A 72,089-nucleotide genomic window follows, 5' to 3' on the forward strand; every position below is an offset into this window, starting at 1 on the left:
AGTATATTGAAAAAGATAAATAGCTAATCAAATTAAATACATGTACAAAGATTAAAAAAAGTGTGATGTGAGATTGTTGACAGAAAATATTTGGGAGTAATTAACTTAATTAAATTTGAAATTAAAAAACTCTAAATTAAAAAAATCATAAAATTATTTTCATTCAGAATAGTTGCTATATACATAATAGTTTTATATTAGTGGGAATCTTCAATAAAGCTTATCATTTAATATATATATATATATATATATATATATATATATATATATATATATAATATAAACATCAATATTTTTAGGATTTTTTTTGGGTAAAATGAGGAAAAGATAAAAAGCAAAACTTAGCTTATACAAGCTAGGTGATGCGAAAAAGCATCTAAAGCAAAGGAGAGAGGAATAACAAACTCCTCAATGCACACGAGCATAATTTTAAAAATTGAATCAGTCAGATATTAGTTGAAGTGCATGATCCAATTTCTATAGCTTGATAATTTCAGTCTTCAAAAAAGCCGAAAACGAATCACATCACAAATATAATTCCACTCCAAAGCTGATTAATTTATTTTTTATCATTATTTTTTTGTTTAGCATGCTACATATTTTACTTTATTTAGTTTATTATTACTATTATTATTCAGTTATTATTCTATTGTTAATATTTATAATTACTAATTTATTATTATATTTTATGTTTTGATTAATTTTTTGTACTATTTTCAAAACCAAACCGGACCCACCGGTTCAATCAGAAATCAATGAACCAGCCGGTGACAGGTAAAATAACACAAATCGAGGTTGGATAAACCGGTCAAGAATCGGTTAAATTGGTCAAAAATTGGTGAAAACCAACGGTTTCACGGTTAAAACCAGTCTCTGTAAATAACAAGTGTTCAGTTCAGAGTAAGTAGAATTTAACTCCATGACAAACAATAATATCACAATATAACCATTCTTTGCTTCTTGTTCTTCATCTTTAGTAATGAAATAGCTTTGCTTTGCTGTCGTGAAGAAGAAAAACATGTTGGGAGATTGTAGAAGCGAAAACGTTACAAAGATGATGATGACGCAGAGATCGAAAACCCGTATGAATGGCACTGAGTGTCTGGTGGCACAACTTCACTTGTCTCAATTTTATTTTATGTTAACTTAATTAAAGTTTTGTGGCTTATGGTTTGGGCCTCTTGTCTGTGTCTTATAAGTCATTTTTGACTTAGGCATTTGAATTTGCACTCCCCTCTTTTTTGGATCATGCATCTGGCTTTGCTTTCACGAATGTAAATTTGCATTTTAGAATGAACTTTTCGAAATTCGAAATACAATGGTAGGTGCAAGATTCAATAGTGAAAGTGCAGGAAACAAAGAAATTTAAAAAAGGGAGCAGTAAAATTGCAGCATGCATCTATCAAGCTTCACTATTGGCATAAGATTTACACATTAATAAGACCACTTGGAATGATGGACCCATCTATAAATGATAAACAAAAAAATGACATGACTCAGGATGTGGGATTACATCCTTTAATATACAACCATGCAAATTTCCTATTGGCCTTTGGCAGCAGCTAGCTGTTTCATTAGGTTAAGCACTTCTAATCCTTTTGAAGCCAACTGATCTTTATACTTCTTATTCGTTAACACTGATTCATCAATTGCTTCCTTGTATCTACAACGGAAAGAATCCAGCTTTGCTTGTGTTCCACGGAGTCTCATTCTGAGCTTAGCCATCTCTTTGTTGTTTTTTAGGCCACCCTGTCAAAATTAAGGTAAAAACAGTTTACTATGATGACTCCAATTTGAGCACAGAACTCAGCATGAGGTGGACCAATAACTGTTAAGCCAAACACGTACAATCTGAATAACAAACATGCATCAATTATTTTGATAAAAGCTAGCCGCTTGGCAATTGGTATATGTAGTAAATAAAAGTCACATTTGAAATTGAACCGGATATACCCAATACAATATGATACATACCACGGGCATTTTGGCCTCCATATCGGAAAGCTTCCAATTCAGCTCCTCAATATGGACTTTGGCCTTCGATAACTAGTAAAGAATATGCCATGATGTAATTAGTGAAATTAATAGTGTTTAGTATAACCTTTATTAGGCTTCTTTTAAAAAAGAAACTGTGCTAAACACATCTTTTGAGAAAATCTTAAAAAAAAAGATTTAGCAGCTTATTTTTATCAGAGAAAAGTAAAAACAGTAGCCTTTTTACAAAAGATGGGTGAAAGAACTTGTAGAAAAAATTACTTCTCTCTCCCCTCTCTCCTCGCTTTCTCGTCTCTCCCCACTCTTCCCTTTTCCCATCTCTCTCTCTCTTGCTGCTCTCCCCTCTCTATCCCCATTCTCTTTCAGTTCTGCTGGATTATCTCTTTTAGGCTAAAAGAAATAAAAATTGTCAAACAGTTTCTCCTTTATTTCTAAAACTTATTTTGATTTTTAACTTTAAAATAGTTTTTGTCAAAATAAAAATTGGGCCAAACACAGCCTTAGTAACTATCAAAAGATAAACTTTTCCATTTACCTCATCCTGGCAATTCTTTTGCAGAAATTCCATTCTTTTATGTTGATCTTCCATCTCAATCATCAATTTGTCCCTTTCTTTTGTCACAACAGATTGTTTGTCCTTGAGGTTCTGCAAGTAACCTGATATGATCAGTAAAACTAATACTGTATGGATTCTCGGACAGAATTTTATTCCCTAACCCCCAATCCTTAATTATAAATATGCCCACAATTTCCTATGGACAAATCTTCTACTAGTAGCAATGATGGAGAAACCTGAAACACGTTCGGGCTTGATAGATTATCTCCTTTATCAAGAACATGTATTTCCTTCCGAAGTTCATTTTCTTTCTCCTCCTTGGGACTGTCATGCAGCTCATGCTCCAAAGATTGCATCTCAGAATTGGCTTTTGACATCTACAATGCATGTCAATATAGAGACAATTATGCCTTGCAATAAGTCACAACTCACAAGCCCACGAAATTTCTAACAACAAATATTCCTTACTTCTTGGGATTGTTTGCTCTCAGCATTGGTTGTTTCAGGGTGATTTTCCAGGTGGTCCAATTCTGAAACCTTTTCCCTGTAGCCATAAAATGACACCACAAGAATACTGATTTAATTTGTTTGACAGATAAAGCTGGCAATCCATCTTTGAAAAATAAAAAGCAAACAAAAACTGGGAGTAGCAGACAGAGAAGTTGTATTGAGTACTCAGGGATTTCTAATTTGGAAGTAACCAATAGAAACCACCCAAGTCAAATGAGAATGGCCAGAAAGCAAAAAATGACAAGTTGAAGTTGAGATGTGCTGCAAATAAATTTTAGATTAGAAAAAGGCGAAGGGAATGAAATTGTAGTTGCATTAACTGTTTCAGTTTGTCATAAAAAAATCAACAAAGTGTAAATGAACATCTCAAAACATGAATTGTAGGATACACCTCTTTTGTATGTTTTTATGCCACTCGACCATCAAGCATCCAGTCAAAGATACAGAAAATAGCAAGACTTCTCCGCCCACCTTGCCCAATAGATGATATATTTTCTTATTCATAAAATAATGAACTTACATTTGACAATAAATAAATAAATGGGATCAACTCTTTTATTGTCTTGCACCAGATAAAGTAGGCCCAGTTTAAAACATCTAGACTAAGTACAATTCAATACTTGAAGGGTCCTATACTAAAGTAATGTGATGGGCTAATATCAGATTGCATTGATTTAGTATATTTTAGAAGAGAATAATGTGTATTTGATGCATTCGTGTGATATTATGATAACTCCTCTTTCTAGATGACTCTGATTTTATTCGATAGTTTCCAGTTTTAAGTAAATTAGAAGAGAATAATGTGCATTTGATGCATTCGTGTGATATTATGATAACTCCTCTTTCTAGATGACTGATTTTATGGGATAGTTTCCAGTTTTAAGTAAATTTGAAATGATTTGATTTGATTTGACCTACCGTATACTATCTTCTTCGTCAAATTTATTAGATATATTTATAATTTAATTTCCGAAATTACCTATTTTACTTTATATGTGGCGTGAATTAGTAGGGAAGTCGGTAAAAAGGAAAGTGGGAAACAATACATAGAAACCTATGCCTTTTATGGTATATTTTTTTGAGAAAATGTTCCTTTTAATGAATTAGTGATTTCCTGCATTATTTAAACCATTAATAGTAGGTTTGGAGAAGTTCATAAAAAATTTGACAAAAAAATTGAAGTTTAGTGAGAGCCATATCATTTCCTGGATGCTGTGCAGTTTCTGAGCATAGCATGAGTTAAGGATGTGCAAATTAACTAGAAGCATTTGAAAAGCCACAAAGAACTACGAGCCTACAGCTTTCATGTTCAACCCAATACCTAAGCCCACTTTTTTTTCAAAGAAAATCAGCACCCAAGAGCATAGGTGTGCTATTCCTATTTTCTACATAGTCTAACCGTGCAATTCAATCATCACGTGCATGGTCACCCCTCTTTTCCAGCAAGTTACATATCCAAGCATAACTAGGTTTTGGCCCATTCCTAATAGAACTTACTAGATGCCTGGTAGGACATGGACTCTTGATGGAAGAAACCAAAGACCAACTACCTAAACAATTCTAGGAGGAAACCTAATTACAAATAGAGACAAGGGATAGATTAGGGGGAGAGATTCCAGGGACGAGCCATCATAGAGAGCCGTCTTGAAGATAAAATCATATGCATCCTCCATAGAGATTGAGTATTGAAGACAAAATTGTTGAAGATAAAAAAACAGATGCATCCTCTATAGAGATTTGAGTATTGAAGACAAAATTCTTGAAGATAAAAAGCAGATGCAACCTCTATAAAGACTAAGTGTGAAGACAAGATTCAAGAATAATGGCGATTCAAGAATAATGGCAATTCAAGAATATAACAGACTGTTCTTGTCTATCCCTTGATTCTCTTTTTTAGTGTTTGAATTCATAGTATTTATGTTTCCCATATCTTCCTCAGGGTTTAAGGGGAATTTTGAAGCCCTAGACACAAGTTTGATAGTTTGACATGAATATTGTTCTTTCACTTTAACTAAATGATTCAAATCGCAAACATGCCATCACATGATGTGACTGCAATTGCACTTCAACTTAACTTGCTTGTAATCTTTTTAACAGAAAACTTGATGATTCTTGTACTAATTTGTTCAGAGACACTATTAGAAGATCTTGTCAGGTTTCTAATGCTAGATAAAAGGTGTAGTGATGTATAACTGTGAGTAATGATTATGAAGACAACCTAATTTAAAGGTTTAAGTGTTTTGTCACTGTAAATATGGCTTCATTTGGTTTTCATTCTTAAAAACAAATGTTGGTTTTAGTCCTTATAATTTTTTTTTAAAAATAGTCCTTGTTATCACTTTGGTCTTTAACCAAGCCAAATGGTGTCATGCGATTCATAGAGCCGACCTTCCTAGTGGGACAAGACTTTGTTGTTGTTATTGTAGTCCTTGTTATCACTTGTAGACTGTTTAGTTCAAAAGAGGGGAGGGGAGGGGAGGGGAGGGGAGGGGAGGGAAGGGATTTTAATAGAGGGGAGTAGCCATTTTCTTGTTAGGTTCACAAGGGGAGGGAAGGGGTTTTAAAAATAAAATTACTTTTGTATCCTTATAATTTTAAATTTTAAAACATAAGTAGATATATTTTAGTCATTTTATTTAAAAAAAAATTAAATTCCCTTCCCCTCCCCTCCAAATCCCCCAATATTGGAATGGAGCAAAAATTAAATGAGGGATTTTGCTCCCCTCCATTTCCCTCCAACCAAACACTATGTTAGTGCCGACATAGCATGCTTTTAACCATGTCCATCAAGGACTATTCTGAGATGGTGTGTGATGTGGCACAACTAGATGAGATTGCTTGTTGGATAAGGTGTCAATGGAAATGGAAACGTTCTAATTGCAGCATAGTACAGCTGGATATTTAAATCCATTTAAAAGCCTATTTGTAATTGCAAATCTGTGATTCTTTCCTTAATTAGAATTATGACGGCGGTAGATGTGGTGGAGGTGGATGATGAAATGGATGAACTACATATGTTGGACAAGGCGCGGATATTAGTGAAGACACCATGGCAGCCATTAATTCAGCACAAGGTCTCCGCATGGATTAATGGGGTTGAATACACTGTGCATATAGCTGAAGAAACATGTTACAATCTGGATAGATGCAAATGTCGGGGAAGAAGCTTCATAGGCTCGTCGGAGGAAATAAGCATTGACGATAGTGAGAGTGAAACAGGATGCAAATGGCAATCGAAGGTAGACCGCTAGAAACAGACCTGTCGGAGGAGGACTTTCCTCCGAGCACAGAAAGCGATGAGCAGAGCCGACGAGACACGGAGGAGCGACGGACTGAAGGGCAAAATCGCAACAAAGAACCACAGGTTAATAACCAGGAGTCACTGACACGAGTTCAGGAATGGGTCACATCTGATTCCTGCAGCGGACAAAAACAAGTTGACCGAAGCAAACAAAAGCCTGATAAAAGTGAAAAAACACAGGCACAAAGGACAACAATTGAGCCTAATCACGACCCCATTTCCAGAAAAGAAAAGGAGATTAAAAGCAACAAAATCTGGTCAGAAAAGGAGTCAATAAAGGTGATACAAAATCTGGCAGCAGAAATTACAGAAAAGGAGCATGCACAGGAACAAGAAAATAGCAGAGAGGACAAAGACAAAGAGGTGGGCCCAACGACACAACAAAATTTTGAATTTGTGAGCTCAAAGCCACATGACAGGACACATAATATTGGGTATGATGGGCCCTCAATGGGCCTCTCAAAAAATACCTCTCACGGCAAAAGTGAAGGTGCAAAAGGGAACGTAAAAGGGGAACAAAAAGGCCCAGAACATGTGGAGAAGGTATACTCCAGAAGCAGAGGGTGCAGAAAGCAAATGGAGCATGAGCACAATGTTGGGCTTCTAAAAAAAGCAAACATACAGGCCCACAAGGAGGTCAGCAACGCAATTGACAAACGCGATGAGTATTCACCGGAAATGAAAGGCACTGGGCTAAAAAATTGGCAGAGATGACAGAAATGAACACAGTGGAACATTCAACACAGGATCCACTACAAACTAATAGTCTGAAAATGTGTAACAATGGAAACAACATCACAATGGAACATGGCGCAGGATATGGGAGTTACAAGTGGGCAAGGAGATGCATCAGTACTCACAAAGTTATTGTGTATGGAGGAAGGGGATAAGGAGGAGGCCAACAAGATGGGAAATAGGGGATCTGGATAATAAAGATCATTACATATAATACAAGGGGGTTAGGAAAGGGGATAAAATGGACAGCAATTAGAAGAATGGTACAAAAGGAAAGAGTTGACATGTTATGTATACAAGAAACTAAGAAGGAGCAGCTAGATAAATATGCCTATCATGCATTGTGGGGAGATACAAAAGTTAAGTGGGAACTGCAACCAACCATCAATAGAACAAGAGGACTGCTATGCTTGTGGAATGAAAACTCATTCAGACTGGACAGGAAGACAAGTGGTCAAGGTTTTATTTTTCTAGAGGGTATATGGGTCCCTGATGGGCAGAAGGTGTCTATTATCAACATATATGCACCATGCAACATGACACAAAAGAGAAATCTGTGGGAGCAAATTAAACAGCTGTGAGATTTAAGCCCAGGAGTGTTGTGGTGCATACTTGGAGATTTCAATAGTATCAGGAGACCAAAGGAGAGAGTAGGGCTGTCCCAAAGGGGGGAAATAGATAGTAATATGGATGAGTTCAATGAATGGATAGAGGACCTTCAACTTCAAGATGTACCTAGTGTGGGGACGAAATTCACATGGTACAAACCTAATGGGACAGCAAAGAGCAGGTTGGACAGATTTCTTGTATGTGATGAATGGCTTTGGAAATGGCAAGGTACCACACAATTTATTTTGGAAAGAAATTTCTAGGATCATTGCCCAGTCATGCTGAAATCTCTCGAGTTGTTGACTGGGGACCCCGACCTTTCAAGATTTTAAATTGCTGGTTTCATGACAAATCATTTCAAAGGCAATGAATAACAATGTAAGAGGTTGGGGTGGGGGGGGGGGGGGGGGGTTTGCTCAAAGAAAAGATAAAAAGGATCAAGGCTAGGCTGAAAATCTAGAATAAGGAGCAATTTGGAGATACCCATCAGAAGGTAGCAACTATTGAGAAGGAACTAAATAGGCTTGAATCTAAAGGTGAGGATAGACAGCTATCTGTGTCGGTCTCCAACGTGAAGGGCAGGAAGAAATTTGGCAAAAGCATGGTAAGAGCACTCTTTAATGCATTGAAAGCATGATGGGCGGCAAGGGTCCATTCAAAAGGGTCTTGGGCTGTCAACTTGGTCAACGGAGCCGCAATGGATGCATAACCACAAATAAACAGGCAATAGAATCCAGCGAGGCCCAAAAACTACGCAACACCCTGATGAATTTCAGCGTTGGGCACTAGAGAATAGCTTCAACCTTAGCCTGGACAGGTTCAACTCCCTAAGCCGAAACCAGGTGGCCAAGATACTCAACCTAAGTTTATGCGAAAGAATATTTTGACAATTTAAGAAAAAATTGTCCATCCAAAAGAACCTAAAAGGCTTGTTCCAAATGAGTTAAATTTTCACTTAAGGTTCGACTATAAATTAATATATCGTCGAAGAATACTATGATAAAATGTCGAAGACATGGTCGGCAAAATGGAATTCATTGTCGCCTGAAACGATGACAGAGCGTTGCACAACCCAAACGACTTCACTCTGAATTCATAGTGGTCGTGATGAGTGCAGAAAGCCGTCTAACAGACATCATCCTCATGCATTAAAAGGTGATGATATCCCTGAAGGTCTAACTTCAAAAACCAAGTTGCACCCCCAAGTTCATCAAGGAGCTCATCAATTGTGGGGATCGGCAAACGATCCTTGATGGTAATCTCATTCAACGCGCGATAGTCAACACAAAACCTCTAGGAGCCGTCATGTTTTCTGACCAAGAGTACCAACGACAAGAAGGGGCTGGTGCTAGGGCAAATGAGCCCCTTCTGCAACATTGAATCAACCTGGGCTTCAATTTCATGTTTCTGGAAATGAGGGTAATGATAGGGGCGAGCGTTCATAGGTTCGGAGTTTGGAAGGAGGTGTATATGGTGATTGGTAAGTCGCGAAGGAGGCAAGGAATGTGATGTCTGATACAGGGGAGCAAATTTAGTGATGAAGGTGTGAATTTCCGGAAGAAGTTGGGTTGTGTTTGGGTTGAAGGGAGCTTTGTCGATATAATGCAAATATGAAAGCAGGCACTGGCTCCATCATTGCGAACCAAAGGACGAAGTTGAGGTGGAGTGATGAGATGAAGAGAGGAGTCAGTGTCGCCCTTCAACTCAACAATGTGTTCTTCTCGGAAAAACTTTATAGATACATCATTGTAGTCCATCAACACAGGGCCAAGGGATTTGAGCCACTGCACTCCCAACACTAGGTTCGCACCACATAGCAGCAGGACGTGGAGGTCAATGGTGAAAGTGACGTCCTAGACATGTACCGGAATAGCTTCACAGAGAAGGTGGCAATCTAGCTGATGTCCATTACCCACCATTACGCGAAAAGGAGTAGTGGTTCGAGGTGACAGGCCCAATTGGTTTACTAGATGCTCCTAAATGAAGTTGTGGGTACTACCCCCATCAACTAAGATCACCACCTTCTGTGTTGCAATGTGACCCAAAAGACACAAAGTCTCAGGAGCTAAATGGCCCGAATGTGTGTGTAAGCTGATGTGGGCCTGAGGTGGGTCATGGGTATCAAGTGGGTTGGGTAATAATGGGTCCATGGCAGGGTTATCTTCTAGAAAACCCTCATCATCTTCTGCAATCAAAAGAAAAGCCTTAGAGGCGCATTTGTGGCCGCGATGGAACTTCTCATCGCAATTGAAACAGAGGTCATGCTCTCGTCGCAAGGCTAACTCCTCAAGAGACAATCACTTGATAGGTAGAGAAGGGAGTGTTTTCGAAGGCGTAGGTAGCAAAGGGGAAGAGGATGACGCCAGAGAAAACGAAGGAGGAGACAACGTGTTGGAAGATGGAATTGGGGCAGGTCTGCTGCGGAAGGAGCGTCAACTATCGAGAACTTTCTCCTCCTAGAGTTTAGCCAAGCCAGCCGCCTGTACCAACATCAGTGGTTGCAGGGCCTGAACTTCAAGGCGAATCTCCAGGGTCAAGCCGGAAATGAAGCAGCTCAAGAGGAATTGCGGTGCGAGACCGATGATTCGGTTTGCCAGGACCTCGAACTCAGAAAGGTATGCCTGGACAGTGCTGTGTTGCGTTAATTTGAACAAAGTCCCAGTAGGGTCCTCATACTGGGAAAGGGCAAAGCAAGTCTAAAGAGCTTGGAGAAATATCGGTCAAGACATGAGATGACCATTACGGGTCATCCACTGGAACCAAGCAAGAGCTCTACCTTCCATGTAAAAGGAAGCGATAGTTAGACGCTCATGGTTAGGGTTTGAGTGAAATTCAAAGAACTGATTTATCTTGAATATCCAACCTAGAGGGTTTGTACCATCGAACCTTGGGACTTCAAGCTTCATGCCATGAGAAGAAGAAGGCGAAAAAGGTGGTGGAATGGCGGTAGAGGACGATGGGGAGTGACCAGATGATTCAGCGGTAGCAAGTTTGTGAATGAGTTCGTCCAGCTTAAGGGTCATGGTGTGAAGGGTCTCCCTAAGGGATAATTGATGGGTTATGAGCTTGGTGATGGAGTCCTCAAGTCTGTCGGAGTTCACCTTGGATTGAGTCGGTTCCTCCATTGAAGACGAACAACGAGAGCACCAAATTGTTATTGCACGAGGATGATAACAAGCAAGAACCTGGCTTCGAGGGCCAATGACCTCCAGAATAAAGAGAAGGAGAATATTAAGGTATTTTCATTGCCTCTGCTTTATTACAAGAATTCTATATTTAGAGTGGTATTACAAATAACAGAATTTGTAATTTAGTGCTAACAGAATTAGTGGAAAAGCAAATGGCAGACCAAAATGGAAATATGGCAGACAGGATTGCCGGCTCAGCTTCCAACGGTTCAGACATAGTCCTTGAGGTACCCAGGTGTGGTCACCTTCCCATGAACCTTCCTCTTGATCGTGGCCGAGGTTCATTCTTCCTATCAATAAGTTAGGTAAGGTTTAAACTTTTCTTGGTCTCTACGCTAGTATGCAGCTGTATACTTTATGTTCTTGGTTTGTTGCAAGGGAAAATATTTTTTTCAAATAGGTGAGGTTAATCTCAACCTAAGCTATCTCTCTTGCCAAATTTAATAAAGTTCAATGATAAACCTAACATTCAAATTGTTTTGCAAGATAGCAAGTTACATAACAAGAAAACCTATTGGAAAAATAAGAAAGTAGTACAATATAAACGAGAGAAGAGGGAAATAAATTAATTTAAAAAGCTAAAGAGACCTGGAATTTTCCTTGATATGTGCATTTTCATATGTAATAGTCAATCTTTCACGTAGGGTCTTGCATTCTTCTCTACAAGATTCCAATTCATTCCTCACCTAACATTTATAGACAAATTTTATTAATTTAAGCAGATGGAACCATGAAAATCAGAAAGAAAACTATCTATCAAACTTGAAAACACCATTGGCAAAAATCATACAAAACTTTATCAATTTTCTTCTTTACTACACTTTTCATAATATCGAAAAATTATTTTCTATAGGGTTTTATCATAAACTTATTTGTGTTTAGACAATGGAATGATAGACAATGGCAGTGCATATAGCCGCCAGAGTGCGTTATAGCGCCCTATTGACATCTCTGTTGTCTAGTAGCAAGATGATAAAATGCTTTTTTGCATAGAAACTCAAGGAGGAAATATAAACGAATGTTCCACTTGGATATGACTCCACAAATGACAGGAATAAGGCATGAGTAGATTAAAAAAGACTCTATATGGCCTCATTCTTGGTTTGGAAGCTTCACCAGCTGTCCTTAAGATACAGTCAAAACCAAGGTCCATATAAAACATTCACACGAAGGTAAAGTCATACCATTTCTAGTCTATGTAAATTATATGATTATTGCAAGTGATGATGATGCTAAAATTGTCAAAGTCCAAGGGAGAAATTAGCAACTCAATTTAAAATACTTCCTGAGTATTGAGGTTGCCTTGTCCAAACAAGGTAACTATTTCTCCAGAAAATGTCCTGCATCTTCCTAAAGAGACAAGTTGGATTGCAAAATCCCTAAAGCACCCATAGAGCAGAATCACAAAATTGGAAGTGATGAGGAGACCCCAATAGTGGAGTAAACCCAGCATTAGAGATTAGTGGAGTTAGAATAGACTAGCTACTTATGGTGCCAACTGTCCATTTCTGTTTTCTTTTAGATGACACTTTCTATCAATTATAACTGACAACTAGATAGGTGTGTTGAGATTAAAGGACATAATTGAAAATCTGTGTATTTCTCTTTATTCATTGACTCAAAGACTGTGTGATATATAGATAAAAAAAAGAAGCTAGTAAAAAGGAAAAGATTAATCAAAATCTAATCTAAATCTTAGAGATATAATCCTAGTAGATAAGATAAAAGTTTCCTACTTTCCTAGAAATAAGGTTATCATATCTCTTAATCTCTACCATATCATAAACAGAATCATATATTAATCTCTACCATATTATAACAGAATCATATCTTATCATATATCCTAAATCTCTATCATATCTTAATAAGGTGCATCATGACAACTAGATGGGAGCATTGTGTAACAGAACATGTGCGAACTAGCACTCTTGTAATTTAATTTTACATTTCAATAATATTCATCAACATTCTACTGCAAGATTTATCAATTTGTAATAAGTGGGACAGTTCTATCAATGCCACACCAAGTTGAACACAACTTATATAGTCAGTATGGTTAGTTAATTCATGCAAGACCCATGAGAGACATGTTCAAGCACTGAATAGAATTCTATAGTATTTGAAGGCTACCCGCTACCCTAGAAAGAGGATTATTATTTAAGAAAGAAGGAAGATTGTCCAGAGATATATACAAATGTAGATTATGACAGATTGATGGTTGATAAGAGACCCATCATAGGATATTATTGCATATTCTTTGGTTGAAATTTGATGAAATGAAAAAGCAAAATGTTTTGTGAGGTTGAGTGAAAAGGCAGAAATTCATGATGTGGAATGAAGATGACACTTGATGACCTCAGAATAGAGCATGAAGTTTCTATAAAGTTATTTTGTGAAAATAAGTCCACCAATCCACCATAAACATTACACCATAATTATCAATCCCAAATAGTGGCAGGAAGCGGCCAACACCAAAACCACTATAGCAGGATAAAAGGATGGCTGATATTGTGAAATTTTAGATACAAGTTTAATAGCTACATGTGTATATATGTGCGTGTGCCCAAATATAAGAAATTACCCAAAATTAGAGACAGTCATATGCTAGCAATAGAGAAGAGAGATGAAATCATGAAAGACATGGGAGAGGGAGAGTGTTAAATGCAACAAAATGAAAGTGCGGAATGTCTGAGAGAACAAGGAACGGTGAGAGAATGAAGTGAATAGAAGGAACACACCAGAATATTCGAGATAGTGCCAGAGAACAAAGCATGGATAGAAACACCAAGAAGGTGCCAGAAGATGTCGGATATGGATGGAAACATCAGGGGTTGTCCAGAAAAGATCTGTCAGCAGTGGGCGGTAGAACAGAGCAGAAGAGAAAGTGTGGATACTAGGGGTTGCCTGGGTATCAAAGAAGAAATGGATTCGGAATATAAGGGAATAAAAGTTTCCAATTTTACTGCCATTTAAAAACGTAAAACAACACTGCGGGGTGAGGTGGTTAAATCATCCTTGGTCCCCGAAACATTGGGAGAAGCCGAAAACGGCTGCAAAGGGTGCAATTAGAACACAATAGTCGTGACTGGAAGATGCGACGTGGTGAGTTCAGCAGGAGCAGGAGGGACCAGCGAGGCTATTGACTACTATGCATTGCACACAACCCAGTTCAACATGATTGGGATAAACACACAGAGATAGAAATCCATTTCACCAGTTTGAGGGAGAATTTTCTGTGGGCTGTGGCACAGTTACCGTAATTAGCACATGACTTCACTTCATTTTTGTATAGATTTGTTTCACTAATTCCCTATAATTATGACAGATTTTATTTGTACACATTTTATTTCCCTGTAATTCCTTAATTGGAACATACTACAATTAGCCTATATATTGTAAACATCAAACATCTTTTGTACCAATACCATTAAATCTCAACTCTCTTTTTGGTCCCTCTCAATAACTAAAATTCTAAAACTCTATCACTGCAAACATATATATATATATATATATATATATATATACCAATGTTTTCCAATAAATGCTAGGTGAGTTATAAACAAATAGTACTATAAACAACATTCATGTCCTAATTATAAATCAGAAAAAGGACCAATGTTTTCCAATAAATGCTAGGTGAGTTACAATCCAAAAAAATATTGCAGCTTTAAGGATCCCGTGTATGAAAATAAATAAATAAATTATAAAAAACTTGAGATTTGAATTTTGTGTGTATTCTCACACATTCAATCTACCTTTCATTGCTTACTATTAAATATATATATAGGGTACAAAGAGAGGGAGACAGCTGTTTACACTTACACAATACAGCTGTCTCCACAATACAGCTTTCTACATACAGCTACAATACACAATAATTCAACACTCCCCTCAAATTGGAGCATACAAATCATATACACCAAGCTTGGAACATATAGATTGAATCCTAGTTCCTCTTAAGGACTTAGTTAAAATATCTGTCAACTGGTCATTAGAATTGATGAACCCAGTGATAATCTCCTTGGACAATAATTTCTCTCGAATGAAATGATAATCAATCTCTATGTGTTTAGTCTTTTCATGAAAGACTGGATATGAGACAATGTGAAGAGCTGCCTGATTATCACAGTATAACTTCATTTGCACCACTTCACAAAATTCCAACTCTTGGAGAAATTGTTTAATCCACATAAGTTCACATGTAACCATAGCCATAGATCGATACTCAGCCTCTGCACTAGATCGAGCAACAACAGTTTGTTTCTTGCTCTTCCAAGCGATAACATTTCCTCCAATAAAAACACAATATCCTGAGGTAAATTTCCTGTCTATGGGACAACCAGCCCAATCTGCATCACAATATCTAGAAACTTGAGTGTTACCCTTGTCTTCATACAACAATCCCTGTCCTGGAGCCTTCTTTACATATCTGAGAATACGCATGACAGTATTCCAATGATCAACATGAGGATTTTGCATAAATTGGCTAACAACCCCAACAGCAAAAGAAATATCAGGTCTTGTAATGGTGAGATAAATGAGTTTTCCCACAAGTCTCCTGTATCTCTCGGGATCAGGGTAAATTTCACTTTGATCTGCCATGAGCTTTAGATTTAGGTCCATAGGACTATCAACAGGCCTATAATTTTGCATGCATGTTTCCTCCAATATATCAAGAGCATACTTTCTCTGTGAAATCACAACACCATCTCTTGAATGAACCACTTCAATACCAAGAAAGTACTTCAAATATCCCAGGTCTTTGGTCTGAAAATGACTGAATAAGTGCTCTTTTAGCTGAGAGATCTTAGTAGCATCATTTCTTGTAATCACTATATCATCAACATAGACCATTAGATAAACACACTTTCCAGGAGATGTATGACAATAAAAAACAGAATGATCTGCTTCACTTCGTTTCAACCTAAAAAGTTACACAATATGACTAAATTTGCCAAACCAAGCTCGAGGAGATTGCTTCAACCCATAGAGAGATCGGTGTAGCTTGCACACTAGGCCATACTTCCCCTAAGCAACAAATCCAAGAGGTTGCTCCATATAAATTTCCTCCTCAAGATCACCATGAAAGAACACATTTTTAATGTCAAGTTGATGGAGAGGCCAATGACGCATGGCAGCCATAGCAAAAAACAATCGAACAGTGGTGATTTTAGCTACAGGAGAAAAAGTATCACAATAATCAAGGTCATAGATCTAAGTGTATCCTTTAGCTACTAACCGAGCCTTAAGCCGATCAACCTCACCATTGGGCCCGACTTTAATAGTATAGACCCATCTATAGCCAACAGTTTTCTTATCGGGAGGAAGAGGGACAAGTTCCCAAGTACCATTGTTTTCAAGAGCCTGCATTTCATCAATCATGGCTTGTCGCCATCCAGGATGATCAAGTGCCTCATGAATATTGTTAGAAACAGTAAGAGAAGACAATGAGAAAACAAAAGAAAAGTATGAAGGAGACAATCGATGATAACTCAAGAAATTATAAATAGGAAGAGGATTACGAGTAGATCGAGTACCTTTCCTGAGGGCAATGGACCAGTCTGAATCAGAGTTATGAGAAGAAGTGGAGGAGGAAGGATCCATGGTTTGAGGATCTGTTGGAGGAGGATCAAAATCACGAGAAGAAGACTCAGGCACTGTAGAAATAACTTGTCATGTCCTGCATTGATATGTAATGAGAGGTGGAGGAGCAACTTCAGTTGAACTTGGTAGATGAGATGGGATTCCATTAACACTTTGGTTGGGATTACTCATAGGACCAGGAGATGGGACTAGAAGAACTTGCTGAAGGGAAGAAGAATAGTCTATGGAGGACGAGAAGAAAGGTGTGTCCTCAAAAAAGGTAACATCAGCAGACATATAATATTGTCTTGTAGCTGGAGAGTAACACTTGTAACCCTTTTGAATACGAGAATATCCCAAAAGACACATTTAATGGCCTTAGTAGAGAGTTTGTCTAAACCTGGAGAGAGATCATAGACAAAACAAGTACAACCAAACACCCTAAGAGAGACATGAAACAATGGATCATGAGGAAAAATAATTGAGTGAGGAATCTAATTTTCAAGAGAAGAAGAAGGCATCTTGTTTATTAAGAAACAAGCAGTGAGAACTGCATCTCCCCAATGGTGTGTAGGAACATTTGAGTTTAACATTAGGGAGCGTGCAGTTTCAAGGAGATGATGATTCTTCCTCTTTGCTATGCCATTTTGTTGTGGTGTATGAGAACATGTGGACTGATGTAAAATATCTTTTGAGGATAAAAAGGAGGATAGATCATGAGAAAAATACTCTTTAGCATTATCACTTTTGAAAATCTTAATAATTTTTCCAAATTGGTTCTTAATCTCATTAAAGAAAGACATAAATATAGGCAAAAGTTCAGATTTGTCTTTCATTAAATAAACCCAAGTACATCTAGAGAATTCATCAATAAAGGTTACAAAATATCTAAAACCAAAAGATGTGACACGACTTGGTCCCCAAATATCAAAATGAATGGTAGAGAAAGTCGAGTTACATCTTTTTTCAATTTGAGGAAATGATGAACTAACATGTTTCCCTAATTGACAAGATTCACATTCTAAGACTTGAAGATTCTTAAGACTAGGAACCATCTTTCAATTTTGGTAGACTTGGGTGACCCAGACGATCATGCAAAAGCTTGGACTTTGAAGATGCAAAACAGGACACAGGAAGGCTGGATTCTAAGTAATAAAGTCCTCGTGATTCATGTCCTTCTCCAATCAGACGACCCGTACCATGTTCCTGAATAACAAAAGAATTAGCATCAAAGGTTACTGAGCAATTTAACGAACGAGTGAACTGACTTAATGAGATTAAGTTGTAGGGACAATGAGGAATAAATAATACTCCTCATCAGAAAACTTAGACTCTAATTTTTCTAATTTAGATACATGTGCTAACTTGTCAGGAAAGTCATGTAAGGAGTAACAATTTTCTTGAGTATGATCCATCCTCTTGCAATAGGTGCATTGAAGACGTCCACTCCTTCCACCGCGGCCTCCTCTATTGTTACGACTTCCTCCTCTTCCACGAGGTGAAACCATGGCTGATGTTTCCACGACTTCAACTAAGTTTTCATCTTTCAACACATGGGGCACACGAAGAAGTCTAGTAACTAGAGTCCATTAACGGAACTTGATCACCAGCAAGGACTTGATCACGCACATGATCAAATATCTGAATGTAGGCTTCTCAAAATAAGAAAATCATGTAAAACTTGTCCAACTTCCTATTTACTTCCTCCAAAGAGCAGCCACAAGAAACCTTTTTAACTCTTCCACTGCTGCTCGAGTTTTACCTATATGTGCAATCATATCATGGCTGGTATGTTTGAGTGCATCAACTTTTTGGGTTGCATCAAAAAGACTTTGAATATCATTGGCAAATATCTCTTGGGCCTTCTTCCAAAAAGAACATGTTTTGAATGATTTAAGGATTTCCAAAACATCTGGCTCAACAAATTGCCACAGCACAGCACATAGTTGAAAGTCAAATTTTTCCCACTCAGATTTCTTGTCGTTTGGGACAGCACTAGCTCCTTTTTCCAAATGGTCATGATATCCTTGGCCAAGAAACCACAACTCCACTGAAGCAGACCAAGACAAGTAGTTCTTCCAGTTGAGTTTTGCAATAGTGATGGTGGGGGTTCCAGAGAAAGAAAACACAGGACCGGCAAAGGCCATTTCTGATCAAAAAGACGAAGCCCTAACAGAGAAGGAGAAGGGAATGCAAGGGCTGGAATGATCAAGCAGTCAATACCAAAAAACAGGGACTGAAACGTGCCCAGAAGGAGACGATGAAGCTGTTGGAACTGGTCTGGTGAGCTTCCAGTGACCGGAGGGCAGCGCGTGGATGTCACGCGCCAGAATTGGCACAAATTGGTGGCGGCGCGTGGCTGAGATTTTGGCCACGCAACTTCTAGGGGTGAGTCGCGCTCTTCAAGGCGCACCCAACCCTGGGTTCGCCGGAAGATAAGGTGGTCGGAGACGGTGGCGGCCGGCGACAGACGGTGGCTGGAGACAATCAGAACGGTTACCCGCTCTGATACCAACTTGAGATTTGAATTTTGTGTGTATTCTCACACATTCAATCTACCTTTCATTGCTTACTATTAAATATATATATATATATATATATATATATATATATATATATATATATATATTCTGTTTACACTTACACAATACAGCTTTCTACATACAGCTACAATACACAATACTTTAACAAAAACAATTAAGGGAACTAATAAAGGTTTCCTAGATAGCAGAGATGTGAATCTTACTTCTAATAATTTTGTTGATAATGATGTAATTTGCACATTGTTTGACTTTGCTTGTTCTTCTATGGCTAGAAGTGCATCTTTCTCTTTGGCAGACCATATTGCCCTTTCCTCCTCTATTTCCAAAAGGGAATCAGTGAGTTGCTGCCAGATCAAGACGATACAATGGAAAACCTTAATAAAAGAAACCTCCTAAAAAGGGAAGAATCACAATAAAGTAAAAGAAAAGAATAGTTGAAGTTGCACTACCATAGCCAACTCCTCCTTTTCTTCCATCAGTACTTTAACAGAGCTTTTCAATTTTTCTTGGTTGATATCAGATTCTTCCAATCTTTGTTTCTGGATGGACAAGAATAAGATTCCAAATTTCATGGTTTGAATGAGAAAGCAATCAAAGCATATCATCAATTAAATATTACCATTGTTAGAGTAGTTAGCTACTTATGTTGGTTGCTAATAAATATTGATTAGTCAATTTCTGTTAGAGTAATCACATGCTAGAGTAGTCAATTTCTGTTACAACTGACAACTTTTGATTAGTCCATTCCAAAGTAATAAAAGTACCTCAATTAGCATACATGCATTGATCTCAGCAAAGATCACTAGTGAATCACATTAAATATAATTCAAATTCAAATTCTCGATTTTTTTATATTATGTTTATTGAGAAAAACTTAAGTCTCACATCGATTAGAGATAGTGTCAAGATAGAATATATAAGCGTGGGGAAACTCTCACCCTATGAGTTGGGGTTGACTTAGGTCCAAACCCACATTCTAAGAATGTCTACAATCTGTCTCCCCATTTAAGAGCATTTTGGGCTTAAAGCATGGACAATGCACTAGCGATAGTAGCAAACATACCTTGAGCTTAAATTCAACATTTTATTAGAAGAATGGGCATAGTAATGAACTCTAAACCACTTAGGCATAGAGACTCTGATACTGTCACAAACCAACTATTCCAAAAGCTTAAGTTGTCCAGAGAAGGAGATTACTGATTACGTGAATGGTTTTTAATTTTTTAAATATTATATTTCTTACATGTCCCCCAATTTTATATTATATTTGCAACAGAGATCAATAGAGAATTCTGTTCAATAAATTCAGTTTCTCTCATTCTCTCCCCCAACTATGTTTTACTTTCCATCATTTTTCTCTCAGCTCTTTAACTCTATCAGCTATCTAACAACTGAGTCAAAAGGACAAAACTAGGAAGAAATTTACAGAAAAACTTACAAGAGCTGAAATTTCCTCCATCAAATTATATAGTTCAGAGGTTGATGTATTCAGTTTTTCAGTCAAGCCTTCGAGTTCTGACATCAAACCTTCATTAATAGATATCACCTCTTCTTTCTCCATCAACATAGCTGCAATTTTTTCTTCCAACGAAGCAATTTTTGCTTCTGATTCAAATGCAAAAACTTCCAGCTTTTTGTGCTCTTCCTGATCAGTTACAAATAACATGAATTAGAGCAACTAAACATAACCTATTGTGACCAAAAGCATGAATTACTGAATTAGAGTAACTAAGTAACATATGTATATGCATACACATACAAATAACAGGAAGAACAATAATTGCACCAAATTTGAATAAAAGTCAATCAACTCTCACTATAAACCAAAGCACTGATAAAGTAAACTTATTTCTTGCTACATTAGTTATTTATATTTTATAAATGGTGTTAAAGGCTTGCTAAAAGAATAGCCGCAGTTGTAGCAAGCATACATCAAGTATTCAAGTTTCAATGTCAAAACCTGTAATGTTTGTTCCAGAGAAATTGCCAGACCCTTTGGTCTTTTAGGATCAAACATCTTTGAACCCCTTTCAACAATTGAATCACGTCTTCTTCCTGCAAGTGAATCACGTTTATTGATATCACGTTCAAGAAGAGAGTTTTGACCGTGCAACCGTTTAATCTCTCGTTCAGCATAGGCTTTCTCACCCTAAGGAACACCTTATATGTTAGGGTATAAAATGATATGATTCTGAGAAGTAAATAACTTATAATGAAACCAAGAAATCAGCAGATGTGACAAAAACAACCTCAAGTTTTGTTTTCTCTTGTATGGTAATCTTAAGCTTAGACTCAGTTTCTTTCAACTTGGATTTTGTCTTCTCCAGATCTTTTCTTAAAGTTTCCCTATCCTTGGTCACTGAAGACGATGTCAAACATGATAAATCCTTTTCAAGAGTTTGAATATAAGAAATCAACTCTGCATTTTCAAATTTATGCTGTTCTAAGTTTTCCTGTAACAATAATAAACAGTTAGTGCCCCCCATTTTCTGTAGCACATATTCACAAAAATTGACAGATAGGATGGAAAACATATCAACAAATAAAGGCCAACCATCAAAGAATTTTGGGAATTCTGAGAATCTAGTTTTGACTCCTGAAGATGCTTCTGAAGATCAGCCAATTGGTTGTCCAGAAGAATCTGCAGCACAAATATTAGACCAACTAGAACATCTCTAGAAATATATCAAAATAGAAAGGAAACTTTACCTTTTCATTCTCAAGCTCAAATATTTTTTTTCTCAAGCAAGAATTCAACTTCTGATAATTACTCAAGACTAAACTTTGTTCTGCAGAATCCTGAGATACTGAGGTTTTCAAAACCTGTAACAACCATAAAATATTAAGCCCATGCACTAATAGAGCATACACATTTTTAGATACAATGATTATTTATTAGTTAGAAAACAAAAGATAGCTTGTCAAGGCATTATATGAAGTCATTACTCTGCAATTTCATTTCTTATAATGGATATTGATCTTTTAGTGCGTCAATGAGTCAATCAATATACTTACAAGGAGCATATCATAGAGAGCAGAGAAATTTGTAATAGCGTCATCCACCATAAACATAACACTTTGAACAGCATCTTTTGAGTTTTGAATTTCAGACACAATTTCTTCAATTCCCATGGAAACACTGATCACAAAGTCAAAATTTCCATCCTACATGAAGCTTCAAGAATCAGTTTTATAGGATAGGATATAGTATAAATCATAGTCATGTAGAATAGTAAATTTATATTTAATCAAGAAGACATTAAAGAAAGCAAGAATCTAAATCTAAATGTTAATACAAAGCATCAAATGCATACATTAATGTTGCTCGCAGTTTCAGTGGAAGTAAGTTGTTCATTAGCCAGTCGAGCTGTCTCCTGTGCACTTATAAGCTCTTCATAGAGCTAAGCAAATAAAACATAATACAGGAATTATAAATGTCAATTAGGAAATAGATGACAGTATGGCACAGATTGATACATCTCCAGCTTGCTCCCTATATAAAATTTGTAAAAATAGATTCTAGACAAATACTTATGGGTGCTCAATTTAGGAATGCAATTTATACCCTTGGAGTAACCCATCCTTGCTACCATATTTTACAAACAAAAAGGCAAAAACAACAAAAATATGTTGAATGATAAACATATATACAACTTATACACAGGCAACTAGTATTTACTATTCTCTCCTTTTCACCTTTATTCCAGGTACCAAGTGGGGAATGTAGCAACATAAACAGATGAAGTTGCTGTATCAATATCCTAGATATCTTGAAGTATTTTTAACATCAAGGCGGACAAAAAAACAGAAGAAAGAAAGCTTTTCCCTAGGCTTGACTTAAGTTTAGCTTTAGCAGTAGATCAACTTTACTGGAGTTCATAGGGTAGATCAGAGTTCAGACAATGTTAATTCCAGAAGTGTGTAATGAATGAAAGTTATGCTTTGCAAAATTAATTGAGGATCAGTGTGAGTGGGCAGTTATTGCATGTGACCGTTATGCTTTGTCAAGTTTAATTTAAGAATACAGTTTAAGTGGACATTTATGGTGTTGTATTTGTAAGTTTCCGAACAAAGAATATTCTCTTAGATGACGAGAGTCTTTGGGACAGCTGTATCATTGCTGTCAGTGGCGGATCCAGACCCAGAGTCAATGGCGGCAAAAAAGAATATTTATTATCATACATATGAAAATAAAATACAAAATAGGGTAAAATATGCTTTTGATCCCTATAAAATTTTTGGAGTTTGGTTTCTCTCTAAAATGTTTTCTGTTTTTCTTCCCTATATTTTTTTAAATGCACCACTTTTGGTTCTCTATCTAAACCACTTTCCTCCTTCCCTTTATAAACCATTATCTAAACGACTTTGAGGCACAAAAGTGGCGAATTTCACAATTAGAAGGACAAAAAACGGATAAAAACATTGAGACTAAAACCAAACTTTGAAAATTTTCAAGAAACCAAAAACATATTTTATCATATAAGATAGAATGAAATGTCCAACCGAATAAAGCATAAAAGGACAAAACCTAGAAAGAAACTAGTCAATAAAAGAAAAAATTGACGACAACTAAAAAATTGAAGACAGTGAGATCAAATTATAAAAATAGGAAGGAAAAAAATAACAACACTAGATATATCCTTAGGTTTTTTTCAACAAAATCATTACTACCTAGGTCCGTCACTGATTGATGTAGTTTGTAGTTCGAGTGTTTTCTGCGTTTCAGTAAATATTTCAATCCCTATAAAATTTTTGGAGTTTGGTTTCTCTCTAAAATGTTTTCTGTTTTTCTTCCCTATATTTTTTGAAATGCACCACTTTTGGTCCTCTATCTAAACCACTTTCCTCCTTCCCTTTATAAAACATTATCCAAACGACTTTGAGGCGCAAAAGTGGCGAATTTCAAAATTAGAAGGACAAAAAACGGACAAAAAAATTGAGACTAAAACCAAACTTTGAAAATTTTCAAGAAACCAAAAACATATTTTATCATATAAGATAGAATGAAATGTCCAACCGAATAAAGCATAAAAGGACAAAACCTAGAAAGAAACTAGTCAATAAAAGAAAAAATTGACGACAACTAAAAAATTGAAGACAGTGAGATCAAATTATAAAAATAGGAGGGGAAAAAATAACAACACTAGATATATCCTTAGGTTTTATTCAACAAAATCATTACTACCTAGGTCCGTCACTGATTGATGTAGTTTGTAGTTTGAGTGTTTTCTGCGTTTCAGTAAATATTTCAATCCCTATAAAATTTTTGGAGTTTGGTTTCTCTCTAAAATGTTTTCTGTTTTTCTTCCCTATATTTTTTGAAATGCACCACTTTTGGTCCTCTATCTAAACCACTTTCCTCCTTCCCTTTATAAAGCATTATCTAAACGACTTTGAGGCGCAAAAGTGGCGAATTTCAAAATTAGAAGGACAAAAAATGGATAAAAAAAATTGAGACTAAAACCAAACTTTGAAAATTTTCAAGAAACCAAAAACATATTTTATCATATAAGATAGAATGAAATGTACAACCGAATAAAGCATAAAAGGACAAAACCTAGAAAGAAACTAGTCAATAAAAGAAAAAATTGACGACAACTAAAAAATTGAAGACAGTGAGATCAAATTATAAAAATAGGAGGGGAAAAAATAAAAACACTAGATATATCCTCAGGTTTTTTTCAACAAAATCATTACTACCTAGGTCCACCACTGATTGATGTAGTTTGTAGTTCGAGTGTTTTCTGCGTTTCAGTAAATATTTCAATCCCTATAAAATTTTTGGAGTTTGGTTTCTCTCTAAAATGTTTTCTGTTTTTCTTCCCTATATTTTTTGAAATGCACCACTTTTGGTCCTCTATCTAAACCACTTTCCTCCTACCCTTTATAAAGCATTATCTAAACGACTTTGAGGCGCAAAAGTGGCGAATTTCAAAATTAGAAGGACAAAAAACGGATAAAAAAATTGAGACTAAAACCAAACTTTGAAAATTTTCAAGAAACCAAAAACATATTTTATCATATAAGATAGAATGAAATGTCCAACCGAATAAAGCATAAAAGGACAAAACCTAGAAAGAAACTAGTCAATAAAAGAAAAAATTGACGACAACTAAAAAATTGAAGACAGTGAGATCAAATTATAAAAATAGGAGGGGGAAAAATAACAACACTAGATATATCCTTAGGTTTTTTTCAACAAAATAATTACTACCTAGGTCCGTCACTGATTGATGTAGTTTGTAGTTCGAGTGTTTTCTGCATTTCAGTAAATATTTCAACTAGTTCCTGATGTTCTATCAAATCTAGTAATCAGCTCCTCCTAATCAGATTAGAAGGCATAGTATAGTTAAAGAAGCATTATTGACTTAAACAATTATTACCTCTTCATATTTCTCCCTAGCACATATGTTCTGCTTTGTTGCCAGACCAACAACATTATCCAAGCTTTTTTGGCTTGACAAGTTTTCCATTTCCAAAACCTTAATCTTCATAATGCAAAGAAAAATATATAAGACAGTTAGAAATCATAATATATATATATATATATATATATATATATATATATACATATTATAAAATTATTTTAATCAAATAAACATTGGAAGTAAAGCAATAACAGATAAAAAGAAACAGGAAAAAGGAAAACAAAATAAAACCTGATCTTGAAGTCTCTTGATAACAAGAATAGCATCTGACTCTCTAAAATTCACATTTTTATCAGCATTCAAGCTACCACTATGAGCATAATTTAAAGAGTCGATAGATTCCTTAGAATGAAGGCATTGAAGAGAAGTTTCCTCAATTAGCTGTTTTCTCAATGATTCAATCTGTATCTCACTTATAGTTCTCTGCAATAAGAAAAACATGGGCATGTATTGAGTCTAGCAGTTTCTGGTGCCGGAATTGAATCAACAAATAAGGGAGGCGGGGCAACCTGAGTTTCAAATTTTAGAAACAAACTCTCATATTCTGCCTGCAATTCTAGAAATTTGTTGTCCTCCTCCTATTTGCAAGATATTAGTATACAAACTACTAAAGATTGAAGAAATGAAATACAAACTACTAAAAATTGAAGAAATGAAAATATTAATGAGACATCTCACATCACAAACCATGGACAATCTTTTCTTCAGCGATGGTGCCTTTTTCCTGTTTGTTACATGCAATAAAGCACAGGGGTTTGGTAGATTACAATCCTTGTTAGTATCATCTTTATTATCTTCTTCTTGCTTGAAGGGCTCATCCACAGAAACATCTTCATTTACAAGTTCCTCAAAAGGAAGAAGTGGTCCCATGTCTCGTTTAGGTCTTATGGGTTTTATAGTAGAAGCACTAGGTTGGATGCCAGGGTATACCTTAGAGCATAAAACAAATGAATTAGGATTGCAAATATGAGATACAAGCAACAAGATAACTATCATAGTCTAAAATAAATGGCATATATATTATGCAAGGATAACAGTGGTAATACATTGAATTTCTAACATGTTAAGTTTCTAGCAACCTATATAAGAAAATTATATATACAGTTGATATTATGGGGTTTTAAGTATTGAGGGAGGAAGAGAGATAAATGAGAATGAAACACTAATTGATATTAACTTAGAAGTATTACAATGTGTTGATATATTGATGTGCTCATAAAACCTAGAGCACTAAACGTCATTTATATTACTTATAATCCTAACTAAATAGCGAAACAAATCATGATAAGGAAATATGGTAACTAAATCTAAGAGATAACAAGGAAATAGGGAAACTAATAAAACTAACTACTGTACCATGGTGCTAGAAGGCTCCTCGCTATGTGAAGGTATAGGGGAAAGTCATTGTACACAACCTTACCTTTCCATATGCAAAGAGGAAATTTCCAGATTTGAACCCATGACTAATCCCAGAGAATAATGTATATGATATGATAATATTCCTACATTTTAACACACACACACCCCAAACAAAATCAAAATCAAACTATATAATTTGAGACTATGGAATAAAGGGACTCAACTGCAGGGCCGCCTAACACTTCTAGTAAAGCTGCAAAGGTAGGTGCATATTGCTAGAAAGCTGCAAGAGTAGATTGATATCTTTGGGAAAGCCATAGGACCAAGCTAATTTCTCTACAGAAGCTGCAAGACCAGGAACATATCTCTAGGAAAGCCATGGGGCCAACCTGATCTCGCTAATTTCACAAAGCATAATTTGAACCAACGAGGAGAGCAAATCTGTGTAGAAGAGGTCATGGGTCAACGAGAGTGGAAATTGTAATACTCCGATTGAATCACACCAGAATAAGAAGGATCCAAAGGTTGTCCAGGTATGGGACTGTACAACTAAGGATAGCTTAAAGGAATTTATTGGTACTACCTATACCAATAAGATGCATCTACTTTTCGATAGTCCATCACTTAAGAATTTCATAGTTAAGCGTGCTTGGCTTGGAATAGTTGTGGGATGGGTGACCTTCTGAGAAGTTTCCCGAAAAGCGTGTGAGTGAAGATAAGGCATGCTAAAAAGTTTCGTATTGGTTTTGTGGAGTCAATTATTGATCTTGGAAGCAGGCAAAGCTGATTTTCAAGGTCTCAAGAAGGACTACCTACGAAGGGTTCTGACCGGTGGAGGGTTCTAACTAACAAGGATGTTAAGTGAAATGTCACAGTGTGAAGTACTATAGAGTACGAGTTGCCAAGCAGTCGATAGTCAAGAATGTTACAGTAATGAACTAAATAGTTAACAAAAGCAGTGGAAAAAGTCCTTAATGATAAAACAAAGGTCTAAACCTGCCTGAATAATGACATAGTAACAGGGATCAGTGACACTAGCTGGAGGCTATTTGAAACATGCTAACAAAATGCACAGTAAAGGAGACTAGAACTCAGAAATATAAGTGTTAAGGCACGTTGTAGATGTCACAACAAAAAAGCAAACCAATTAAGGAGATGCCGAAATAAAAAACCCAACCAAGAACTGCAAAAAGGACACGACAAACAGAAAGCTATTTAAAATGAGCCAATAAAATGCATGGCAGCTCAGACGGAAAAGAAGGTAGACAATAATGAAAATATCCAAAGATATAATAGTGTTTTACTGTGTAACCTTATGCGTCAATGTAGATCACACCTCATGCTATTTATAATATGGAAAAAGGAATCAATATTGATTACAAGATCAATCAATTACTGATTAATAAGGAAACTAAATAATAGGTAATAAGGAAAATAATCTCATACTAAACTGTTGTAATTAAAACACATCAAATCATATATTTCACCCTCCCCCTCAAGCTGGAGCATATATGTCATACAACCAAACTTATTACAAATGTGGTAAACCCAACAAAAACGAAAATAAAGACAGCTTGTGTGGTTGCGCCGAAAAACCACGGTAGCAACCAACGAAGGCCTGTAGTTGTGACGGGTGTTCAAGCAAATCACGCCCTCAAGTGGAAGGAGACTATTCCAATGTGATGCTCTCCAGAGATGCGTCACACGTCATGTGCGTGAACTTCTCTCACAGGAAAAGGTCCCTGCGTGGGGTTGTTGCGACGGTGTGTTGAGTTGGTTGTGCACGTGGACGACATGGCGTTCTTGAAAGGTCGCTAATGCAGACCAACAAGAAGGCGATGCACTGGCTGCCAAATAGGCCCAACAATGGGTGCAGGTATTGTTCACCACAAAGAAAGTTGCACGATAATGTATTATTTTGTGCAAGGGACGTTGGTGAACGTCGTTGTAGAAGTGGAGTTTGAAGGAATCTCGGTAACCATGAAGGGAGAGGCAATGGTGGTCGTCGGCGAAAGGATGCCAAGCTAACAAACGGCAGCAAAGGTGTGTGGTAATGCATGCATGTTTGTGAAGAGAAGGAACATAACCTTAGAAGGGTAGGGAAAGGTCCACTAGGGAGAATATGTCCCCGGCGGAGAATGACTTTCGTTATTCCTTTGTCAAGAATAACCTAAGCTCTAATACCATATAACTGTGTTTTACTATGAAATGTTGTGTGTCAATGTAGACCACACCTCATGCTATTTATAATGTGGAAAAAGGAATTAATATTGATTACAAGATCAATCAATTATTGATTAATAAGGAAACTAAATAATGAGTAATAAGGGAAATATTCTCATACTAAACTGCTGAAATTAAAACATATCAAATCATATATTTCACAAGTTGAACTTGCCAGAAGGAACACCACCACATAAGGAAGCAAAATGCTAGAAGATACCATAGGGTTGACATGGCAAGAAAAATGATCCATGGCAAGGAAGAATCATGAAATGGAGAAGAACTCCAAATTTTAAAGAACATAGTAACAGACAAGACAGGTCACAAAGAATAAAACAACTCCAACACCATGTTGAATTTAGAGTGGGAGATTCAAGAACAATCACTCAAATGGAGAGAACAATTTGGAAAGAAATTATGAATATAATTGTTTCTTATTCAGCTCAATGCAATGCATAGGAAGATCCATATTTAGACTCTAAATAGACTTATTGGATGAAAGTATGTAAATTACAGAATGCCAAAACTTTGAAGAACAAAACTAAATTTGCCAAATCATGCTCTCGGACTTTGTTTAAGACCATATCAGGCTTTTCGTAACTTGCAAACAAATCCACTAGACTCCCCCTAAGCCACAAATTCGGGAGGTTGCCCCATATAGACTTCCTCAGCTAAATCACCATGTAGGAATGCATTCTTGATGTCCAACTAATAAAGGGGCCACTAGCGCATAGCTGCCATGGACAGTAAGAGTCAAATAGAGGCCATCTTAGCGACCGGAGAGAAGGTGCCATTGTAGTCAAGACCAAAGATGAGTGTAGCCTTTGGCTACAAGTCATGCCTTCAATCATTCGATCTGCCTGTCGAGTCCAACTTTAATGGTAAAGACCCAACAACAACCAACAAGAGATTTCCCTAGAGGTGGAGGAACAAAAGCCCATGTCTAATTAGATTTTGGAGCTTGCATCTCATCAATCATCACTTGTTGCCATCCTCGATGTGAAAGTGCTTCCTGCACAGTTTTAGGAATAGAAACAAAGGAAAGGGCAGACACAAATGCATAATGGGAAGGTGAAAGACAATGATAACTAGAGAAATTATAAATAGGATGGGGATTTCGAGTAGTACAATTACCTTTGCGGATGGCGATGGGTAAGTCAAAGTCAACCACAATAGGATGAACGATTGAAGCAGGAGATGATGCACCGGTCTCTACAGTAGGGGGTGCTTCCACAGGTTGGGGTTGAGGACAACGGTGATAAATAAGAAAACAAAATGTTACGGGAGGGGAAGAAACATGAGGGATGATAGAAGGAATAGGTAATACCTAAGATACAACAGTATTGTTAAAAAGCGGTTATGGCGGCGCCATGGCGGTATGGATTCACGGGTTTTCGAAAAAACACCACCAAATAGCGGTGGCGTTGCGGGTTTCGTATGGCGGCCGCCATAGCCATAGCGGTCAATGCGGAATGATGGTTATGGCGGAAGAGAGCTTTTTTCTTTTAAAATTTTTGCAACGCATCGTATTGGGCCGACCCGACCCAACCCTAACCCAATTTTCGCATGCAAAAGGAGACGAGGAGCACGAGCACAAACAGCAACAAGCGAACTCCAACGCAACCAGCAGCACCACGCGAGCTCCAGCGCGACGACGGCATGTTTGTCGACGGCGACGGCGAACTCTAGTCTCTAGCACGACGACAGCAACACCACCAACGGCATGTTTGTCGACGGCGACGGCGAACTCTAGTCTCTAGCACGACGACAGCAACACCACCATGCACTAGCGACATGGCACCCCGCACCACGCACACGACAAACGGACGGCAACAGCGAAAGTATGTGACTGGTTCTGTTTTTTTTTGTTTTTTTTGTACTGTTTTTTTTTTGTCTGACACTCGTTTTTTATATTTGGTTTTGCTTTTTTTTTCTATTTGGCACCCATTTTTTATTTTTGGTTCTGCTTTTTTTTTCCGTTTGACACACATTTTTTATTTTTGGTTCTGCATTTTTTTTTGTTCAGCCCTCTTCTAAATATATATTGTTTTGTTATAATATATATATATATATATATTTGGTCCACCATTTGCCGCTACGCCATCCATCATATTTTTATGACGGATTTTTGGCTTTCCACCATTAACAACATTGAGATACATATTCAAAGGAGATAGGCGAGTTAAAAAAGGTGTATCTTCAAAGAAGGTGACATCAGCAGACATGTAAAAGCGGTGGTTGGCAGGAGAGTAGCACCAATAACCTTTTTGTTGCGTGAATAACCAAGAAAGATGCACTTGATAGCCCGAGCTATCAACTTATCAAGACCTCGAGTAAGATAATGCACACAACAAATAGAACCAAAAACACGAGGAGGAATATGAGACAAAAGCTCATCAAGGAATAAAACATAGTGAGGTACATTGTTATCGATAGAAGAAGAGGCCATTCTATTGATTAGATGTTAGATTTCATCTTAAAATCAATTGACACTAAGTGAAATTGCCAAATAGATATATAAGTTGCACCCCAAGAACTGAGGCAAGCAATATGGGACTTCTTAAGACCCCCCTCCACAGCTTCCTGCCAAAACAAGCGAGCCTACTAGAATAGGCAAGAACTAAGATGGGCTATAGGCTCTGATACCATGTTAGATTTCAGCTTAAAACCAATTGGTACTAAGCGAAGTTGTCCAACAAATATATAAGTTCCACCCCAAGAATTGAGGCAGGTAATGTGGGACTTTCTAACAATAGATACCCAGCCGTAAGAACTACACCCCACCCCACCCCCCCACCCCCAAAAAAAAAAAATTGAAGGTGCATTTGAGTGAGTGAGGAAGGTACCAGCAGTGTCAATAATATGCCGATGTTTGCATTCAGCAACACCCTTTGGTTGCGGTGTGTGGGGACAAAAGGATTGGTGGATCATACCATGAGAAGTCATAAAAGTGCAAAAAGAATCAGAAAATATTCTCTTGCATTGTCACTACGCAAAGCACGAACTTTATTGCCAAATTGGGTATGAATTTAAAGACAATTTTTGAAAGATAGAGAACAATTTCAGAACGCTATTTCATTAAGAAAATCCAAGTATTTCTTGAAAAATCATCATTGAATGTGACAGTACCTAAGATAGAGGGGATACGACTAGAGCCCCAAATATCTGAATGGACGAGCAAAAGGAGAATTTGTATGATGTGGATCTCTAGCAAGAATGGTAGCCCGAACATGTTTGACTAGCAAACATGACTCACAATCTAAAGATTGCAACTTGGAAAGACCAAGGACTATAGCCTTCAATTTATTCAAACTAGAATTACCGAAACAACGATGAAGGCGACTTTTTAAAAAGTATGTACTGTTATACTTCCACTCACCAACTGCTAGTGAGTCAGCTACGAATTGCATTTTTAAAAAGTATGTACTGTTATAGTACCTCTGGTACTCATTAATGAATATATTATATTTTTGGCTGAAAAAAAAAAAAACGATGAAGGCGACTTAGAGACTCTATGGAGGTACAAGCAACAGCGGTTGGTGAGTGGAAGTAATAAAGACCCATGTGCCACATATCTTGTGCCAATCATCTGTCCTGTAGTTCGGTCTTGTATACAAAAAGAGTCATAAAGGAATGTAATAGAACAGTTCAGAACCTGCTGGGCAGTGAGCAAGAAAGCAGAGCAATAAAGCAACAGGGGCAAAACAAGGGAACTGGGTCGCACAGGTTCTGGCCAGAAAATGCAGGTGAGAAGCATGAGTTGTGCATAACAGGAAAGGCATCACACAAACACATCCATTTGTTTCAGATACAACAAAACTGTACAGAATTTCATTTTAGAAAAAACACTCATGAAAATCCCTTCAATGCACTGTAATTTTAAACTTAGCACCTAAGATTTTAGGACATTTTAAAAATTTTAGGAAGAGTTCGCAATCTTGGCCAAATTGCATGTGACAGGGCGTGAATCTATGTTGCTATAGCGGCTGAAAGAGCCATGACACTAAACTGCAACCCTACAGTGCCCAAATAGTGGCCACCGGCTACTCTGCTCCACCACTATAGTGCACTATTGATAACATAGGTTAAGAATAGATAATCGAGATATGGACTGGACTTGGACCAGAGACAGGCCATTAATAAACCCTGTGCCTGTGAAAAGTTTTATAAACAAGGAAATGCTTCTTAGTAGTTCTAAATTGTCTCTTGCTACAGCATAAGATTGTAGTATAAAAGTTACTGTATTTTGCCTCAAATAAAGGATAAATAATGTGATAACAAGTAGGAACGATATAATAAATTTAATAAGCAAAAAACATAGATACCAATTCATAATTCATATAAAATAAGACCCATCATAACTAACAATGAACTATTAGAAAGAAGGTGAAATGTTACATTTCTGAGATGCTCCCCTGAAAGATTTCCTATACACCATGTATCCCGCCTCTTGTCCTGCAGTGCATGCATGAAAAGTTAATCACTCAATGGTAGCGAGAGAAGAGGAGGATACAAGGTCAAAAAGATCGGGCAAAATCATAATAGTTGCACATGTTGGCCATAAGAAAAAGTATATATGTTTCTGGGCAGCAATTGCATCAAGAGAACTGGAAATAACAATTAAAGAGGAAATTAGGAAAAGCCGTTGCTGGGGAAAAGTGTGATTAATTATAATTCTTGCATAGGCTGAATTGGTGATTACAGCTTTAGAAGCAGTTTGTTAGTTCCTATAGCATCCTCTTTAATTGTGATTAGTATTTTAGATTTGGATGAAATGAGCTGCAACCACCCTAAAGCTCGAAAGTAATAGTTACCATTTATATTGTATGCATATGGTTAGGGCTTCAAATGATCAGATTATAAGTTGTTGAGGGATCGATACTAAGGTTATTTCAAGTTGAGTAGTGTGATTGACTAAGGCATTACAGGGAATTCACCTCTTCAATTTTCTGACCTTAACATTCTCCTCATCTCCTTTCTTCTTCTATAACTGAAGTGTCAAAATTACAAAACCCAAAATACTTTCAATGGCCTACTCACAACCTTGATTTTAGCCTTGACTCCCTTTAATTTCCAAACAAAGCATGTATAAGAATCTTATTCATCTCATTTCCAGCCTCTTTGATCATGACACAAATCTAACATTATCATTGATAACACTTCTTTATTATAAACCAAATAATGCGAAGTAGACTCTTTTCAAGATTTGTTCCTAACTGGAAATAGAATATTCTAATAATAAATACAATATCAGAAATTATATCAAAACATAGTCTCACAGTTCCATTATTTAATTTCCCAAATAAATGACAAATGGAAAAGGAAAATATAAGAAAACAGGAAAAGAAGAAATACTTATGCAGAGAACTGGATGTCTATGTTCCATTCAAACATGTAACATTCTCAAGACGTTTGAATTACAATTTGACAGAAACCAGGCAGATCCATCAGTCTACAAACCAGTCAAAGCTGTTCATTAGGAAGGTGCATGCTAGGATGCATAGGACACAACAGGAGTAGCTGTTGGATGGCAGTTATCAATAGAAAATAATTGATAATGGTTATATATAAGAGTATATGTAATAGTAGGAAACCACCTAAGGCAGTTACTTGTAGAAAATGACTGACTGCAGTTCTGCATCAGAAATATATGTGATAGTTGGGTGATAATATGAGGAATTATTGTTATCTGCAGTTTGTGGGCAGAGATTACCTACCTCTGTAGGAGACTTCTGTCTCTTGGACAGCAAGTGAATTGTATCGTGCGTCATTTGCATTTAGTAATATATTTCGTCAATTAATCTCTGGTGCTCTATCATTTTCAATCCAATGGGTCAGATCAAAGGAGAATTGTGGCCAGCAAACCATTAACCATGGCTAGGGCATCTGGCAGTGGATTTATAGGATGAAAAAATCACGGTGATGTATACCAGCATTGATAAGATGATGTCCAATGTGGAGGAGAAAATAGAAAATTTAACAGACAGTCTTCTTTTTGAAAGCAAAAATGCTTGGGCAAGTGCAGTGAAGATGAACAAGAGAGTTATAACAGAAGGGAGAAGAGTTCAACTGACAAGGGAGCAGATGAATATCGAATGGCAATGAAGGTGTAACTGCCATCTTTCTGTGGACAAGACCCTGTTGGATGGATCACAAGGGCTGAGACATACTTTGAAGTACAAAATACTCCTGAGGAAGTGAAGATCAAGTTATCCAAATTAAGTATGGAGGGGTCTGCCATCTGTTGGTCCAACTTGTTGAGGGAAACTGAGGATCCTCTTGGAAAAACTCAAGAAGGCAATGGTGATCAGATTTGGTGGAAGAAGAGAGGAAATCCCTATTAAGCAATTTGGAAGTGTAGAAAATACATTGAAGCATTTGAATTTCTGTCCTCTCAAGTGAACAGATTGCCTGAAGAATAGTAATTGGGGTATTTCCATGGAGGCTTGCAACCAAACATCAAATGAAGGGCTCATATCTTTAAACCAAGGACCTGCTTGAAGGCAATGGAGTTAGCCCAGGATATAGAAGAAAAAATCACCACAACTACCACACCAATCAGTAGTTACAACTTTCAGCCTAAATTTTGGCAGCAAAGCAATGTTGGAAAGAATCCGAAATGGAGTATGGGGGTGCAAGAAGGAGAAAATGTTTCATTCACTGCAGTTATTAATAGAAAATAGTTAGTATTAGACTATTAGTTATGTGTTAGGAGTTTATGTGATAATAGGAAATTATCTAATGGCAGTTATTTGTAGAAAATAACTAACTGCAGTTATGTATCAGAAATATATCTGATAGTAGTAGGGTGCAATAGAGGGAATTATTGTTATATGCAGTTTGTGGATAGAGATTACTTACTCCCAAAGTCCCAGTAGGAGACTTCTGTCTCTTAAGCAACAAGCAAATTGCAATACTGTGTGTCAATTGTGTTCAGTAATATATTTCATCAAATAATCTCCACTGCTCTCACAATTGACAGCTGTAAATAATGCCTATATTATAAAGGTATGGAGCACTAACAGCTTCTGATAAGTGATTCACAGGATGTTGATCACAAGCAATCAGTTGGGGAAAAATGGATATTCATTTCCATTGAAAGCAAAATAGTAAATGCAATTATTAGGCCTTAAGCATACAATTTAACTATCAGTGAGCAACAAAATCCTCTCAATAGTACACCAAAAGATGCAGTCATACAATTTAATATTTTTAATCCTAGGATGTATCCAAAACATAGTAAAATTAGCTTTAACGACCTGATAAGAAAATTAAAGGAAAAAAAAATACATACCACTCAAAAACTATACTTGAGATATTTATGTACATGTGTTAATAGTACCTTTTTAATATGCTCACGACTTTCATCCCTGTTTGAAAACAAAACCATTGAACTCAAATTTTCGATTTTCTTGGCTTGTTCCTGTACTCTTTTTTCCCATTCAACTTGAGCTTTCTTTTCCTCCTCTAATTCCAAAGCTATGCGTTCCCTTTCCAGTTCAGTCTGACAAGATAAACATTGTAAAATGCAGAATACACAAAAACCTTATTACAATTAACCCGAAAGGAAAATTCATACACCTGTAATAATGTATTTCGAAGGTTCAGAATCTCCTGTTCCAAATGCTCTGAATGAGAACCCTAAAGAAAAGACAAATATAATTATGGCAACACTTGAGGAACTATTTTTTTGTTTATTTTCTATCAAACAATAATTTATGATAATCAAATATAAAAAATAGCAACTGAAAATTATATCAACCATCAATTTGGCACGAAGATCTTCAATCTCTTTCTTTTGGCGCTTTAATAAAGCAGCATCTGTCAAAATCTGTGAGCAAAACAAAGTGGAAAAATGATACTGAAAGATACACATCAATGCAGAACCAAATCATACAACAGAAGACAAAAGGCAGAACTGCACAACAAAAAAAAAAGTAAGAGCATCTATATATGAATAATTGAACCTGCCTGCAAGAGATAATGCAATGAAAATATTTGTTATGAAGAAAAAGTTTATTGGTGAGAAGAGAAAGTAACAAAGAGAACTACTTTGAAATGCAAGCAATACTAAAAATACAGAACAAAAATCAAAATAAAATAGCTTTCCAAACATGGGGAAATGGGTTAGATGAAACCTCATTCACTTGAGCACAATTTGTGACACGAAGTGCTCTACTTGCAAATTGAAGGCTGCTTTTAGTTTCATCTGTATGTATCTGCCATATAAAAAATGTGATGAAATAACTAGATGAAAAGAATATTAAAGGAAAATTTTGATACTCCTTCATAAAATATCAAATAAGAAAGTAGGGTGAGCATAGAAAAGAAAAACAGGATATTGAAATCGTCTGACCAAAGGTATTAGATTCGATGGATATTAATCAGGTGATAAACAAATAAGTGAAATCACCTCACAATGTTCTATCTCCAAGTCATTGAAGCCAATTATTGCAATGATATAAAGCATGGTAAGAAACAGGGCATCTTCCACTAGTCAATTATATCGAGTAATAAAAATAAAATTGTTTAAATGGACAGAGTGTTAAACTCACGGTCCACGGATATCTGATATAACAGTGTGAAACATAAAAAACAATGCAGGGACACCTTACCTGTGCAAGTGTGATATTACATATTATAGCTGTTCTGGCATTTCCTCCGAGAGAAGGTTGCAAAATTCGAGTCAGCTTGCTATCTCGATATGGAACATGACTCCTGCATAAAATATTAGATTTTTCTTTTTTGCTCATTCAAAAATGAAAAAAGAAAGCTAAATATTATCATTTAAACTTACCCTTGACTCTCAGCACCTTCACTCAATTTTTTAATCACAGTTCCCAAAGTCATTAAGCTCTTGTTTATGTGAGAACCTTCTTTGAGTCGGACACCTTCTGCTCCAGTTTTTGCAGCACGCTCTGAACCAGCAAGATCCACTAAATTCTAGAAATAAGAAGATAATGATGACCAATATGGAAAATTACACCAAAAAAAGTCATTTAAATAAAAGGAGAGAAGATACTTGTGTGTGAATGTCGACAAACAAAAAAGAATAACTTTTCCCCAAAGAGAGATTACTTGCTAGTTGAAAAAGTGACATTAACATACCAACACCGATACACGGACAGCATCACAAGAGCTGCCACTTCCTCCATCTTCACTTCTATCCCTACTCTCAATTATCTATTAAACACAAGGTATTAATTGGACATAGGGGCAAGCATAAGCATCTAAAAAAACAGAAAGAAAAAAAATTAACATCTGAAAGAACACTTGTTACCATGCGGAAAATAGTATGGGACCTACTACTGTACACATTCATATTTGTCTCTCCAATATGTCTATGAGCTGATAGAAATGCAAAGAACAGAAGGAAAAAATTAGTTAACTGATCAGGGTAGCATAACATATGCCAAACAGCACATTGGATATAAAATATGCAGGTGTTTGGGAGAGAGAGATAAAATGATAGTCTAAAAGATTCTTCATGAATATAAATATACTGCATAGATAACCAAAAGTATGGAGGATCACACAGAAAAGCTAGCGAACAAAGGAACCACAGAAATCAAATTGAAATAGAGGTTCTTTCTCTTTTCCATCTCAGTTTGAAGTTCAAGTACATATGAAAGAAAATTTAAGCCTCAAAATTAACAAGAGTTAAATGTAAGAACATAAGAAAAATGAAACAGATAAATTACATTCTCCAAACTCCATGAGATCAAGGATTTGCTCAGGAGAGGCAACAATTTCTTCTCGCAACCCCGCAACATATATCCCCCGCTGTGATTTCAAAGAAAAATTATGAAGTATTAAGGACTACAAATATAACACCTGTCACCAGATATGAACATACTTGCAAAATATATATAAATATATAAACAACCTCTAGATTTTCATGAATCTGCAGTTTTCGATGTTCAGGAGCCAACAAATCATTTATCTCTTCATTATAAATCTCCATGTATGACATTCTAAGAAGAAATTCTCGATCCACATCCTAAAATGAATAAGAAATAGTATTCCACATATTATGAGATCGATATCAAAAGGAGATAATACAAAATAAAAAAAGTTTAAGAATATTATCATAATAATAGAACAGTTTAGAAGGAAAAACTTCAGGATAATCTCTAAATTCCAAAGTATGAAGCCTCATTAAGAACATAGTTATCATAACCAACACTTCTCACAACTAGTAGTTGCAAGTACAGATGCACTCCCCACAACTCTAGTAGCTTTAATTGAAAGCACTCGCCCACAAGAACCAAAACTGTGTTTAATTATTAATAACCTCAAAATATAACTCAAATAACAATACCCAACTTTTTAGCAATTTAGGCACACCTCACGTTTCAGCCTCTCAATCCTAGATTACAGTATCACTGCATTAATCCTTCAAAGAATTTAGTTCTTCAAAGTTATAAAGTGTCATGTTTGTTTATCCTTATGAACAGTTAGGAAGTCTCACATTGTCTACCTCAATTCTCGGGGTGCAACTTATATATTTGTTGGGCAACTTCACTTAGAGTCAATTGATTTTAAGTTAAAATCTAGCATGGTATTAGAGTCTATAGTCCATCTTGGTTCTTGCCTATTCTAGCAAGCATCTGCGGATTGGGGTATTAGGAAGTCTCACATTGTGTGCCTCAATTCTAGGGATACAGCTTATATATCTGTTGAAAAACTTCACTTAGAGCAAATTGTTGGTTTTAAGCTAAAATCTAACATGGTATTAGAGCCTATAGCCCATCTTGGCTTTCTCCTATTCTAGTAGGTTCACGCATGCCAATTGATTTTAAGCTGAAATCTAATAAAAACTAAAGTGGAGACACGAAAGGATAAATCTGACAATTGCTATGCATATTTGTACCACAAATTTGGCAACAAATCCTATGAAGAAGCAATTTAAAAGCATCAGATATAAACTATTCATCTACTTTTCACCAACAGCTTAACTTTTAAACAATTGATATAATATAATAGCCAAGTCTCTGAGGTCTAGAGTTCAATCTTTTTTCCCCTTTTTAGATAAACTTCTCTATAAATACTTATAGGAAAAAAATAAGAAAATAAAATGAATTAAACTAATCCAATTCTTCCTTAAGCTAAAATCAACTTATGTACGTAACTTTTATACAAGCTTTCTCATTTACCTTCTCCAAAATCTTAATAGCATGTTTGGAATTGTATTTTCCAATCACATCTAGCACCAAATTCACGTCAAATACACCAATTCGACATAGAAGCTATATAAACTTACTTCAGATAGACCAGGATCCATGGCGGCATGCCGCCAAACCAAACTTGCACTAAGTGCATAAGTAGGTTTTAGCTAAGTTCAATTTACTTTCTTATTTTCTTCTCCCATAAGTTCTTATGAAAAAAAAATTATCCGAACAGGACTTTTATCAATAAAAGTTAAATTTCAACATCTCTGTAGTTTGTCATACTTGTTTCGACTCTTGTGCATCGGTTTCGCCATAAAAAAAAAAACGAAAAAAAATGAAGGTAGGAAGCGATTACTTGTTGAATAATTTGAAACAAATCGTGGACGGCGAGAGGAATGACTCCAGGCTCCGCTTTCGTGCCTCGCATCGTGTAAGTCTTCCCACTATTAGTTTGGCCGTAAGCGAAAACAGTTCCTTCAATTAACATCAAATCACAAACCCTAAGTTAACAAAATCCAACTAATTAACAACAACGACAACAACAACAAAGCAAATAGCATTATAGCCTGCAAACCGTTGAATCCGCGAACTGCGGCTTCCACAATATCCTTGGTGCGAGCTTCGAAGACTTGCGCGGTGGCACAATTCTCGCTGAATATTTGATCTACGAAGCGAAAGTTAGGATAAGAAAGAGATTCTCAAGAGGAGAAGAGAAAGAGAGAGGAGAAGATACCGAATTCGAACTTGGAGAGGTTAGGAATGGAAATGGAGTTGCCGGAGATTCTCCAGGGGCTGGTTTTTGCCTCATCCTGGGAGAGAGGCTTTGCACGAACGCTGACGTGAATCCTCTCCATCGGAATCGGAATCGCAATCAGAATCACAACACCACTTCCTTTCGTCTCTGCAACACTTTCGTCTCTGCTTAAATTTAATTTTGTTTTTCTTTTCCCGCCTTATATGACGAATTAGGGCAAGTCTAGTTTATTAATTTATTATTATTTACTTATTATATACATACTAAATAAATAAATATTTACCGTAAAAAAATATTCATTTTCGTAACAAATGCTCTGTTATTTTTTTAGCATGTAATTATATGCTTGCTCAGGTATATAAGAAGCAATTACTTAACTCATCAAAATCAATAAAATAATTAGATTAACTATTTTGTTAATATTTTTTCAAAAGATAATTTTTCAACCAAAAATTATACATTATTTTGATTGATAATTCAATAAATGTATTCACTTGCAAGGGAGAATAAATTTATATCAATAATATACCTCACAATTAATTAGAAATAAAAAAATTAATGATAAAATAATCTTATATTTCTTATAATTAGATCATAAAAATATTATTTTATTTTTTATATATAAGACCACAGATAATAAATAAATTATTTTAAAATATGAATACTGACGAAAGTGACATAAAAATATGCAGGTAAACTGATAATTGATCATAGTTTATAAAATATTGTTAAAAACTTTTGTATTTTTAATACAAACAAAGCAATGCTTACGGATGATTATAAACATACTTTATACAATATATAAAATATTGTTAGTAACTTTTGTATTGTTAATAATTTTTTTCACAGTATTATACCACTTGTTTAATATAACTTTTTATTTGTAGATTATTATCTAATATTTTGTTAAATACTAAATTGATAAAACTAAAAAATTAATGAAAATCTTTAAAATATAAAAAATAATTAAGTTATATATGATTTAAACAAAAGAAGTTAAAGCTTTGTTTTTTTAAAACAAATCAAGCTCAAATTCTTAGTTAGACTCATTTAAATAAATGAATCACACAGCACGACTCATTTACATCTTAGTTATGAACTCACAAGTTAACGAAACTAACAAAATTGTCAAACACGTGTAAAATTACATATATTATCATTTTTAAAGTTATGTCATGATTTAGGGTAGGTCCATTAGGATAGCAAGATTTGACATGAACTGCTGAAAGTATAACAAAGTAATAATAAGAGAATGGTGTACAATTTAGTTCAATTTTCACAAGAAAAAAATTAAATCAAACTATAAATTGTACACTGACGAGTTAAAGCAAATCTTATATTATCATTAAATCATAAATTAACAATATATTTATTAACTTTTATAATAATTATCTTAATAAAAATTATATTAAGATTAATTATCTTTAGATGATAGCATAAAATTTATATTAGTGGATAACATTTTTTTTCTTTCTTTTTAGATAAATTTTATGGTTCAAAACTTAAAAACTCCTCATCTGAGTTATTACAAATTTTACAAAAAATTAGAGATGTTTTATTTTTAATTATACATAACAAAAAGTAACTGAATCATATGACTAAGAAATTTGAAAAAAGTACCAAAGTTATATTCTAATATGCCACAATTTATTATGTCTACATTAATTTCTATCCAACCAAAATACTTTTTTTTTATCTTTCTCAATTTTCATGGTAGCATTCACTTAGTTAGAATCACCAACAAAAATATTATCTTTCTGAAAATAAAATGCCAATCTATCTATCGTAGAATACCTAAAGATATTGCATATACATTTTCAAAAAATCCGATCAATTTAATTAAAAACCGAGTAGAAATTAAAATACATATACGATCAAAGACAGCTTCATAAATTGATAGGAATAATTTAATGTTTTAAGTCTACTAGAAGAATTTTTTTGGGGGGAGGGGGGGTATAAAAGACAACGGAGAACAAGAGAAAAACTAATTTAAAATCTTTCATTTTATCCCCTTGAATCCAATTCCAAATATGCATAAACTAGGAAGCTAAATTTGTCCCAATCACTAAAATTATATAAATGCCCATGTCTAACCAAACAAGGAATTTCGAAAAGACGCAAAAATGTAGAAATTAACTCTTTTATTTATTTATTTTGTCAAAAATATGGAAGTTAATTCCTCGAATACCACAATTTGCAAATACTACACCTTATGCAGCAAACTAAACGGTTAAAGCGAAGTGGAGCCCAACTGACAAGAAGATTAGCATCAATAGTATCAATTTTGTACTCAATGAGTGGTGTTTTATTTATTTAACCTAATTAAAAAAGCAAGCTTACCTTGAAGGATGAGACGCCATTTAAGATTGTGCAATAGCATTTCATACCACGAGAGGGTAGAAAAAAACAAGAGTAAGAATCTGTTCCAAGAAAAAACTACTAAACTAAAATTCCAAATTGCTAAGAATGTAAAGGAATAGACATTGGAGGAAGATGCAGCCATAACTTCAATTTCGCGTTGATTGTTCACATAATAAGTCACCCCCGGCAACCTGTTTGCTACAATGAAGAAAGTGTAACTATGGTAATAATATTCTAAAACATTTTAAACAAAATAACAGAATTTTGTCAACATACCTTTACAGACAAGATGTCGGCAACAGATTACACAATCTTCTGCTTGTTAACTCTCACGTTGAGGGCACTCATTAGCTTTGAGAGGTGACTTGCTCGGACTGTTACAAGAATCCTCATCGCCATTGCTTTTGGAATTAATGCAAGGAGACAATGAAGGGAAAGTAGGTACAGCTTTCAATATAAATTTCCGGCCACTTCTCAATCCTCCAGAGGAGCTTGATCCAATCCCAATATGACAACTCTGGGGAGGAGAAACTCGTTTTTGGGTTGGGGAATTTACTTTGACAGACGTCATAGGAGTTGAAGCTTCCTTCAGTATATCAGGGGTTTCATTTTCTAGAATGTCAAAGAGCTTGCTATCTGATTCAGAACACTGTAAATATTGTGCTTCACCTACTCTAGTGCTCGGGGTAAGCGGGGAACTACGCCAACGAAGAGAACCGCCAGGTAACTGGCGAATACATCCATGGGAGAGTCTGGAGTGAGTAATCTTTGCACACTCATTTGGTACAGATGAGAATGATGAAGTGCCAGACTGCTCAGGATTAGGCAGAGGAGTAAGCTGAAGTAAGGCAGCATCGCTGCATTCAATTTGGGAATCATAGGGGGTATTTCCCAACATCTCATTTGTGTCCAGAAGTGCTTCACTGCCATGCAAATTTTCAGAAGACTTAGTGTAGTTTGTACAAGATGCCAACATATTGACATCAGATTCAGGGGATGGTAGATAGTTTCCAGAAATAACTCTGGATTTAGCATCCTCCTTGCCTTGGCTGGACAAATGGAAAAGGATCAATCAAAGCACAAAAGCAGAGATGTTAAAAATATTGAGGACAATAATTTCTTTTATATCAAATGTTGGAGGATTTACAGTGAAAGCAATCTTACTCAGAACATTGCAATGATGGCGTTATAGGTGAGAGGCAGTGTAGATCATAAACAGTCTTGCTAGCCACCATTTCCAGTTTATTGTGAAAAGTGCAGTCTGATCCTTCTTCAACAATACTGCTCACCCTTTCTTTACTCGAAGTATGTCCAAATGCAACATAATCTGAATTCAAAAAATGTGTGTTACATCAACTAGCATTCTTGATAATTCACATTTTTACTTAAAATAGTGCTTCAAGTAACCAGTTAGTGAGATTTAAGGAGTTCCTTCACAATAACCCCCCCCCCCCCCCTCCAATGCACCAACCTCCAAAGGGATCAAAGATAATTACAGGCACCATAAATTAAAGGAGTGACATTTGTATGGGCATCATGCCTAAACATACTCGATAATAAGCTAAGTGGGCTTAGAAGCAAGTGGGATTTGGGTTGAGGTTCTTTATTCAATTCCAAATACATCATTCAAAACCATGGTCTCAAAACCTCCCAACATTCATTTCACCTCATTTCTACTTATCAGACAATTTAAATTATTCAGTTGGTGCATTAAGAATTTACAATAGCTATTCATGATATAAATTCTTACCTTCTTTCTTGCCATGGACATTCTTACATCCCTCACATCGGCATCCACTAGAGCATCCAACATTAGCCTTTTTGAAATATTGCAAAGAAAAAAGTACTATTAGCAGACACAGGAGATTAAACTTGTGAAATGTTTAGAGCATATAGAAAAGGACATAATATACACAACCTGATAACATTCACAATATTTTTTCAGACACATTGACCTTTTGCAATTGCAACCTCTTTTGTGCCTTGCTGATGACGGTGTTGTCAGATTTTCATCATCCTGCAAAAGGAACATAAAACTATCAATTCATTTCTGAAACTGAAAAAATGAACAAAAATAAGATACAGGAATCTTATACCATATGTGAAGAAATATCAGTGGTAGGCTGAACAATCTTGGGAGCAAATGCAATTGGATTACGGGATTCAATTTGTTGTTTAGTCTCGACAACTGTCTCTACATATTCTGGTCTGTTTAAGCAGCCTTGGCAAGCACAAGGGTCGGTACAGTACGTTCCAGCAGCAAAACAATCACAGTAACTGTGAAGTGCTCAAATCAAAAGACAGATACTGCGTATATCATAGAGTAAGATACCAATATATACAAAAATCCACTTACAGTTTTAAACATTTACTCTTCTTACAGTTGCACCGTTTACAGCCATTGTCATCAGCAGTGACTGATGTTTTCTTCCTGAAGAGCAATGCGATGATTGGTGATGCAACTAAACATATAAAGAGTAAGAATCATGAATTGTAAGAAAGATCAAAAGAACAGACTTTTTCTTGCAGGGGCTAGGAGGTTGGTTGAGGTCCTCAGAATTTCCAGTATCTGTAGCCACTGTATCATCAATTTCATGGCTCTCAGTTCTTGTATCAACTAATGATCGCCCATCGACATTAGATGAAAGTATGGATCTCTTCACATTCTCCATTCTTTGTAACCTTATTGAAGATGTGGATTTCATCCCCTGTGAACTATCTGATAATCTCACACCAGTAGTAGCAGCCTGATCAATTGGAATAGCATTTATGATGCTATTTAAATGCAACCCGATACCTGATGGCTTGGGACTTGTTGAAGGGAAGTTTCCACTACCTCGCCGAGGACACAAGGAAGTGACAAGTTCAGACGGCTTGACTGTTATCATTGTGTTTGAAGCTGCATTCAGTTTCACATTTCTTCCAAGAGCATTTGAGGCAGCTTCACCAAATTGTAGACAGCGTCTACGAATGCCATGGTGCTTTAGAGTAGCCTACAGTGATTGTAATAACAATTATTAATATTATATTGCACAAAAGAAATCTTTTTAGACTGAAACAAAAAAGGAGTGCAAATTCCTGACAGTATGATCACAACTCATTATCCTACAAAAATTATCTGATAGATTAGTCATTTGCTAAGCAGATATGCCACTAGAAACACGCTAGTTTCATACTACAGGACGAAACCTTTTAGAAAGCAAATTATTGCTGACAAGTCTTGGTTTAAAATACTTTACAAGGTGAAAGACACTCAAATTAAATTTTCCTTATACAAAGAGATGCCTTAAACCGTAAGATTTATGATGTGAGAAAATGCAATTACTTCTGTTCACAAAATTTTGAAAACTACATGTTAAGTAAATTTAATAAGCAGAAAAATGGAGGAAGTTTTTTAACTAGAGATGTCCAATTACAGTTAACCATCTGCCACAGAGATATGGAATATACCAACCACTGCTGCTAATTTCCTTAAAAATATTCCTGCCACGATGCATGCAAAGTTCCATATAAAAAAATAGGATCACAAAGCATTAGATTATAAATATTGACCATCAATCAAGTACATAATACTGTTCTCTTCTCGTAAATCTTAAATCAGTGTTAATAGGTGCCAAATAAAAAAAAAATAGAAACATATTAAAGACTGTAATTATTGACCTTGAAAGAATCTATTCACCTTAAAAGTAAATGAAACACATAGACATAGACAATGACACACTTGCAAAGGAATGAAAGCACAACAAAATTCAAATAAATGTTAAACCGCCTCCAAATGACTACAAAGAAATAGAAAACAAGTTTGATTACCTCGGAACCATCTTGCAAGATATTCTCTGCAGTTACATGTGAGGTTGGCACCATCTCATTGTAATCTTCACATCCTTTAACATCCTGCAGGGGATTAGGCATCCACTGAGGTGTACAATTTTTATAATCCCATCAATAATTTTCCACAAGCTGAAGATTAAAAGTTTATAGATTCAAATAAGGAATGAGAAACATCTAAGTCACGCTGATCTAGTGATGTGATCATAACATTAAATACTGACTGCCCTACAATACCATTATACAAATAGACAGCAAGAACCTATGGTTTACCTGAGGAAGTGGACCATGACTATATCGTTTATCAAAACCATCTGCAGCTAAAATGGACTCTAACTTTGCAGGCTCTTGAGAAGACCATTCAACATCATTTTTCTCCCCTTCCATCTTTTCAGGTTCTTCACCATATGCTGCCTTTTCTAGATGAACCTTGTTAAAATCTTCAGACAAAGGCAAAGATTCTTCCACTTTATCACCAGGACCATCTTTCCTGTCAAAATTTAATATATTATTCTTTGAATGAGTTTGGTCACTTAGTGATGTTTCAGCTGCATCTGTAGATTGTTGTTGCACATCCTGGTCAGCTGAATACATTTGATCAATATCCCCAGGATCCACCAAATATTTATCAATGCATGATGGAGAGCTGTAGTATTGAGTATTTTCATCATTCTTGAAGTCAAAAACCTGCTGAGTGTCATTTATAAACCTCTCTGGCAGTGACTGATGAGAATTTGATGTCCTGGAATCTCCAGGAGCTTCACCAAGCCTGTTGCCTTCATTTACACTTTGAGGTATTACTCCACCGAATGACTGAGTGCCTTGGGGCCTGGTATGGAAAAATTTTGTGAGCAAACGGCCAGTGCATTGTCAATAACCAAACAGGCACACACAATTGAAATCACAAACCTTTTCGTGAGCTGTGTTTCACGGTGACTAATACGTGGAGACTTGAACACAAGGGGTGGAGAACTGAGCCCTACACAACCTTGTGTCATATGAGAAGCCTTGGTGGGAATTGGAGATAAAGTCTTCACAAATCTAAGAAAGGGGGATTCCTGAAATTAAAAAGGTGACACATGAAATTCATTTATTATTCATAAAAAGAATGAGACAGTCTGAAAATACAGTAAGCTAGCTAATGTTCTAAACATCTCTGTACATAAAAGAGGGTTCAAAAATCAGGGTCAAGACCAATAATCAAAGTGCAGCATCACAATGCATACAGCATACATGAAAAAATCCTCCAAGGTCTATTCATACTTATATAATTCACATTCTTTTATTTCTTTTCTCCATTCACTTTACCATTAACAAGACATGCGGCTTTATAACTTTAGAGGGTAGAACAACATCACCATAAACAATTTAGGAAACAGCCAATCAATGCCATTGAATATTAGTCACTATGACCAACGAAAATAAAAAGATTTGCAAGTCCAATCAAAGTCAAACACAGTATGATTCACAAACCTTGTAAACAAGTAAGGTCTAAAACAAACATCATCCCAAACAAGTTTCATGGAATAATTCAAGCAATCAAGCATTCAACGAATTCAATTGTTCATTCCGAAAATTCCAAGCACAGTCACAATCCAACGCCATGATCAGCAAACAAGAAATGGAAAAGAACAAAAAAGACAAAATCTTACAAAGTCCCATCACAATTAGCAACAAAACAACTCCCAATAATCCCAAACCCAAAGCAATTCCTCATCGAAATTCACTCAAACCCCTAAACCCTCTTCCAATTATCCCCCATCACAAAACCAAGAACCGTGAAATTTACAAACACACTCACAAAATAGCCAAAATCCCGAAGGCTTCCAAAGCCCTAATTAAAGTGATCTTAGCAAAAACAACATTAAGAAATTAAAAAAAATAATAATTAAAAAGAAAAAGTGTTAATATTAAACATTACTTGAACTTGAGGGGATTCCGATGAAGGAGCATCATCGTTGTTGTTGTTGTTGTTGAGAGTGGAGGCAGAAGAAGAACTGCCATTGTTGTTCTTGGAAGGTTCTGGAGAATCCATCATCAACAAAACAATTTTCTTCTTATTCTACAAAACCCTACACTGAATCACTCTCTTCTGCAGCAACAAGCTCTCTCTCTATATATATATACTCACTCACACTGATCGATAATTCAACTCGCTCGGAAGTCGGAACAATATAAAGATTTTGCTTTATTTTTTATTTTTTTTATTATTATCTTTTTAGTTTTTGTTATTTTATTTATTATCGATTTCTCATCTGTATAATCTATCTATATTTAATATAATCTTTAGTAATAAATCTTCATCTATCGATATACAAACAAGGCCCCGATAGCTTTTGTAAATTACCAAAATAGTCTTAATTTACTTACGTGTCGACATATGAAGGGTTGTCGTTCCTGTCCAAGAATGTCCCATGATTTTATGTAATTTTTTATTTTGTTGTTTTCAATGTGCTTAGTCGCTGGTAGAGAGCATGTGGGCTGAGCTTTGAAAAAAGAAAGAGAGAATCGAGTGCTTGGAAGCTCAAAGAAGCTGCAGATTCGTTTTGTTTTCACAGCCAAGCTTCACCATTATTGTTTCCTCTATTTGCTTCATATAGGGTTATGTCCACAGTGTAAGGTCAGGTGCTCTGATTCTCTTACTTCATGAACCCGTTTACCTACATATTTGATAGTTTTGGGGCGTATTAGTGCCTCACTAAGTGTACAATGGTATTTGCTATGTTTGTTGCCTTTGATACCCCACAGTAGAGAAACGAAGTTGTTCTTATAATAAATTCTTTTACTTCATGAACCCACTTACTTACATATTTGATAGTTTTGGGCCGTATTAGTGCCTCACTAAGTGTACGATGGTATTTGCTATGTTGTTTTTATAAATAAATTCGATTATATTTGTAGAAATGTCTCGCAAGGAAAACATGATCTCTAAATTGCATACCAAGAAATGGACTTGGAAGATAGTAGTATGAATCACTGATATGTGGCACGTTAACAAGCACAATGGTAGACAAGAAATAGAAATGGTGTTCATGGACCAAACGGTGTGTTTGCTGATGTTCCATGCTGTATTTGACTACATTCATTTCGCTTCTTTCTTTCATTGATGAGTTTTATTGTTGACTCTTACAGGGTGCAAAGATTGGTGCCACTCTTTGGCAAGAACTGTTTCCTGAATTTGAGGTAATGTTGCATTGTGGTTCTGCATATGTGATTCAGAACATTAAGGTTGTTGAAAATCATTCTAAATACAAAGTGAGTAGGATTCCATTTTTGGTTTACTTGGTGAAAACTACTTCTGTGAAGGAGGCCAAACATCCTATGATTCCTACTAATGTCCATGTTATTACTCCATTTGTTGATATTATTGATGGGGTAGCACCACGTGACACTTTAGTTAGTATGTGGATTGGGGAATTTGCTAGCATGGACAATATCATAGTTTGTGAAGAATAACTACGATTGTGTTGTGTTGTAATTTTTAAATAGATGTTGTTGGTGTTGTGGTCGAAGTCATTGAGCATAAAACAGTTAATCCTACATATAGAGTTACAGTCAAGTTGAGGGATAACAGGTATTGTTTCTGCCATTATTTTTTTAGTTCTGTTTAGATATTTGCCATTTGAGGTAGCCTTCTTTTCAAATATTAAATTAATATGTTTAATTGTATATGTTTTTGGTTATAGTGATGGGGATATGATCTTGACCGTCTAGGAGGAATATGCTCTTCAGCTTAATGATGCTATAGAGAAAAATTATTTTGATAGGAAACCATTGGTGGTTATGTTAACACTTGCTGAGATCAAAGATCCTAAAGGTTATTATGATGGAGTTTCTATTTCTTTGAGATTTGGTTCAATTGATTATATATCATTGCTTTTTACATGTAACTATGATATTATTGCCAGACAAGTATCCTCTCAGTGTCCAAAATATCAAGCATGGGTCCAAGTTATATGTGAACACTGATATAACAGAAATCCGAGAATTCCATAATAGGTACCAAAGCACTTTATTATCAAAACAATCACATTTGACACTTGATATTTTGTTGCATCTTCATAAAACCCAAATTTGGTGATGTTGATGAATGCATATTAGATGTAGGTATGTCATTCTATGTTGGTGGACTATCAGATCAAGGAAGTGTTTCTCAATCACAATATAGCCAATATTCCCAACGAAGCTCTGTGGACAAGTTCTTGCATAATGCTCAAATGATGACACTAGGTGAAATAAGCAGGCTGAGACAAGTAATAGGTTTAATTTCAAATTAATCAGTGTGTTATTTGAATAAGTATTATGAACATTACCAAATATTTGATTTCTGTTTTGCATGTCCTCATTTAGGACTGTTACTGTTTGACTATTGGTACAGTGGATGAAGTAATGATTGATACACCCTGGAGTTATAATAGTTGTCCCTACTGTACTACCACATTTGTTCCATTGAAATTTGGTTCCACTTGTCGTTCATGCCAGAACGAAGTTGCTGACACAGTTCCAAGGTAACTTATATGTCTCCTTGAATATCCAACAAACTAAATTTCAATTACTTATTGTGTATATTATTTGAGTGTGTACTAAAAGGAAAATGGTTGTGTTAGGTATAAGTTAGTTTTGAAATTGGAACAGAATGGGGAGAAGGCCAACTTCCATTTCTGGGATGAAACATGTATCAAAATCTTTGGCAAAACTGCCAATTAGTGTCGCCAAGAGTTGATTGCAGTATATGAATTACAAAGTTAATATGTTTTCCGAATTACAATTGTCCATGTGTGTTGTCTATATCTATATTGGCCTTATCATTTGTTTATTCATTCTTAGAGTGGTGATGACATCAAGGTTTCCCCTCCCTGTGTTGATGAATTATTGGGAAAGACTTGGGTTGTTAGGTTCAAGTATCGTGTACAAATGCGTCAATCATCTGTGTTGGATGTTACTAAAGATGAATATCTTATTCAGACAATGACATCAACAATTGCTCTGCATGTGGTAAACATTTTATGAAATCAATTGAATTAATAATACTACTGTTATAGTTGATTTTTACTATGAATGACCTACATGCAGGATGAACCAAGCAAGTATAGGGAAGGGTAAAGCAGTTGCTGCTGAAAATTCATCACAGGATTGCCATCCTACGATAGACTCTTTTTTAACTGATTTTCATACTAACCCAGTACAGTGCTTTTTACAATCTGTTTTACTCTATGATTTTAAATTATGCATTCCTACTTGCTAATTTTGTTCTTAATCGTCACACACAACCTTCATTGTCACAGTCTATTGATTATGATCCTGAACTTTTTGTGTTTGTCACTCCTGCCAAAAGATTGTCTGATCAGCAAGACAGTAGTGAATTGCAATCTGACGAATACACACCGTATCAACTATCCACTAATAAACTTATCAAGTCTAAGTAATGACTTGTTGTTGATAAATATTGTAAATTTGTGTGTGTTGTATTACATGTGGTCTACCCTTTTGATACTAGCTGATAGGTCCACATTTACCTGTGTTTTGTCATGTGCAACAATTAGAAATACCAATGTATGGAGACTAATATATGTGGTGAAACTTTCTATCATGAAGTTTTCTGGTTTGATAACATATTGGTTATATAATTATTTGTTATTGCTAATACAAATGAAACATGCAAACCTTGGTTTACAATTGATGAAATATAACATCACTTGATACTCAATTCAGAATTGGTTGGTATCTATCTCACTTTGTTTAAATACACTATTAGTATAAAGTGCCCAAACAAATAACAACACAGTGGCCAAAATCAATTGTGTTTTAATTTAAAAACAAACATTTAATCATACACTTTGGAAAAATATTCACGAAATGCATTCTAATCATCAAGTCCAATACACAAAGAAATAGTTTTTTTTGTAGGTGTACAAAATAGATCATATGTAGGTCAATTATATATTGTATTCTATTTAATTTTTAAATACTTTTTGTGTAAAGCATATAAACGTGATCTATCTATATAAAATATGTTTGGCAACCAATGACATCAAAGATTTTGGGTTTTTTTTGTTAATTAATTTTTTCAATTTCTTAAATATTATATATTTTTAATATATTCGTAATACTAATATAGCATTGGAATTCATTTACTTGCAGGTTCAAATATCACATTATCTAAAGTCCTCTTTGTTGGACTCAATATTTACGTCCATTCATATTTCTTTTCATTATGTTTATTCAATTATTCAAAATCCATATTATTATCTATCAAATTTATGTATTCAACTACATTTAAATATTAAATATTATTATATGTCAGAGTTTGTACTTTAATATTTATTAGACGTGACTTAAATAGGGTCGTTGCACTTCCCAATGACTGTTAGGCAATGACATCAAGTACATTATCGAGATCAACCAAGAGGCTTCTCAAAACCCATCCAATCATAATAGACATTGGAACAAGCAATTTCGAGCACAAAGGGGTTCTGACTGCACCTTCCTTCCTCTCTGGTTCTGTAGAAACCCAAAAAGAGATTTTGACCATCAACTTATCCTGCCAAACAAAGTCACTAGCACATTATCAAGATGAGTACTCAATCATCGACTGCTTCGAATGTTGTAAGTTTGTTTAACGTTTCTATTGTTTCTTCTTTTGTCTTATTATCGCCAATGACTGTTCATTTCGTTACAGTTTTGATAGTTGAATTCTTTGTGCTTAAATTGTCCACTAAATCGTAAAGAAATTGACAGTGAAACCACTATGATCAGCCCATAACTTCCTTTCATCCCAAAGAACCTTACTCTATTTTCAACACTTATGCAGTATGTTGGTCTATCCTAACTTAATCGGATGTACACTCACATATCAATTTGTAGTTGCATTTCATACCGACAAAGTAAGTATTTCCAACTATGGAATCAAATCTTATTGTGTTGATCACAAACAAATGAGTTTAACCTTACCTAACAACTGATTCAATGTACATAATTCATATTTTTCAATCATGTACTTGCAAAACCTGATTGAGATACCATCAATCTACCACAGGCAATAAGCTCCTCACTATCCACCTAACGTCCTATTTAAATATAATGGAAGTAGCTACATTGTAAAAGTTTGAAAAGCTGACGGCAAATACTTCTTTGCTGATGGTTTGAAGGAATTCGAGAAATTCAAGAAGGTGTCACCATCACTTATGCTGCTCTAGAGAAAGATTGGATATTCAATCTTCACTTCATGCCACCACTAGATAATCAGACATGTGGAAGGCCTCTCGCAACCCAAAGAACACATGTGTGGACTGTAGAACTTACTCAAGCTATGATCTCAGCTCCTCATCCATTGGTAGGTCTCCATTCATATAATTAACCACCATCCTCTTTATTGACCTTAACTTCTTTTATTGACTTCCATCTGTAATGTAGGTACTACCCATGCATGCTCTAACCTATGTTGATGTGGCAAAGAAGAATATGACTGTTATGGTAAATCATGGCCATCTTCTGCTGTGGAAGTTGACCTTGCATGATGCTGAAAAAGGGCTACAATGTGTTGCTGAGCCATGGTACCAATATTTGAGAGACAATGACTTCAGTGCTGGAGATGAGATATGATTCTACTTCAAGCTTAATAAAAAAAGTATGGGAGCTAGTAATGAGAAACTAGGTTGCTTGGGATGACAATCACTCTGATTGAAGATGGCTCAAATCAACTTATGTTTAGATCTATTTTTTGACAAAATAATATGTGGACCTTGCTAAAGTCTTATCATGTAATTTAACCATCTATCGTTAAGAGACATTGTTTTGTTTTCATATTTTGGTGTATCTGAACAACCTTGCAGTCGTATATGGTTGTTTTTTTATTGTGAGAACATTTGTCATGGTTTTGATATACACTGTTAAATTATGCAATGCAAAAGAAAAAGGACTGCTATCAATGGTTATTACATATATTAACACTCAATTAATATTTGACAAATTGTCACTAACGAACACACTCTTTTCAAATATGTTTTAAATGTAATAGATAACAAAATAATTATATAAATAGTCCATGTAAAACTTTGTATTTAGAAATAAAGAAGTTTATCGATAACAATTTTTAACAAATAATCGTAATCATTTGACAAACGCACCAAAGTATTCAACCAACCACAAATTAAAAAAAATAAAAAATAAAATATTAATAATGTAAATTACATTTTGTATTAGCTGTCATCACAAGTAGCCAATAGTAGGTAGTAGCAAACGACTGTAGCAAACATGGAGTCTGACGCTAAACCACACAAATGTATAATCATAGGCTTAGTGGGAAAGAAACAAACGGGGGAATGCACAACTCACCATTCTTCCTTTTCTTTACTACTTTCTGCTAACTATCAATGGTGAACCATATCCAAAATCTCAAACAAACTTCTATAACATGAATCCTCCTTCAATAACAGATATAAGTCGGCTGATGATAAATGATGAACGAAATAGAAAGGCAAAAAGCACGGCTTCTTGAAGATGACAACTTAACTGCAACATGAAGAACAAAACACATATCTTCTCTTACTAAGTTTGAAGGAAAGTTTCTTCCTTTTCGCACTTTATTATATGATACACTCAATATTCAAACAAACATTCACATACCATTATTTCTTCTCAAACAATATTATGTCACTACTGTTGGTGGATTGGTAGATATAAGGAAGTAGTATTACATTTTGCAGGTTTATATACTCTATTTATAAAATAATGAGGACCAAATCTTATAAGTTGCACCTAAATTATGTTATATGTTGCACCTAAATTCTTATTTATAAACAATAACAAAATGTTGTAGAATACTTTGTGAAGTCAAACATCAAATGGAAAATTTTGGACAAGCATGAAAAAATAGAAAACACATTTTGCAAGAAAGAAGAAAAGGTTATGACACTAAAAATCAACATTTATCTAATGGTTAGAATTACTACAAACCCCCATTTGACATCTACATATTCTGATAAATACTAATTCAAATATAACTATTATCATTGTAGAAAAACATAAGCGTATATCAACGTGTCATCCACACTTTATCGATGATCGTCCTACAATGCATACACAATGCACACCTTTGGCAAACATCACTTCATCTTGGAATCAGTTTGATTAACATTATACTGGGGAATTTGAAATTCGACCGAGACATACTGTCAATGTACGAAGAATCCAAGCTTCTTCAATCCAAACGAATCTATTGTACAAGTTTGGGAAGAAAATTTAACTTCATCAAACTTCAATGGACCATCAACTTCTACAACAAATACACACACACCTACTGCTACAATTTCATCTGCCAATAGGTTTCAACATATACATTCTGGGAGATATACAATACACAAAACAATACTAATATCTCACATCTCAGATGATAGTGATGAGGAAAACAATTTAAATCGGATAGACATTGATGCAATTAATGTGTGCTTATTGTTATTACATCCGAAATCAATAAATGACTGTGCATTATAATTACAATATGTCAAACTGATCAACACCTATATTTAAGTTGCAACTTATTTGACTGACTTAATTGGTTAGGCAAGACCACATTTTAAGTTACACAAATTTGTGTCATGTAGAATATTCATTTGACAGCCCAACACCAACAAATGATGATGCTGATAGTCATGATGATAGCAATGATGATACAACATATCATTATGAAAATACTGGTATTGACCTCCCAATTTCAACAAACTTTTTTATGTCTTTTCATTTTGTTCTGCACGTGTCTAGCATTTAAACTTCTGAATTCATGTTTAGGTGCAACTTACTATGATATTGGAGATCCAGTTTGGAAATGCAAGCACTGTAATGCTATAATGTGGTATGATGAGAGGATTAACAAAGATAAGCACCCCAAAAACCCAAGGTTTGCATTATGTTGTGGCGATGGCAAAATACAACTTCCTCTACTAGAAGATCCTCCACAACCATTGAGACAACTACTTTTTGACAACAAGAGTACACAAGCTAAGAACTTCCAGCTCAACATTCATTCATATAATCTAATGTTCGCATACACATCACCTGGTGCCAAAGTTGACACAAGCTATAATACTGGTAGAGGTCCTCCTAAATTTTGCAACCATGGTCAAGGGCATCATCTTATTGGAAGCCTCCTACCTATGGCTAATAACTCACCCAAATTTGCACATCTATATATTTATGATACTGGGAGCGAAGTTAAAAACAGGCTTGCCCAAAACCCATAAGTTTTTAACTTTGGATAAATTACATGTTACATTACATTTTTTAAAAAGTCTTTATAATAATGTATACTAACAACACTTTGTTATCCACCTTGAAAAATACTCAGGAACAAGGATATTCTTGATGAAGACATTATCATTGGAACCAAGAATATGCTAGATAAACACAATCAGTATGCACTAAAGTTCAGAATGGCAAGGGACAAACTACAATCTTCAGCTGTTTGTGACCTAAAACTAAAACTCATAAGTGATAGGCAATTAGATGGAAGATTATATAACTTGCCAAATACTGCTGAAGTTGCTGCTTTGATTATTGGTGACGAGCATACAGGTAATAAAAAAGATATCATCATTGAAAAGCAATCAGGAACGCTTAAAAGAATAAATGAACTACATCCTGCATATTTGCCTTTGTAATATCTCCTTCTGTACCCAAAAGGTGAAGATGACTATAGACCAAATATTATTCATAAGGATCATCCAAATAGCCATGTTGCAAAGAGGAAAAAAGTTACCATGCGTGAATATTTCTGTTTCAGAATGCAATCAAGGGAGAATGAAGCTCAAACAATACTACATTCAAGAAGATTATTTCAATAATGGATAGTTGATGGCTACACTATGATTGAGTCTGAAAAACTCAACTATGTTAGAGAACATCAACAGGAACTCAGAGTTTACAAGTACATGAATTTGAATGCCTACAATAATGATCCCGAAACACATGGCAATGAGAAAGAAAAGAGAATCATATTGTCGAGCTCATTTGTTGGTAGTCATAGGTATATGGAATAACTATATTTTGATGGTATGACAATTTGTGGCCATATTGGATTTGCAGACCTGTTCTTGACATTAACATGTAATCCAACATGGCCAAAAATTCAACAAAAAGTTAGGAAATGCAATCTAAGACCTAATGATTTCCCTGATGTTGTCTAACGAATATTCAAAATGAAGCTCAATCATTTGATGAATGATCTCAAAAGTGGACATGCATTTGGTCCCATTGTTGGATGTAAGTAATTACCACCTCTACCAATCAAGTTCTACACTTAATTTACAATTATACTTTCAAATACATTAATAATCATGGTGCTTATTTTTCAATTGAACTGCAGTTGTTTACACCATTGAGTGGCAAAAAAAAAAGGATTGCCTCATGCTCATATTTTAATATCTCTACATCGTTCAAACAAGTATCCAAATCCAGAAGACATTGATAACATCATTTCTGTTGAGATCCTAAATAAGGACACACATCCAGAGTTGTATGAATTAGTCACCAAGCATATGATTCATGGTCCACGTGGACTGCCAAATAGGAGGGCACCATGTATGGTTGATGGAAAGTGTATTAGATTTTTCCCTAAGAAGTTCCAGCAAGCAACAATTGTTGACCAAGATGGATTTCCAGTTTATAGAAGAAGAAATAATGGACATACGGTTCAAAAGAATGATATTGAACTTGATAATCGATTTGTTGTGCCATACAGTCCACATCTCCTAGTTAAACATAGAGCACACTTAAATGTGGAATGGTGCAATCAGAGTACATCAATCAAATACCTGTTTAAGTACATCAACAAAAGATTCGATCATATTACAACAGTTATTGTTAATGTGTAAAACCAGGATGACACACAAACTGAAGTTCATGATGAAATTAAACACTATCTTGATTGTAGGTATGTGTCAATCATTCGATGATTTTATACATAATATCTACACACAAATCAGCTCTTGCTATTTATATACATTTGTTATAATCTTCTAAAATGTTACTTACTATGTCTATATGTTTTACTATTTCATTGACCAGGTATGTATCACCACCCGAGGCATGTTGGAAAATTATTGCATTCCCAATGCATGCATGTGCACCAACAATTGAACATCTGTATTTTCACCTTGAAAATCAACAACCTATTTACTGGAAGGATACTCAACAAATTTTTACAATACTATCTAAAAGTACAATCAAAGAATATATGTTTATAGCTTAGATGGATTCTAATAAAAGATATCCTTATGGTCGGGATCTTACTTATGCCGAATATTTGTCCAAATTCATGTATGTTGCACACTGAAGATGTTGGCAACCAAGAAAACAAGGATATACAATTGGCAGGCTCATATGGGTACCCCCTTCAAGTTGAGAGTTGTTCTACTTGAGAATGATGCTATCTTCTACTAAAGGGTTACAATCTTACAAAGACATTAGAACAGTAGCAAATGTGGTGTATGGTACATTTAAAGAAGCATGCTTTGCAAAAGGTTTTCTAGGAAATGATCGGGATTTCATTGGTGCTCTACGAGAAGCTAAAACATGGGGATCTACACACTTCCTTAGAAAGTTATTTGTAAAGTTGTTATTTATGAATACCATGGATAGACCACAATATGTGTGGGAACAAACATGGCAATGGATGACAAATGATATTATATTTAATCATAGAAGACAAGGTAATTTCTAAGGAACTCAATAATTGCATATCAAACATATTAAATAACTCAAATTCTAAGTAAATATTATGTCTACTGTTCATAGGCATTCAACTACCTGTTAAAGAAACAAAGCATCTATGTTTGACTGAAATTGAAAATTTGCTGTAAGGCAATAGGAAAAGTCTACGAGATTTTTCTTCAATGCCATACCTAATAGGATATGCTACTAACACGCATGGAAATAAACTCATTTTCAATGAAATGACTTATGATAAAGAATTATTGCATGCAGAATTCAACAATTTCTATCACTCACTAGCAGGTGCTCATAACATATTATAGTTATTCTTAAGTTGTAATCATTATGAAAAATCCATATGACTAATTAATGTTGCATACATTACTGAATGTAGATGAGCAGGGTGCTATTTTTTATAAGATTATGTGTGTTGTTGCAAGTCAATCAGGTGGAGTTTATTTTCTTTATGGTTATGGAGGCACTGAGAAAACATTTATCTGGAAAACTTTATCATCTGTTATACGGTCTAATGGAGGAATTGTCGTAACAATAGTTTCAAGTGGGATTGCATCATTACCACTGCCTAGAGGAAGAACAACACATTCTAAGTTTGCTATACCAATGCTTGCAACACAAAATTCAACATGCAATATTCATCAAGGGAGTGACCTGGCTGAATTGCTAACAATTACCCAACTAATAATTTGGGATGAAGCCTAAAAGACATCATGCACAATGATAGACCTTTTGGAGGAAAGGTCATTGTTTTTGGTGGTGATTTCCGTCAAATACTGCCAAGTTTGCCAAGAGGTAGTCGGTCTGATATTGTGCATGCAAGTATAAATGCATCATACATATGGGACCATTGTCAAATTCTTAAATTGACAAAGAACATGCATTTGCAAACCAATGCTGCCGGTACCAATAGTGATGACCTAAAACAATTTTCTGATTGGCTACTAGACATAGGTGATGGCAAACTTGGGGAAACTAATGATGGTTATGGCAAAATCAGCATTCCTGATGAGTTTCTTATCAAGGACTTTAATGATCCTATCCAGGCAATTGTTGAGACAACATATCCTAACTTCTTACAAAACTATGGCAACAGAGATTTCTTGCAGAAAAGAGCTATTCTAGCCTCTACAAAAGATGTTGTTGATAGTATAAATGATTATGTCATGTCTTTGATACCCAGTGAGGAGAAAGAGTATTGTAGTGTTGATAAATCCGATCAACTACTCAATTCTGCATTTGGAGTTCTAACACCTGAATTTCTGAACTCATTGAAAACATCATGAATACCTAATCACAAGTTAAAAGTCAAGGTTGGCACTCCCATAATACTATTACAAAATTTGGACCAGGCAAATGGGTTATGCAATGGAACCAGACTTATTGTCACAAGACTTGGTACACATGTGGTTGAAGCAGAGATTATTATTGGGCCCAATATAGGGCATAGGACATACATACCATAGATGAATATGTCTCCTTTTGATTCTCCATGGTCATTCAAATTAATTAGAAGGTAGTTTCCATTCATGGTTTCATTTGCAATGACCATAAACAAGTCTTAAGGACAGTCTTTGGCACATGTTGGATTGTACTTACCAAACCCAGTATTTTCTAATGGCCAGCTATATGTAGCACTTTTGCGGGTGCAAAGCAAAAAAGGACTGCATATTCTTATCCATGAAAAAGAAGGCACTCCAAAAAATACTACTATTAATGTAGTATACAAAGAAGTATTTGCAAACTTATAGAGAAGGTATGCTTCCCAAATTCTTATTACTACATATGCATTATTGTTAATGACATTAATTTTGTATATAAAACTATAAATAACATGCAAAAAGACATCCTATATTTGGTAGCCATTTAATTTTTCATTGACTTTTTTTTCAGCATATTAATATCAATTTTAGCAAATTATAATGTACTACATATTTAACTTTGCCAACGTTTTTACAGGTTCCAAAATGCTCACTTTTGGAGAAGTATCAATGCACATCTATCCCCTTTATCAAACATACAAACCATTACCTATATTGTTTGTAATTCAAACTTATTTTTGTTCTAACCATATATGGCATACCATATATAATATGTCATCACAATATCTATATGGGATATCATATTTTGTTCAAATGTTTATTTGTTTGATATTGTTTGCAATTTCTTTAATATAATTATACTACTAACATATATTATCAAATATAAAATATTACTATTAGCCCGTGCTTCGGCATGGCTAGCTTCTAGTTAGTAATAAAATAACGACCAATTGGTATACGTGTTCGCTTCTTGATTTTTTGGCAATATAATAATCCATCGCCCTGAGCTTTTTCTTCTTCGTTACACCATTTCTCTTGACTTTTTGCAAATTTCAATTTCAAAATTTGCAACCTCAGCATTCAAATTTCGGAGCTCAAATTCAAATTTCAAATTTATCTTTCACCCCTTGCAGTTTCAGCTTTTCCTATGTGTTTCTCTCTTTCTTTCTTTCTTTTCTTCTCTCCACATACAACAAATCCAACTGCTTTTCTCCATTTTTGTCTTTCCCTTTCATTGTTTTCTTCTTCTAAAAAAATAGAAATCCATTTTTCTATTATCTAAATCTGTGAGTAAGTGTTGATTCTCATATTTCTTTTGCCTTTGGTGTTTGATTTCATTTTTCTCTATTAATAATTTTTACAAGGTGGTGTTTTGTTATGTGTGTTTGTAGTTTCACCAGTGCCAGGTGGTTGGGAGGGCTCTTCCTACGGAAGCAGATCAACACCCCAAAATCTACCGGATGAAGCTCTGGGCCACCAACGAGGTTCGCGCCAAGTCCAAGTTCTGGTAATGTTTTGTTCCTTTTTAATAGTTTTATTTTTTTTAGATGCTTGATGTAATGTTTTGCGCCATGTATTGTTTTCTTAGTTTCCAGAAATCGAATTCAATTGCCTCTGTTTTTGAATTCTAGGGTTTAGGGGTTGTGTTGTATAATTTTGAATTTGTTTTGCTTTCAATTAGGTATTTTTTGAGGAAATTGAAAAAGGTGAAGAAGAGCAACGACCAAGTGCTTGCTATCAAAGAGGTACAATCTCCTTTTTTTGAAGTATATTTCTTGTTAGTGAATTTACATTTGGTAATAAGTTGGTTAAATTGAAATTTGTCATTTATGGAATTTTGGGGTCTAAGATGGTTGTTGTGATGTATGATTTTGTAGTTGGTTTTCTTCCTAAACATTCAGGATCAAGAAGAAAAAGGCTCATGATTTCAGCTGATCAAACTACAACTCAAATAATGCTATATAATAATGCTTACTTCCACGATAAAAGTACTATACAGTTGTCGGCCTTTTCTTCTAATCACTTATCATTATAGCTTTTGTCTCCCCTCTCAAAATTTCCAGTTGTAGAATCCTTTTTTTTTGTAATATATAAATCAGATAAGTTGACTCTTTAATTTGATGATATTGCAGGCAATATGTTATTGCTCACGAAATGACTATGTTATATGAAGAGGTAAGTTTAGCATTTAACTCTCAGAAGTTAGTATTTCGTAGGGGCGGTGGAATCAATATTATGATCAAGAAAAATTTATTTATAAAGCCAGTGTCAGAAGCTTATCTAAAATCAATGATATAGAAAGAGTTGAGTCATATAAGCTCTTAAATTTTAAATAGTGTTTGCGTATTATTTACTTTAATAATTGGAAATTATTTTATTATGAAATGTCTTGTATGACTGTTGAATCACAACCTATTGAAGAATTGTCTGCTGTAAATATTGATTCTCAACCTTCTGAAGAAAAATTTGTTGTCAATCTTGAATCTCAGCCTACTGAACAAATGTCTGATGTAAATCTTGAATCTCAATTTGAGACAGTAAGATAACTAAATAACAATGCAATGCAAATTCATTTTCAGATATGTGATATCATAAATGATATAAGTACTGATTCAAATTGTCTTTTAGTAAGCATTATATGCAACTACTGATCATGATTTGAAATTGGTTAAATTTGTGACCCCAACTAAGAGGCAACCCACTGACATGCTGATGAAAATCTAAGTCAAGATTTGGCTTTTGCTCAACTTTCAACCACAAAGTTTCCAAAGCACATCAAAATTGAATGATAATTCAGTTTCAAATGTTAATTTTGGCTAGAAGGTCTTATTTATTCTATTATGAACTTTAAGAACTTTTTAGCCCATACAAAGTCATCTTCGACATCCCCACATCTTGAGCTCTATTTTTAGAGAGATAAATGGAAATTTTCCTATGCCTTCAAAATTCTAGAATTTGCACAGAAATAGTTATCCAAATCTTTTGACATTTATTTATGCCATTCAGGTGACAGACTTGACAAGATTAAATCATGAGAAGCAATTTGTGAATACTTATGAGGAGTGCACTCTAATGGCCCATTTGTTAACAGGTTGATGAATACTTGAGCAATGGTTTATTTATTTTATTTGCTCTTCATAAGTCTCTACATTGTAAGTTGATGTAAGCTAATATTGTTAGGTCCTTTTGCTTTGACATTCAATGTGTTGCTTAGTTTATGGATTGGGATTGCTATTCAATTTTAGAATTTTTTTTCACTTTCTTTGACCATGTGTGCCACTGATTTTTGTAAAATCAAAATTCTTTATTGTTTTAAACTATAGATTTTTTGACAATTTATTATTGTGTTTTTGTCTTGAAGGTCATTTTATTGGTGGCTATTTTGTTTTTCTTAATTTCAGGAGGAAACCTACAATGGTACAATTCTTAAATTATTCTCGATGAATGAAAATAGTTTTCTTTTCAACCTTTCATGTGTTTGCAATCTTTTTATTTGTTCCTATTGTTGATTGAAATTGAACTTTACATCAGTTCAATATCATTTTAGGCAATGTTTTTCCATGAGCTTTTAGCCCTTTGTTTTCCTTTGTCTCACCAGAAAAAAAAAGGAAATGGTAAAATCTTTTTTGAATGTAGAAGTAACCCATATGGAAGTATAGATTTTTACAGGTATGATAAGAGGGATTCTGTGCAAGACTATCAATGCTTGATATTTGTTATATGGGGATTAGTTTTTACAATATATACTTTGCTAAGTAAGGTTTTCTCATGAATGTTTGTTTACAATAGTTTTTGTCTCCAATCTTGGCATATCCAGTTCATAGTTGTATAAGTTAACATTCTTGACCTTTTTGTTGGGCTTGGTGTTTAACCTTTTTGGGAGGAGGTTGAGATATGCATGGGATGTAAGCATTTTTTGCTCTTAGATGGAGGGGCATCGTTATCTGGCATTGTGTTATCTGTGGGTGGGTGCTAAGGACTATGTTTATTGTATATTGTTGCTTTGCTTGTGCTTTTTATAATATTCATTTTGCTGGAAAAAAACACATTTTTTTGTAAAGTGTTTTTGTGGAAAATGAATACTAGAAGGAGAGGTTTGCAATATCCTTTATCAAGTTGGATTCTTAATTCCAAAGCTTACATGGGAATGTCTGAATGAGATAATGTTTTGAAGAGTGATTTTTTTTTGTTCAAGCACGATATCAAATGGTTGGTGGGCATGGAGGTTTATTAAAGGAGTTTGTGTCTGTGGGAATGGGGTTACTGAACTATAAAGAAGTTAGAGAATTTTAGCAAAAGGCAACATGGTATAAGATTCAATTTTGAGAATTTCGAAGCTATTGCAAAATAAAGTTAGCGTTGAGCTCTTTTAGCATACTTCTTGTTGTGAAAAAGTGTGTAGGAGTATTCGTTTTACTTGAAGAAAGCTTCAAAATTAAATGATATGAAGTTGATATTTCAGTTTCCATATATAGAATATGAGGTGAGACATAGCTTTGTGTTTTTGATTTTGTATCTAAGGCACACCTGTGCTTTTTTCTTTTCTCCCAAATGATGCTATCCAATGATGTCTTAAAGTGAAATATGTAAAATTATCATATAAGATATTGAAATATTGATATATTATTTAGTTAAAATATCATGTAATTTTGTTAATAAGTTTTTATTAATTTTTTTTATTTCTGGAAATAATTAAATATTTAGAATATGTATAATTCCTTTATTAATATCACTGATATTTAAACACTATGAATATATAATTATTTTAAATGCAATTACTTATAAGATTATAATATTTGATAAATTTTTATTCCAATCCTTTAATTAAATTGTATTTTTAAGGATTTAAATATCTAATTAAATAAAATGATTTCATTAATTAATTTGTTTACTCAATTGTAAATATTAATGCACTAATATAACAGGGTTAAATACTTAAAAGAAAGCTTTTAAATTAATTTGTTATGTAGTAGATTTTAATCACTAATGCATGAATTAATTGGCATGATGACATAGGATTATTGTTGAACTAACTTATTTAAAGTTTGAGTCCTAAGAATATAATTGTGTTAATTACTTAGAAGAAAATTTTATTGTCTATAATGATTATACTTATTCAATTTAAGAATGATTGTCTGCAAGTAAAGGGATACTCTTTATAAAAACAATATTTTAATTAAATCTAAAATTTTATTTAAAAATATATTATATTTAATTTTTGTAATTAACTTATAAAATGATATATTGTTTTATAAAATTTATGAATTAGACATATAAGTACTATTTTGAAAATTTTGTTTCATTTTCAATCATGTTAATTTTTTAAAATTTTAAAAATATAAGATTTGTTTCTATTGTTTGATTTTGATCAAAATGTTTTAGTTCTATCTCATATTTAATTATTTATTTTTTATTTCAGTTCAAGTACTATTCCCCGTCATCAAACTCTACAAGTTTTAAATAACTTTAATTCAAGTCTTTGACTTATTTGAACTCGTGCAATTCGGATATGATTATACTGTTATTTGTAAGTTGATAATTCGGATATGACTATAGCATTAATTTGTATCATGCAATTCAGATATAACAATTCACCAACAATAATGTTACCCTTCGAATCCTAACTTATTCCCTTTAACCCTTAAAACGTAATTAAAGAGGATTTTGTAATTTTAAATGATACATTCTTATTTTAAAGCATCAATCGGGTACACAAGCTTCTTATCTCTCCTCCTTTTTTCATTTTGAAACTTTCTTTCTTAATCCAATCAAAGCATAAAGTTCAATTGATACACATATTTTTTGTAACTTCATTTAATTTAAGATCAAATTTAACATGGTGTTTTAGCTCAATATGTTATTTTCGTGTATAGAAATATGTCTATATTATTTTAGTAAAAAATCAAATAGGAATAAAAATTAAATTTTACTATGTAAAACTTTTATTATAAAAGTCTTGTTATTGTAATTTTGCAAATAATTTTTTTCTATTTAATATCTACGTAATAGAGTTGATATCAGCTGTGCAAAAAAAAAAAAAATTAATTTGATCAAGATATTTAAATTTAAATGTAATATTTTTTAATCATATATATAACTTGATATATTAAAAAATTATTAAATAATGTGTTGTTGTGTTGGAAAGAAATGATAATTTAAAATGAAAATCATATTTAAATTAATTAAAAATATATTCTTTTATTCAATATATTCTTGATCAAATAAATTAACATATTTTATTTTTTTAGTTATATTTCTTAAATCAATTTTAATAATGAATAACTGAACCAAAAAAAGGTAAAATAAAAAACACCAATAATATATAATATTGATCATGTTATATAGATGTACTTAATGAAATAGTTGTATACGATTAAAAAAACCAAGTGGATGTATGCAAACAAGAATATGAGATATATGATAAAAAATAAAAAATACAAGTAGATAAAAATAAGATTAATTTAGTAACTTTTTTTTAAAAATAATATATAATTATTACAAGATAGTTTAATAAAAAAGAAGCTGAAATTTAAGTATAATATTAAATTAAATATTATTTAATTATTTTAACATATATTAGTAATAGAAAGGTTATTTAATTTTTATATTATTGACTATACTAAATTCAACATCAAGGAATTTAAATGAGTTAGTTAAATAATGTGTGTTATTTGTTATAAACTCCTTACCACCTTGAGTTTGATTCTTATGATAATAAACAATGTTTTTTTTACAAAAATAGAAATATAAGTATTAGGCCAATTATCCTATCGTTTATTTCTCTTTTTGGACTATTTTTAAGTATTAGGCCCAATCATGGGGATAGAGACCTGTTAGGGAATAAAAATAAGAAATAACATACAATCTCGTGGTGTTCCATAGTCATGCTTATCTTAACCATTGTTTATACATTTTTTTTAAATGATTATATATAAACATAAGATTAAATACTTTTTTATTATTTTTATTTTTTAGGTTTAATTTTGTTTTCTAAATTTTAAAAAATACATTGATTTGCTCTCATATTTTTATTAAATCATTTATCATATGACATTGTTAAACTCATGCTTCAAATTAGTCTTGCAATTGTTCTTCAATGTATTTTTACTTCAGAGTTTGTTATGTTAGGCAACAAGAATAAGGAATAATATACAATTTGGTGGTGCTCCATTGTCATGCTTATCTTAATAATCATTTATACATTTTTTATGTAAACATAATATTAAATACTTTTTAATTTTTTTAATTTTTTAGGTTTAATTTTGTTCTCTAAATTTTAAAAAAATACCTTGATTTGTTCTCATCTTTTTATTAAATCCTTTATTTTATTAAATCATTTATCATATGACATTGTCAAGCTCATACTCCAACTTAGTCATGTAACTATTCTTTAGTATATTATATTTATCATGAATGCATTCCAATATGTTAGCAGTTTTAGATTTTACTTCATAGTTTAGTCTTTTGTAAATAATATACTAACAATATATCCAACAACAATAACTTCAATAAAATTAAATATGTATTTCATTGTTTCTAAAATTTTAAAATATGAATAACCATGAATATCATCGAAGTTAAATAGATAATGTTATTTTATAAAATATATTATATATTTTAATCATATTAATTTTGATTCTCATTAAATAAGTTCTACACAATTACAATTATACTATGTAAGTATCTGTGCTACTAATTATTATTGTTATTAATAGTCATTCAACAAAGACCTTGAGCGTCCAGGTTCTGTAAGAGTAAGCCTAACAAAAACTAGTAAAAGCTTAAAAAATAAAGTATAAGCAATAAGCATAGAAAAGAACAATAAAAATTGAAATTGCATTAAATAGATAGTAAGGAAGAATTACATTACAAGAGTTTGATCGCTAGGCTCCCAAAAATGAGGGGTTTAACCTCTCATAGTCATGAGAGACTTTACACTTTAGGGATTAAAGGGGATGGAAGAAGAAGAGGGATGGATAAGGGAAGAGAAGGAGGGAATGACTCTAGAAAGTGGGTTTTCCCTGTTTGAGATACTTAGACTTTAGGTGTATTCAGTAGAGAGCTCTGAGTCTCGATGTGTCTTTTTCCTTTGCTTCCTACTCCTTTTATAGGCCTTAGGTAGCTTAAAATTCACGCGACCTTGCACTAAGCGTTCCCTCTGCGCTTAGCAAGTATGGTGGTGATTACACGCTTAGCGCAATGACCTCTGAGCTTAGCGAGTATGGTGATGATCACACGCTTAGCGCGAGATTTGCCCTAAGCCTTCAGGTTTCTTTGTGGGCCTTCTTCGCAGTAAGCTTTGGCTGGCCGCTAAGTGAGGCGTTGCGCTGAGCCTGTCTTGTATGCTAAGTGAGATGTTCCAATCTTCAACTTCTTTTTCAAGGTTTTGCAACAATTTTCCTCCAAAGCACTTGAAATTTCCCTTCTTTTGAATCCTATTGGTCAAAAGTTAAAATGACATTAAAATCCTCATTATTCTATTCAAAACAATAGTAAAGTATAGGAAATTCAGTCATTCTAGTCAAATTTGACTATCAAATAAATCTAAATTTCGCAATTATCAACCATTTGGGACCTTAACATTAACTCTGTTGACACCCCCCTATATCGAAGTCTCTCTCCTATCACCTTTACGAATAGAAACTTCAAGGGCATCAATCCTATCAACCAAGACAAACCCATGGTTGTCTCCATCATCATAGCAAACTTCATGGTGTCCAGGGCCCTTCTCAACTAGGGCAGTTCCACTAACATCCTGTATTGGAAAACCTTCTAAAAACTCGAGGTCTCACCTAACACCGTTCACCCTCATGCTGGTCCACTCCTCGACTTTGCAGGCAAGAGAGTCGAGATCAGAGGCTACGTGGACTTAATGACCTCCTTTGGTCAAGGCAAGCTCCCCAGGAGCTTCACCATCAAATATTTACTGGTTGACGCAAACACATCATACTTTGCCTTAATCGGTAGGAAGACACTCAATGAGCTCGGAGCCATAGTCTTCACACCCCATCTGATAATGAAATTCCTTACACTAATAAGGGAGATTGTAACCGTTAAGGCTAACCAAAAGTAAGTACGCCAGTGCTATGCAGAGAGCCCGAAGGTAACACCATATCCTTATATCTAGGAGCTGACCATGCCTCACCCCACTGCGGCTGAAGGTACTCAAGTCATGACAGTGGATGAAGGGTTTCAAAGCTGAGCCCCGACCATCTACCAATCCAGCTTGGATAGAGAATTTGACATAGATCTACGAGACGATGCCTCTGACAAAGGCTTGAAACCCATCAAAGAGCTTGTCCAGCTGCAACTTGGACCTAAACTGGGGCAGTGCTCGCGGCTCAATAGGGACCTCACCAGTCATGAGCATCGATGCATCGTCAACATGCTACACAAAAATTCAGATTTATTTACCTAGCAGCCATCTAACATGCTGATGATCCATCCCAACATAATCTGCCACAAACTGGCTATCTACGCCCAAGCCAAGCTAGTATCACAAAAGAAAAGGAAGATGGGAGAAGAGCGGCGTAAAGTCGTCAAAGAAGAAGTCGGAAAGTTCCTCCATGCCAACCTCATCAGAGAGGTCAAGTTTTCCACCTGGCTCGCCAATGTCGTCATGGTCAAAAAGGCCAACGACAAATGGCAAATATGCACCAACTACACTGATCTAAAAAGGGCATGCCCCAAAGACGTGTATCCTATCCCCAACATCCATAGGTTGGTCGATGGAGCGTTCGGATTCTAGGTGCTAAGCTTCCTGGATGCCTACTTCGGATACAACCAGATCAGAATGCATCCTCCAGACGAGGAGAAAAGGGCATTCATCACTGAAGAGGCCAACTTTTGCTACAAGGTCATGCCATTCGACCTCAAAAATGCTGGCGCGACATACCAATGACAAATGGACCAAGTCTTTAAACAATAGATCGACCGAAACGTCAAGGTATATGTGGACGATATGGTTGTCAAGTCTCAAAGCATACCCTAACAAGTGGCAGACCTGGAAGAAGTCTTTGGGGAACTACGCAAACACAACATGCAACTCAACCCTAAAAAATGCACTTTCAAGGTAGGTGGTGGAAAGTTCCTCGGTTGGCACAACAACTTCAATAGTAGCAAAAACAGCCCCCCACACAACATCAGCAACAAAAGGAGGTGAAGGAGTAGGGATAGCAGAAGTAACAACAGCATCAACAGCAGTAGCATGAGCCTCGACGATCGGTGGAGCCAAAGGCACATCCTACTATGTCTAGAGGTGACCCGCAATGGGCATCAACCTCGCCGCCTGTCTCAAGGCACGAAGGCTTATAGAGGCCTTAGACTCCTTGCGGCCCAACGACCCTGTAGCATCATTCTTCTTCCTCTTAGCCAAAACAAAGGAAGGAGCGCTGGGAGCAACCTTAGCAGCAGGACCAACCTGCTTCACAGATGACCTCTAAGCGAAGTCACCCATTATTCCTACAAAACAACTAAGACAATAACACAAACACGTGTTAGACATTGGTTGACACCCACCTCCAATAACCAACATGGACAAGATTAGGCACTTACTAGCCAAGGTAGCGAGAGGATCACTTGCCGATGGAAGAGACAAAATGGCCCGTGCGTCCAATGAGGCCGATAGCTGCTTCAGAATTGCTTTGTCGACCCCCCAACAAGGGTCAACAGATCCTCATCATACGACTTGAACATGGTAGGATCACATTGCCAGTAGAATGGGAAGCGGGGATCCCCGTCCCTATTGAACATCAATGGCATGCCATCGGCCATGACATCAGTAGCCAAGACCTTGAAAAAATGGTCCTTGAAATGGAGAAAGACATTTGAGGAAAAGTCGAATAGCTTCTTAGACACTGTTCAAGGAGACCCATCCAGTCTGGCCAGATGGTTTTATATGGAA

General features: G+C 34.9%; 3 protein-coding genes, 1 long non-coding RNA gene and 1 pseudogene across 8 annotated transcripts; 3 read left to right on the plus strand and 2 right to left on the minus strand.

Moving 5' to 3' along the window:
- Positions 1 to 1,259: 1,259 nt before the first annotated feature.
- LOC114393385 (kinesin-like protein KIN-7O) lies at positions 1,260 to 41,112 on the minus strand. Of its 4 annotated transcripts, none has more exons than XM_028354700.1 (33): positions 40,935 to 41,112; positions 40,776 to 40,865; positions 40,557 to 40,675; positions 38,917 to 39,030; positions 38,732 to 38,813; positions 38,311 to 38,378; positions 38,139 to 38,213; positions 37,828 to 37,973; positions 37,646 to 37,748; positions 37,169 to 37,249; positions 36,793 to 36,861; positions 36,612 to 36,671; positions 36,373 to 36,534; positions 33,429 to 33,485; positions 26,127 to 26,378; positions 25,958 to 26,026; positions 25,680 to 25,871; positions 25,404 to 25,508; positions 22,335 to 22,421; positions 22,036 to 22,185; positions 21,730 to 21,843; positions 21,575 to 21,661; positions 21,270 to 21,473; positions 20,981 to 21,169; positions 20,459 to 20,665; positions 19,470 to 19,559; positions 19,224 to 19,364; positions 11,483 to 11,580; positions 3,020 to 3,095; positions 2,788 to 2,928; positions 2,531 to 2,641; positions 1,975 to 2,046; positions 1,260 to 1,749 (listed from the first exon to the last, which is right to left on the minus strand). In XM_028354700.1, the coding sequence occupies exons 1-33, from the start codon at positions 41,053 to 41,055 to the stop codon at positions 1,543 to 1,545; spliced, it is 3,939 nt and encodes a 1,312-aa protein (XP_028210501.1). In that variant the 5' UTR covers positions 41,056 to 41,112; the 3' UTR covers positions 1,260 to 1,542. The 4 variants fall into 4 exon arrangements, with proteins under 4 accessions (XP_028210501.1, XP_028210503.1, XP_028210502.1 ...); XM_028354701.1 differs by having other exon boundaries at positions 1,272 to 1,749; positions 26,136 to 26,378; XM_028354702.1 differs by lacking the exon at positions 1,975 to 2,046 and having other exon boundaries at positions 1,265 to 1,749.
- A 2,095-nt stretch (positions 41,113 to 43,207) lies between these two features.
- On the minus strand, positions 43,208 to 49,286 carry LOC114393094 (annotated as a pseudogene). The gene is made up of 12 exons (XR_003662468.1): positions 49,066 to 49,286; positions 48,054 to 48,202; positions 47,418 to 47,973; positions 47,127 to 47,210; positions 45,834 to 46,309; positions 45,673 to 45,747; positions 45,413 to 45,593; positions 45,235 to 45,333; positions 45,067 to 45,133; positions 44,481 to 44,643; positions 43,593 to 44,365; positions 43,208 to 43,514 (listed from the first exon to the last, which is right to left on the minus strand). The product of XR_003662468.1 is annotated as a protein tesmin/TSO1-like CXC 2 (transcript).
- Positions 49,287 to 50,167: 881 nt separating this feature from the next.
- On the plus strand, positions 50,168 to 50,858 carry LOC114391682. Its single transcript, XM_028352656.1, has 4 exons — positions 50,168 to 50,188; positions 50,277 to 50,544; positions 50,634 to 50,718; positions 50,831 to 50,858. Exons 1-4 carry the CDS (start codon positions 50,168 to 50,170, stop codon positions 50,856 to 50,858), a joined length of 402 nt encoding a protein of 133 aa, XP_028208457.1.
- A 9,719-nt stretch (positions 50,859 to 60,577) lies between these two features.
- LOC114391683 lies at positions 60,578 to 61,150 on the plus strand. Its single transcript, XM_028352657.1, has one exon. The coding sequence runs from the start codon at positions 60,578 to 60,580 to the stop codon at positions 61,148 to 61,150; it is 573 nt and encodes a 190-aa protein (XP_028208458.1).
- A 1,429-nt stretch (positions 61,151 to 62,579) lies between these two features.
- On the plus strand, positions 62,580 to 64,401 carry LOC114392954. Its single transcript, XR_003662439.1, has 4 exons — positions 62,580 to 62,693; positions 62,868 to 62,931; positions 63,319 to 63,361; positions 64,193 to 64,401. It is a non-coding gene; the product is annotated as an uncharacterized LOC114392954 (long non-coding RNA).
- The last annotated feature ends 7,688 nt before the right edge of the window (positions 64,402 to 72,089 follow it).

The sequence above is a fragment of the Glycine soja genome, chromosome 17 (genome assembly GCF_004193775.1).
Source record: "Glycine soja cultivar W05 chromosome 17, ASM419377v2, whole genome shotgun sequence".
NCBI classification, from domain to species: domain Eukaryota; kingdom Viridiplantae; phylum Streptophyta; class Magnoliopsida; order Fabales; family Fabaceae; genus Glycine; species Glycine soja.

Bases quoted from the DNA above. Each gene is read 5' to 3' on its own strand.
- LOC114391683 (XM_028352657.1), top strand. From the start codon at position 60,578: ATGCACAATGATAGACCTTTTGGAGGAAAGGTCATTGTTTTTGGTGGT.
- LOC114393385 (XM_028354700.1), bottom strand. From the start codon at position 41,055: ATGGAGAGGATTCACGTCAGCGTTCGTGCAAAGCCTCTCTCCCAGGAT. The intron at 38,379-38,731 runs GTAATTTATCTG...CATTTCTATCAG, and splicing joins TCTCATGGAGTTTGGAGAAT to CTCATAGACATATTGGAGAG. The intron at 37,974-38,138 runs GTATGTTAATGT...TCTTATTTCTAG, and splicing joins CTGTCCGTGTATCGGTGTTG to AATTTAGTGGATCTTGCTGG.
- LOC114391682 (XM_028352656.1), top strand. From the start codon at position 50,168: ATGGTGTTCATGGACCAAACG. The intron at 50,545-50,633 runs GTATGTGGATTG...ATTTTTAAATAG, and splicing joins ACCACGTGACACTTTAGTTA to ATGTTGTTGGTGTTGTGGTC. The intron at 50,719-50,830 runs GTATTGTTTCTG...TTTTGGTTATAG, and splicing joins GTCAAGTTGAGGGATAACAG to TGATGGGGATATGATCTTGA.